Source organism: Oryx dammah, unplaced genomic scaffold (assembly GCF_014754425.2).
Source record: "Oryx dammah isolate SB20612 unplaced genomic scaffold, SCBI_Odam_1.1 HiC_scaffold_2, whole genome shotgun sequence".
NCBI lineage: Eukaryota > Metazoa > Chordata > Mammalia > Artiodactyla > Bovidae > Oryx > Oryx dammah.
Genome location: NW_024070186.1, coordinates 164,843,260 through 164,912,043, shown reverse-complemented (window position 1 = coordinate 164,912,043; position 68,784 = coordinate 164,843,260). Strand labels below are relative to the sequence as shown.

Here is a 68,784-nt window from a genome sequence, read left to right as displayed (position 1 = left end):
CGGGCCGGACAATGCAGCGGGCGGGGAGGCGCGGGGGAGGGGGGCGCTGGCGGCCGCCCCGGGCGGCCCGCGGGCCTCGGCCCGGCTGCCCCGGCCCGGGCGAGGCTGCACCGTCATGCCGGGGGCCCGGCGGGCGGGGGGTGGGCGGCGTGCGCCCCCCTCCCCCGCGCCTCCCCGCCCGCTGCATTGTCCGGCCCGCGGGGCCCCCCGGCCGCCTTCCTCGCCGGCACAAAGCGCCCGGAGCCCCCCGAGTTGTAAAGGAGGGCGCTCCGGGCCCGGCCGCGGGGGGACGCGGGCGCTTGCGGGCTCTGCGGTGCGCCCCGGGTGGGGAAGCCGGGCTCCGGGGAGCTGTGTCCCCCACGGTCCCGGTGGGGCGTCGTGTGGTTTCCCCCGCTTACGCTCGGGAAACGAGATCTCCGTGGGCTCTGGGGCTCGGGCCGCACCTGCTCGCGCGCTCTCTTCCCCTCGGAGAGCTCACCGGGGGCTTCGAAGCGGGGCGCCCCGCCCCGCCCCCTGCCCCCCCGACCCCCCCCACCCCGATCGCTCCGTAGCAACACTTGCTGGCCTCGGGCTTGGTTTGGAAACACCTGCAAGGGGCGTAGAGGTTCGCAGCCTCTGGACGGGCCCAGGATTCGGAACCCGGCGCGCTCTTCGTTTCCGAGTTCAGCCGTTTTGCGGGGAGTTAGGTAACCTGGCTGTTTGCGGTGCCTCCGGCCAGGTATGCGTTTGAAACTACGTGACCCCCCCACACACACACACACACCCTTCTCCCCAGCCTACGACTCCTTACCTCCGAATTCAACCTGACTTCAAAGGTAACAATTTTCTGCCTAGGTGCCGGCAGTTTTCCAGAGTACCCAGCTTTGAGATGATAACAAGGGCTTGGTAATAGAGGTTTGATGTAGAGGGTCTGGACAGGAAAGGGTCTTGCTTGAGCTTACATAGCGCAATCAGTGCTGGTGGTTCGAAGGCTCGTGGCCCAAGTGCTTGAAAGGGCAAAGTGTAAGAAGTATTCAGAGAGGGTCCTTAGCTATTTCGAGAGGGGGACAGACAGGCAGGAGTCAAAAAGAGGGCTTCTGAATGAAGGGGGTATTGAATGAGCTGTACTTATGTTGCTTTTAGCCAGAGATTTTGAGCTGCGGAAATGAACACGGGCGGTAAGGAAGCGTTCCTACCGTGGGGTGCTGCACCCTGGTTGGTGGGAACTCTCACCGTGACTGGTACTCTCCTGTGAATAACAAGGGGCGGCCAGCAATTGAATGTGCCCTGAAAAAAATTGGCCTACAGGATGGCAGAAGGCAAAGTGGTGGGGGATTCCGGCAGAAAGCACTTCCCACTGGGATTTCAGTGGCCACTAATGCGGGACAGGGCAGCCCATCCATGGCCAGGCTGCGGCTGTATCTTCTGACCCCAGCAAGGCAATAACTTCATAGAGCTTTTGTCGTGTGTCATTAAGCCAACTAGCCAGAGGAGTACATTGCCCGGGAGGATTTTGAATATTAAAAAAGGGGTTGCTTTTTAGTGTCCTTTTTAAGTATCATCCAGTCAAGACAAAAACCCAGTAGTTATATTGTCTTAGCACCTTTTGAAGTGTTTTGAACAGGAACGAGAGCTGATCAGCATGGCCCCCGCTGCAGAGCAGATTTCTGGTGTAGAGCTGCGTCTCTGGGGAAGTAGTCATGTCCACAAGTTTCAAGGGCTTTTCTCTAAGACCAGAGAGTGTTGAGTGGGGGAAGAATTTTCAGAAGTCATGCCTGCTTTTAAGACTACTTTATTTTCTCAAGGAGTTTTTGGTTCTCATATCCAAGTTTGCGTTGGGAAAGTCACCCATATAATCACTAATCTGCAAATTTACTGCCATTTCAAACTGGATTGTAGAGGTTGTAGTTTATTACTACTCATTCCATAAACTTACAAGTCTTGTTTCTTTCAAGTGGGTCTCTGTCCTGGATTTATTTTCCAGAAGGTACCTTGTCTTTGTAGGGCTTATGGTCGTCACCTTGTCCTGGTAGGCTTATTGCTGTTGACCCCCTGTAAGCACCTACAGGTGAGACAGCCTCCCCTATCTCAGGCAATCTCTGTCAGCCTTTCTTAAGCCTTCCCACTCCTCAAGTGTGGTGCTTGGTTTATATATTGTACTTTAGGGTCAGAAAGAGCTAAACAATCCTTCCTATTAAAAAGGGAGAAGGGTGGGGTTGTGATCTACTGTGCGTGGCTTCATAAGCCAGGTTCTGCGAATGACTCGCACCTGTTTGGTGTTCACCTTGGTTCCCATAGACTCAGCAGCTGAAAGCTGTCAGGGCTCTGATCAGCTTGAGCTCTGCCCTTGAGGAGCATTGCTTCCCACTGCTGCTAGGCAGGGTGGTTTCAAAAGAGCCGGAGAGGCTGGTTAGATTGGCGCTTTCCCCTATCAACAGGTTAATGGGCTCTCCTTCTGCTCTACTGTTCACTGACTCTGCACAGCCTTTGTATGTCTGCTGGAGAAAAACTGCTCAGGCCAAGTTATTTTTAAAATGTCTTGTTTTGAGCAGTTGGGAAAGTTCGGAAGGGCAGCAAGGGAAAAGATGGGGCGGGTATGGTGGCAGTTCATTGGGGTTGAGACCACATGCTTCCTTCCTGTGAGGCCTGTGCACGTTTTCAGGTTGGGAGGCAAATAGCATCGTTGAGGTGTGGCCTCCGTCGGGGCCTGGCCAGGAATGAATTTGCTCGGCAGTTTGTTTACCCTCCAACTCAGAGGCAGTGCAGGCCAGGGGGCTGCGGGAGGGCCCCACACTGGCCAGTGCCCCCTGGAGTACTTGAGAAGTGATAATCAGGGCTGTTCATGCCCCCTCGGAGTCAACAGGAAGTTTCCCCGAGGCCTCCCTTGTGCTGCTCTGGGCTGGCTGGCACCAGAGTCAGTACCTCCATGTCTGTTCCCTGGTGTGATTCTGCTGCCTGTGTGAGCAGTCTGTTTCTGAGTGTCATCTTTGAGACTAATGGGGACAGACAGTTTCATTTTGTACTTTTGTACAACGCTCAGACCATTGCTATCAGGACACCAAGGTGGGAGCAAATCAATGAGTGTGGTCTGCCGTTTCTGAAAAGAATTCGTCACAGACTTCTGTGTCTTTTTGTTTGGGGTGCCCCAGTGGTGGATTTCTTTTTCTTTCAAACCTGTGTGGGTAGATTTCACAGAGTTTCAAGTTACTTTTCTGCTGAAGCAGGTTTAGGAATAGAAAGTGAGTTGTCTTGTATACGTGGATCCAAGTAGACTACACCTGGGCATTTTAGTCTATCTAAAGCATGTTTCCTTTTCAAATAGCACCGTAACAAGGCAAAAATCAAATAATATGAGAATATAGGTTATCCTCTCACAGTAGCTTTGGGTGGTAAAAGAACCCTATGAAGTGAGCATCAGCTTGGAGGATCCAGGGGGGCGGAAAAAAAATGGAAGAATTTAGGCCAGACCTAGAAACATCTGACTCTGATGTGAGCCTGTCAAGTTTTGATGGGTTTGGAAGTTACTCGCCACAGGCATTTACCCTCTTGATTCTTCCAGACTGCTGACTTAAGATAAGCAAAAGATTGATCAAGTTTTATCAGACATATTGGGGAAGAAATGTATACCTTCATCTTGGCTTTTTTGGGGGTGGGAGCACAGTCAGTCTTGTGGAAAGGGAGAAAGAAGCTGTTGAGTTAACTCAAGGAAGGCAAGTGGAGTGAGAGTGAGTATAGGCTTAGTGCCAGGCCCGAGTCTGAGGGTGGACTTTGCCATTTAATTGTTGTGTGACCTCAGCACATTGCTTAAGCTCTCAGTTGTTGCATCCTGGAAAAGGAGGTTGGTGGGACCCTGCAGGGTGGTCGTGAGGTTGGAGGCACAAAGCATTGTGTGCAGTGCGGGGCACGGAGTGGGGCGCTGTGGCGTTCAGTCACGGTGTGCTGATGGCAACAGGGTCGCACCTGGGCCAGGGACAGGCGCAGGTTAATGAGGTGTGCTGCGCAGGTGTGCTGCCGCACACAGGCGGGGCTGGTTGGCATTCGTGGTTCTGCAGTAATTATATCCTAACATGGATTAGGAAGCAAACTGACCAGCCTCAGTCCAAGCAGCATTGTTTATGAATGGGCTTGATGTTCCTAAGTAGCTATTTAAGGTTAATGATAGAATATTTTAAGAAAAGTGCAGGGGGCTCAGGAGGAGAGGGTGGTGGATTTGGTGCGGTGGGGCACTGCTGGTGGCGGGCGCCTGGTCAGCTTGGGGGCCTTCTTCTGAGGGTGTTACTTGACGATTATCCAGTATCCAAAATTGACATGGTTGCCAATCAGGTTTGTCGCAGGGAGGCCAGGTCACAGGAGTGTCCCAACCTGGGAGGTGGCCCTGAATTCTTGTCTTTAAATCCCACATCCTGTTACCAAGCCCTTTTGGTGTTCCACCCGCCAGGCCCCTGTTGCCTCATGGGGGACTTTGCAATAGGCCTCTTAATGTCCCCTGCTTCCTCTCTTCCCCACACGGCTGCCTGGTCCCCTTCCTCATGCAGGTAGATGGCTAGTTGACCAGGCCTACCCGATGGATCCCTGACCCGGTTTGTGCTTCAGGCTCCCAGCGCGCGCACACACCTGCGCTGCACAGGGTTCAGCCATGGCTTTCAGGCCCTACTCTTGCATGGGTAGTGTCTGCCTCTTCTTGACTGCACACAGCACAGAGACCCCAGGAAAGAGGCTCAGAAGCCCTTCATTCATTTTCTCAAACTTGTCTGGTGGTCTCAGGCACTAGCCTTGCATAAGAGCCATGTCTTTGACCTGTGGGCTTGCCACTGTATCCTCATCTTCCCCACCCTGGGACTGTTCCTTTTCTGTTAAGTGTTTCTGTGGGAGACACTCATTCAGGAAACGGCAACCCAAAGGCAAAACAGTAGTACCGGAGGTGGCTGGCTGGCCAAGTCGGTGTGAAAGAGAATGCCGAAGCCATAAACCAATTTCGCTTTGATAGCTGCTAATTCAGTTTTATTGCTTTTAACGTTCAGTTGCTTCGATTGGCATTTTTGATCCTTTTGCCAGGAAAAGGTCCTTTTCCACACACAGGGCATCAATGAACCTTAATGATGTTTCCTTTTGAGTATTTTTGAGTTTGTTATTGTTTCTGGTTTTTTGCCTGAGTAGTTTGTAACCTGGCTGCTCCTCCTTGATTTCCAAGGCAAAGGAACTTTGGAGACTGGAGTTGTAACACGGTATTTCTTGACATGTACTATGACAGTTAAATGTTAAAATGTCACCTGCTTCACAGACTTCTTGTTCTGAACTAATTTGGACTTAGGAAAGTTGGAGGAAGCAGGATTTTTAAGTGTCAGGCGTAGGCAAGAAAGTCAGTTATGCCATTTTGGTAGTAAGTTAACACACGACTCGGCTAATGAGAAGTCACATGTGTTGAAACCCTCTTGAAGAGAAGCAGGCCTGCTTCTGAGCGTTGGTGGTGTAGACTTGGAAGTTGGCAGTGGAGGTAACTGGAAAGTTTGTTGGGTAGGGAAATACACCGACCTGGATAAGAGTGAGTGCTTCCAGAACTTAAAGAAGATGCTGATGTGAACTAGAAAGAGCCAGGGAGTGGGGATGAGGGGAAGGGGCCTCCGCGGGGTCTCGCCTGGGGGAGGAGTGTCATTGTCATTGGGGTTGGGCAGAGAAGGCCGCCGACTGGAGGACGCACTGCCTGACGCACTGCCTGCGTGCGCTGGCGCTGCATTGCTGCCCCTTTGGCTGGGACCCGTTGATGCGGGCACAGCTGCTAATGTTCACAGAGATGCCCGGTGTCTTTCCAGGGAGTGCAGATCATCTGATTGACTGGGGCTTATCTTACCAAATGTGAGGGAGCACCATGCCTGAGTCTCAGGGTGGTGGGTGGTTTGCCCTTCTTTTTGTGTCATTTGCGGGGTTTGGGTGGACTTCGGGAGTTGGTGATGGACAGGGAGGCCTGGCGTGCTGCGGTTCATGGGGTCGCAAAGAGTCGGACACAAGTGAGCGACTGAACTGGGAGCCTAAACGATAAAGAGAGGGAAGTTCCCTTCCTTGTGCAACCACAACAGTTCCACATGCTGCTCCTGCCTGGCATAGCACATTTGAAACCCAGGTCGGCCCGCCCTCCCTGGGCGAGGGATGCCAGTGACTGGTTTCCCTGAGGTCCTGCTGCTGGGAGGGCAGCGTCCCATGCAAGGTGCCAGCCCCGGAATATTGACCAGGGGAAGGTCTGACTTGAGCAGTAAGGTGTTAAACTGGCCTGTGCTTTGGAGAGGGGTTGTGTGAGATTGGTGGGGTATCTGTGACGCAGAGCATGATCACATCCAGGGCGTGACTCCAGGTGTCTGGGTGGCAGTCTGACCTCTTGGCTCCCTCCCACCACCCCCTTTATGGTGCTTTCAGAAGGACTTGAGGGGGCTTTTCTCTAGGGTATATAGGCTGAGCAAACTAGGCTTATGCACCTAGAATTGCAAGTACGTTTCATCAATATGACTTTGGGGAATAAATTACGTTTCAAGGCTCTTAATTGACCCGGTGCAATTGCAGTTTTCAAACAAGCACCTGTAATACTCTTTAGCCTGTTTACACGGTTAGATCTCCAGTTTCTCCTCTGAAATAGTGAAGGGCAGGTAGTTTTCTTTTTCTGATTGAAGTATAGTTGGTAGTAGGTAATTTGGAAGTGCTTGCTTCTTAGAGTTGGTAGTTTGTCAGCCTGGAGGAGAAATTATTCAGTCAAACAAATTGGGTGTGAATTGGTTAAAGACATTCCTCAATCCCTAACCTCAGTTCTTCTTCTATAACCATCATAGATGGACCAGTAAGAGTTTTTCCCCACGAATCTCAGCCTTGCCCTCCTGTCTTTAGCTTGTGCAGGCAGAGGCAGAGCAGATGGGGCTGGCGTGCCTGGCCCGCAGGATGTCCCTCAAGAAGCTGGTGGGTGAGGTTGCTGAGCTGAGCCCCATGCTTTGGGCAGTCCCCCTCCTCACACAGCTCTGTGCGATGTCCAGCCCGCGCTAGCCAGAGGGCTCCTCCTCTTTCTGAAGCACTCCAAGTCTCCTGCTGCTACTGATGAGGACAGATTAAACCTGTTTTTCTCCCAAGACCCGTACTGCTGGAGAAGGCCACTCGGGGTCTCGGGAGCAGGAGAGAGGGTGCTCAGGGTGTCACCTGCACTGTGTAGTAAGGTGGCCACCGGCCACACGGTGGCAGTTGCAGTTCTTAACTGACCAGCCACGCTGTAGGGGTTCAGTTGCCGCCCATGGCCAACGCCGCCACCCGGGATGAGGAGATGCAGCATGTGTCCGTCGCGCAGAAAGTGTTCGTGGCCAGAACTCACCTAAACAGTCTGGCTGGAACCTTAGCTAGCGGTGTTTCTGGTGGCGTTAGTGTCACATTGGGTGTTGGAAAGATACAGTGTGTCCTGGAAAAGCTAAATGAAAATGAGTGAATAAATAGTTCCTGGGCAAATGCTACAGAGCAGGCTTTCTTCGGGTATTTGTGGTGAAGATGGTGTTTATCTTTTTTAAATTTCCAGTCCTCTTGTGGACAGTTTCTTTCTGTGTTTTGTAAGCAATACAGGGTAAACAAATTATTTAAGAAATGAAATAAAAACCCACATACAGAATGCATACCCCACGTCATTACTACATTAAAGTCACATTTCAGCAGTTATCACTTAGAACAAACGCATGGGAAGAAAGGCTGGCAGAAGTTATGTATGTTCGCTGAAAGTGTATAGAGGCCATTAGTATGCAGAACTGTGCCGTGCCCCTGTGACTTTGTCATGCCCCTCTGGTACCTAAACAGTTTTGTCTGAAATAGCAGTTCCCCATAGTAAAAGCTTACTTGCACACTTGGGAGGAATACTGCATATACGACTGGTCTTTTTTGTCTGTCTGTTTTGTTTTTGATAACTTTGGCTGTGCTGGGTCTTCGTTTGCCTTGCTGTGTGGGCTCTTTTCTGGTTGTGGCGTGTGGGGCCTGCTCTCTAGTTGCAGGTTTTCGGGATTCTCACTGCGGTAGCTTCTCTTGGGGAGCGCAGGTCTAGGGCGCTTGGCCTTCAGTAGTTGCAGCACGTGGGCTCAGCTGGGACTTGCAGGCTCCAGAGCACAGGCTCAATAGTTGGGGCGCACGGACTTAGTTGCTTCTCCACGTGTGGGATCTTCCCGGTCCAGGGATAGAACCTGTGTCTCCTGTGTTGGCAGGCGGATTCTTTACCGTTGAACCACCAGGGAAGCCCACTGACTAGCTTTCAAAGTAACAAGTAATATTGGTCCTGTTTGCTTGGGGGACATCCTTGCTCCTCGTGCAGCATGTTGATTCAGGCCATCTCGATGTCTGTTTTACCAGCAGTAAATAGTATGCATGTGAGTCCAGGGCTGCAAAGGTGTGCGCTGGGAGCCATGTGGGACACATGACTCCACGCTCCAGTTTGACGGCGGGTAAACTGGCCCGTGCCCGGATGTGGCAGGAAAGTCAAGTCGCTGATAAGTCTCCTCCCTTGCTCTTCGTTTCGGTGAGGCCCGAAGATGGCACCAGCCCGCAGACTCCTGCAAAGGTGCCCTTGGTCCTCCCCACCCTGCTTTTTGCTGGGTCTCTCCGATCACCAGGCCTGCTCCTGACTCCGCTGCACCGTGAGCCTGCTGCAGGGCTTCTGTCCTCAGATAGAAGACCCTCCCGACTGGCGGTGCCGTGCTGGCTACTCCCTGCACTTGAGTGAGGGCTCCTGGTGAACATGTGCAGGGAGGGCTGTCTTAAAGGGGTGGGTCAATGGAAGTGTGAAGGTGTTGTGCTCAGAGGCGGGAGGTGGCGAACAGCACCATGGCCTTGGGACCCAGCAGGAGAGGATCTGTGGCCCCAGAATCGTGGCTCACAGAGGTCTGTCCTGATCCCCTGGAATCTGTGACCACTACTGCCTGACAGGGTGCTTCGCAGGTGTGGTTAAGTCCAGGATCCCTGCATGGGGAGATGTTGTTCAGTTACTGAGTTGTGTCCGACTCTTTGCCACCCCATGGACTGCAGCACGCCAGGCCTGCCTGTCTTACCATCTCCCGGAGTTTGTGCAGACTCATGTCCATTGAGTCCGTGAGGCCATCCAACCATCTCACCCTCTGTCGCCCCCTTCTCCTCCTGCCGTGTTTCTTTCCTGGCATCAGGGTTTTTCCCAGGGAGTTGATTCTTCACATCAGGTGACCAAAGTATTGGAGTTTCTGCTTCAGCCCTTCCAGTGAGTATTCAGGGTTGATTTCCTTTGGCGTTGACTGGGTGGGGAGGTGATCCAGTGTTATCCAGGTGGCCCCAGTGTAATCACAGGGCCCTCATTCCCCTGAGAAAGAGGCTCGCTGTGACATGATGTGAGAGGCCGCTGCTGGCTTGAGGATGGATGAAGAACCCAGGAGATGACCAGGAAGCAGGTCCCACCTCCAGAAGGAACCCTGCCCTGTGGACACATTGATTGGAGCCCAAGGAGGCCCGTTGTGGACTTTTGACCTCCAAAGCTGAAAGGATAAGTGTGTGGTATTTAAGCCAGTGAGACTGTGGTGATGTGTTGAGCTGCCGGGAAATGGGTCAGGGTCCAGGGAGCAGATGAGATGTGGCAAGCAGGCGTCCCTCCCAGGGCCAGGCCGCTGGACACCAGGGCTGTGCCCGCGTCTGCTCGTTGGCTCCTTCCCACAGCTCTGATGTAGAGGCAGCAGCATCCCCATTTCACCCCTGAGCAAAACAGAGGTGCTGAGCATGCTCCACAGCCTACCAGGGCTTGGTGGCAGTGGCAGGCTTTGAATCAAGCCAGCCAGTGGCACAGAAATTTGCGTCTCGTCACATTCAGCAGACACTTGGTTGTGACGTCGTGGTCACCCCCCTGCTGCCCTCTCCAACGGTTCCTGTCTCCCTGCCCAAAGTGGCAGGCTGCAGGTGGGCTCCTTAGTCGGAAGGCTTTTGTGTGGTTCACCACATGCTTTGAATGTGGAAGGCAGCTCACTGCAGAGTCAGCCGGGGCCGCCTTCTGCTCAAACACGTGGAGTGTTGTGGGTGGCAGAGGGAGACTCGAGGTGTTTCTGAAGGTAGATACCTGCTTTCCTCACTGAATCAGGTCCTCAGTAATGTGAGCCTGACCCGAAGTGAATCACCCCAAACAAACCATTCAGGGCTCTGGGTGTCTGGAGAGATTTAAACTTGAGAAGGCGGGGAGCTTTGTCTGCCAGGGCTCAGGGCGAAAACCCTGGCTCTGCGGAGCCCCAGGTTGGAGCCCCTGAGGCTGCTCATCCACCCCGGTCCTCCGGTCAGCTCACCCACACAGCCCTGCCTCTGCTCGTGAGCAGACGAGGCTCCTCCAGCCACGCAGATGGCACCAGCCCGGCTGTCCCCCCGCTTTGTCTCCAAGCCCCAGCCACCTGCATTCATCTCCTCAGTGCCGCCTGAACCATCTGTTTCTTAAGGCAGCAGCTTTCACCAGGTGGAAAGAAGACAGGGTTGGAAGGACCAGAGCCGGGTTCCTCAGCCGGCAGGGGCTGAGAGGCCAGCCAGTCCCCTCACTCCTGACATCCAACTAGCAGCGTGGGGGCGTATCCTGAATGTCCTCCTCTTGGGCCTCTTTTCCTGACAGTTTTAAAGGTTTAAAACTCAAGATAGATACATACATACTGCTAATATGTTGACCGCTGGGTTGGCCAAATTGCGACCTTCAAGCACATGGTTTGGGGTTTGTCTGGAGAAGATGGAGATAAGCGAGGGAACTCAGGGGCATCCTCATTAAGACCCAGAACACAAATGATCTGTTGAGGTGACTCGTTCCGCCTCAAGGTGTGCGGCGGGCAGTGACCCAGACACTGCCCCTCGGGATCCGGATTGGTGGTGGCCGTGGACTCTTGCCGGACGCCCAGGTCATGGACATGGTGATGTTATAGGCAGGGTCCCCGGGAGCTGTTAACAGTCCTCAGAATTCTCCTCCAGGTGGTCACTGCTGACCCTGAGGGCTCGGGGAAGGAGTGAGAATCACAGATCTGAGTTTTCTGTGATAGCCAGTATTTTTTTGGGAATCAGAGATTATTATTTAAAATCTTAATTTCTCTTTTGATGAAGTTCAGTCCTATACTTTTTAAGGGCTGCTGTTCTTAAAATATTGCTTTCATTGTGACTGTGTTGTTGGAGAGTTCATGGTCATGTGATTTTTAGAGCAGACTGTGATTATTACACCCCTTACTCTAGAGGCCAAGAGACCCAAGTTTCTGGGAGGGTGAAGTGATTGAAGTCAATTCTCAGCCCCCCAGTCTCGCCAGGTCTGTTCAGAGGCATGTAACACCCGTGGCTCGCCACTTTGCAGTGGTGGATGGTCTCCATCGTCACAGACGGTTCTAGTGGCCAGTCGCTGCTCCAGATCCAGCCTGTGAGCTGGTTTTGGGAGACTGCCTTGAAGCGGATTGCTCCGAGTAACAGAAAACCAAGCATTTTCTTCTGTAGAAAACCCAGGAAGAGGCATCTGCAGACTGACTCCCCCGAGCGCGTGCTCGCCCTTCGCCTCAGATCTCTGCTTCAGGCGCTGGCCCAGGTGCTTGACACAGAGGAAGAGGGGATCATGTGTCAGCTGGAGGGCAGTCGGTGGGATCTAGACGGCCCCGGGAACACACAGTTAATGCGGAGAGAGAGGGATGGCCGCCACAGAGGTGCAGAGCCAGAACTCTGAGCGGAGGGCTAGGATGTGAGTTCCGGGGACTCGAGGCGAGAGTGGCAGAGGTCTGGCTTTGGGTAGATGGAGGCAGAGCCCTCTTTGCTTGCTGCCCAGGCGCGTGGATCGCAGTCAAACCCGAGCTGTGTCTCTCTGCGCACACCGCCCCCCCCCCCCCCCGCCGTTAGTCTCTGAGGCCAGTGACATTCCGTTCTCTCCACCGTGAGCAGCCGTTTCTACCAGATAACTGAACGCACTGCATTTTTATATTTTAGTTTCAGTAGGCCGGGAAAGGGCACCATTTGCAGTGCAAGTTAACCTTCATTTTACCTGCTTCGGTAACTACTATAAAGGTTAGATTTGCATCTGCCTGTCTGCAAGACTCTGAAAAAATGTCAGCAGTCACCACAAATTTTAAAATAGCGAGTTATATTGATGATTCCCATCCATCACAATTTAAACTACCCATTTAAAGCATCCAATTTATTGTGACCGTCAGCGCAGATTTTGAACATTTTTGTTATCCCCTGAAGAAGTCCTGTATTCAGCCCCAGGCAGCCCCCAGCCTACCCTCTCCCTGCCTGTTGTGGACATCGTGTGGCTGCCTCACACTTCGTGTGGCCTCTGGCGTCTGGCTCCTTTCGGTAGCATGAGAGGGAAGGATCAGCGCGCTGTCCCTTTTTATTGCTCAGTAGTGCTCCATCCTGTGGAGCCTCGCCGTGATTTGTATGGGATCAGAAGATGTGCAGGCTCTCATGATTCTGTCATCTGTAAGAGGTTTTATTCAGTGTTTTTAAAAGGGACTTGGAACTTTGTTGAGGATGTGATTCACTGCCAAATCTAATCAGCCGGGTGGTGCGGGGTGAGGGTGTATCAGAGTCAGTGGAGGGTTGTCAGCAGCAGTAGAGCCACATGGAGGCACTTACTAGGTTTCTCCAGCGCCCAGCTCTGCGAGTTGCTGACAGTCCGCTGGCGCTGGCACGGGAGGCCACCTGGCGGGTGGGCTGCGAAGGAAGACGGTGGCAGGTGGGTGAGCGAGGCTGGAGCGCATCCCTGTGGGCTTCTCCCCGCCTGCTGGTGCCGTCCTCACAAAGCGAAGGGGCCAGGAGGCAGACAAGCCCCCAGGCACTGGGCAGCGTGGGGCTCCTTTGCTGCACCCTCCTCATTGCTGGAGCTCCGCGGGGAGGGGCCTGGGTTGCAGGGTCGCTCAGGTGGCACACATTCACCAGGTGGCCTGGTCTCTGGGCTGTCACTGCTGAGAACCCCGGAGAGCTGCTGGGTAGGTGGGTTATATCTATCATTATTTGCCAGGTTAGAAATTAAACATTAGTTATTCATTTAGAAGTAATAAATCACACGTGGTAGCACATTTAATACAGTGGGGTTTTTTGGCCATGCAGCACAGCGTGGGATATCAGTTCCCCGACCAGAGCCTCTGGCAGTGAAAGCACAGAGTCCTAGCCACCGGCTTGCCAGGGGACACCCACACGTGCAGGAGATGCTTTCCAAAACAAAAGTTTAATGAAGAATGGCATTGTACATATATTTTGCAGATTCATTGTCAGACTTGATAGGAGTCAGCTGGGTTTTCATATGTGCTTTTGCTGACAGCTGCGATGTAAATTTCACTGGAGATATAAAGAAACCCAGTCTTACAGAGATATATACTTACAGAGGGACAGCCTTGTCAGGTAATTGTGGCAGTTCGTTCATACTGCACTACAGTTTGGTAGCAGCTTAGGTTCATTGCAGCATGCAGTTTGAAAACTCTACGAGTTAACTTTTCATGCTCTATTACATTAAAACTTATTGGTTTGTCTTGAACTTTGAATGCTGCATTTCTAATACCATTCATTGGTCATTTGAAAATTCCGATTCACAGTTTGCAGACATTTTAAATGTTGGTGTATTTCATTGTGCAGTTACATTAAAAAGTCCTTAAAACATCACATTTTCATTCAGCCCACCAGGGTTACCTAATTGGGAACAGGGTTGTAGTTAAATCTGCAGAAAGCTCATGGCACTAAGAGAGTGGTGACTTCCGATCTATATGTTAGAGTCACCACTACTTGGCAGGTGACTATGAAGGTCACTCAGTCATGTCCAACTCTTCGGGACCCCATGGACTGTACAGTCCATGGAATTCTCCAGGCCAGAACACAGGAGTTGGTAGCTGTTCCCTCCTCCAGGGGATCTTCCCGACCCAGGTATCGAACCCAGGTCTTCCACATTGCAGGGAGATTTTTTACCAGCTGAGCCACCAGGGAAGCTCAAGAATCCTGGAGTGGGTAGCCTATCCTTTCTCCAGGGGATCTTCCTGATCCAGGAATCGAACCGGGGTCTCCTGCATTGCAGTTGGTTTCTTTCCCAGATGAGCCACGAGGAAGCCCGCCCAGTGAAGATGGTTGGATGACAATTGGCGACTGGCAGCTGAGTTGTCCACAGCAGCTAATTCCAGGTTCAGGCAGTGTAGGGTGGTCCCCGCGATGGAAAATTGTCCTGTGGTCCCTCACACACACTTAAAAATGTATAGAATGTATTTTTATGGATACCTAAAAATGTATAGGCTCCATTAAGATGAACAGATATTCTGTCAGAATTCAAGGAGAGGACAATTAAGTAGAAATAATTAGTGATTTTGAGTATTTTGCTTCCTGCTCCTTCCTCATGGCCAGCATTCACTTCCTATTCTCTTTGGGTCTTTCCCCTCACTTTCTCCATTTTCCAGTGGCTTGTGTGGAACAGTTGGAGGAACTCTGAATTTAAACATAGCTTTTGAAACAGCACACCTTATTTATGTACCCGAGTTCACTATCTGCCCTCCCGTTTTCCTGGCTTCTGGGCGTTCTCGACGCCCTCTCCCCCCAGAGAGAACGAGCTGTGCTACCGTAGTCTGTGCCCACGACCGCCCGCAGGTCCTGGGTAGAAAGACCTGAATCTTTTATGCCCTGTTTTCTTTTCCCATGTGGATAAACTGAACTCATAACCCAAGGTGGTGTTTAGAGAGTTGGTAAATCACATTCTTCTCCTTGCTCTACAGGTGCTTTTCCTTTGGTTTTACATATAGTGAAGTTGGCGGCTGCTCAGTGGCTTGGTGTTGCAGCCTGGGGGCAGGTCTGCGTGTGCCCCCTGGCCCAGCGGGGCCCGGAGCAGTCTCTCACGCCGAGCTGCCCGTGTGTCTCGGTGCAGTCTTGCCATCTTGCAGAATTGTACAGCTTGTAACCTGATCAGTAGTTCGTTGCTTTTTATTGCTGGGCTCTATTCCACGGAGGGACATCTGGGTTGTCTCCAGTTTTTGGCAGTTACAAATGAAGCCACTATAAATACCCATGTTCAGGCTTTTGTGTGAACATGAGTCTTCATTTCTCTAGAGGAAGGTGTCGAGTTGTTGGGTGAGGCGTGCTCCGTGGGGAACTGCCCACCTGCTTGCTGTCCGTGTGCCTGGGTCCTCTGCACCGCCTCCTCAGCCTTGCCAGTGGTTTCATCTCAGTCGTCTTATAGGTGGCGGTCGTTTTAATTCACAGGTGTGGAATAGCTCAGACACACATCTTTTTGTTTGTTATTTGCCATCCTTGTGCCCTCTCTCACCCATCTGCTTAAGTATTGGGCTTTCTAAAGTTCTCACTGCTGTCAGGTTGGAGAGCTCTGTAAGTGTTCAGGGTGAGTCCTTTGCCAGGTGATCTACAGATATTTCCTCCCAGCCTGTAGCCTGTTTTTCCCCTTAATGGTGTCTTTACAGAAAAGTCCATTTTATCAACATTCTCTTATTGATCTTGCCTCTTGGTGGTATGTCTAACAATTCTTTGCTGGGTATCACATGATTACTTTTTAAAGTTTAAATGTTTGTTCACCTAAGGTCCATTATGAGTTAGTATTTGAAGGTGGGAGGTTGCAGTTTATTTATTTTTGCCTATGAACGTCCAACTGTTTCTTTACTGTTTGTTGAAAAGACTGTCTCTTTTCCTTTGAATTACTTGCACCTTTGTCAAGAATCAGGCTGTAATGTTGACGTGGGTGTTTTTGTGGACTCTCCTGTTCTGTTCTGTGTCCACCCCTTTGCTAACACAGCTGCATCTCAGCTGCTGGAGCAACTCAACTTCTCCTTTCAGAGTTGTTTCCCTTCCTGTGCTGGGAATTTGACTGGAATCGTGTATCAACATAGCGATTGATTTGGGGAGAACTGAGGTCTTCACCCCGCCTTCCAGCCCTTGAACGTGGTCTGTCTCCTGCTCTGGTGACTTTACCTGGGAAACCAGTCTTCCTCCCACTTTCTGTTGACACTAGTTTTTTTAGAAGGTCTTGGATGTGAGTGTTCCTTGATAGTCTGGGTGGGCCCCCCAAAAAGGAGGGTCAGGCCTGAGTGATAGTCCAGTGGCACCAATGTAGGGAGAAAAAGAACAACCAGAAACGGCTTGGTCCTCTGTCCCAGACTGTTCTGTTTGTGGCTTTATACAAATAAAGGAACTCCCCCGACATGGGCTGTGCTTAACTGGTTTGTTAAAGTTTTAATTAGCACAGTCAGAGTATGTATTTTAAAATCTCTCCTCTGCTTCTGACCCCATTCTTCAGTCCCCGGATTTCCTTGTCTCTGTGAGTAGAAAATGCAGGCGTTTAAGGGCGGGTGTTGCTGTCTGCCCAGGTGTGCAGGGCCGACTGCTACGGTCACGGATAACGGAGGCAGCCCCTTTGTGTGGGTCTGCTGGGGGAGCCCCACCGCCTCTGCCCAGAGGGGCAGCTCTGCACCCCTTGCTGCCCTGCTGCAGCCTGGCTGGTGCACTCAGGCTGCAGGCTGTGTTCTGCTCGTGCCTTTTCTCTGCACTGTGGGGTTGCAGAGAGTCCTGGACAAGACTGAGCAACCAAATGAACTGTAAAGGCGTGTGTACTTGCTGAGGCAATGGGAGGGCAAGCAAGGCTCCATCCAAGGGGTGAACACTGGGTACTTAATGCACGAGGGGCGTTGCCCTGCCCACACGCACGGCTTTCTTCTCTAAGGACTTCCTGCTCACTGAGTCCTCTCTGGGTGGACATTCTCCCTTAATAGCCTTGCTTTCTTTAAAACTACACGAATGTGGGGTGAATTCATACACACAAATAAATTTTATAGATAAATGGGTTTTTCAAACAGCACAGTGATTTTTTTTTTTTTTTTTTTAAATTTTTGGCTGTACTGGGTCTTTGTTGCTGTGCGGGCTTTTCTCTAGCTGTGGTGGACAGGGGCTGCTCGCTGGCTGTGGTCACGGGCTTCTCACCGTGGCGGCCTCTCTCGTTGCAGAGCTCCCAGGCTCGTGGGCTCAGTAGTTGAGGTGCAGGGGCTCAGTTGCTCCCCAGCATGTGGGGTTTTCCCCAACCAGAGATGGAACCCGTGTCTCCTGCGTTGGCAGGTAGATTCTTTACCTCTGCACCTCCATGGAAGCCCCAGAATGTTTATTTCTAGAGAAAGAGTGCAGAAAGTAGAGCATTTACACCTGCCTCAGGTGTTCAGTTTCAGTTGGGAAAGAATCCGCCTGCAGTGCAGGAGACCCCAGATCAAGTCCTGGGTCGGGAAGATCTGCTGGAGACGGGACAGGCTACCCACTCCAGTATTCTTAGGCTTCCCCTGTGGCTCAGCTGGTAAAGAATCTGCCTGCAATGCGGGAGACCTGCGTCGGATCCCTGGGTCGGGAAGATCCCCTGGAGAAGCTACCCACTCCCGTGTTCTGGCCTGGAGAATTCCATGGACTGTATAGTCTGTGGGGTCACGCAGAGGTGGATTCGACCTTCACTTTCACTTTCAGGTGTTCAGTGCACACAGCAGTTCCAGGCAGAGCCCTCGAGACAGCTCTGCTCTCTGAAACTGGTTTGTCCCCATGCAGAACGGCCTGTTTCTATTCAGTTCTTGTCCCCTCCCCCCCAAACAGTGCAGCTTTATTGAGATATTCCATATACCCTGCAACTCAGCAGTTTTTAATAAACGTATTCACCCATCACTGCAGTCTGTTTATGATGCCCAAGAGGAACCCCTGTGCCCCTCCACCATCACCCTTCCGGTCTGCCTTCTAACTCTGTGGAAATCACTCTTCTGGACACCTGATATGAACGAATGGAGCCACACCACATAGGGCCCTTAAAATTAATGAGCACTTGTGTTGTATAAGGTTTTCTGTCTGAAACGTGCTGAAGTGTAAGAAACACGCTTGTGTACAATTTGGGGCATGTATGCTAGTTTTCTGAGAATAGATATCTAGAGATGACATTCTGAGTTATGATTTTGGCTTTCATAAATATCACCTTTGGGGAGAATGATTTGACTGTTAAGTTTAGACTCTAGCCACTTGGCACCCATTTTATGATGTGAGATCCTTCACATCTGTGGGCATCTCCAGTATTTTTCACTGTTGATGTGGTTAGACGGAAAGGGGTGTCATGTTAATTAGGGGGGTTGTTGTATTTCTTCGGGACCGCTCCTTGGCTGCAGTTGGCTTGTGTTGTCTTGACTTTAGCATCTCGTGAACCCTCTGGCTGCTGCGGGCTGCTCGTAGTCTTCCTCCGTCCTGGAGTGTCCACATTGTCCCCCCTCTGCTGGGCTTGTTGGGGCTTGTTTTCCTCTCCGGCAACTGGACAGCCCTACGCAGTAGAGCAGATGAGACCGGACATGTAAGAAAGCAGCTGAGACGTAATTATAAGTTCCTCATTTGGGCCGGGTACACGCCCCTCTCCGAGCCTGGCCAGTGTCCACATCAGTCTGCAGTCGTGGTTTGTGGGGCAGACGTGATGGCTGGTTAGCACGGTCCTCCAGAGAACCGACGATTTTTGCATAATGAACCCAAATGGAGAGCCCCAGACAAATAGTCTTATTTAAAGAACACAAGTTTATCCGTGGCCTTCCTTGGGGCTTTATTTTCCTATAACTGATGTAAATCTGAATTATTTAAGAGTATGGAGCCCACTGTTGGGATTTGGCACACTGCTTCTGCTTAGAACTTTCAGGCTCTCCGCAAGGCAGGAGCTGAGAAGCCCCAGTTTAACAAGGCAGACACCACCCGCGAGTGGGCTTCCAACTCCCTTAATGGAGTCAGAGGATATAAAAATTAAACCCAGAACACATGTTAACATGTGTTAACACAACTTAGTGTTGATTAAGTCACGATCTCATTGTTAACATGACCAAAGGAAGTCTAGAATCACTGGAGGCTGCCTGGGCCAGGGGCACAAGAGCACAGAAGCTCGCTCTCTCTCTCACACACGAGAGCACAGAAGCTCTCTCTCACACACACACACACACACACTCACGAGAGCACAGAAGCTCTCTCACACACACACGAGAGCACAGAAGCGTTCTCTAACACACACTCACGAGAGCACAGAAGCTCTCTCTCTCTCTCACACACGAGAGCACAGAAGCTCTCTCTCACACACACACACACACACACACACACACGAGAGCACAGAAGCACTCTCACACACACACGAGAGCACAGAAGCGTTCTCTAACACACACTCACACGAGAGCACAGAAGCGTTCTCTCACACACATACTCACACGCACACACAGACACACACACGAGAACACAGAAGCTCTCTCACACACGAGAGCACAGAAGCTCTCTCACACATGCACACACTCACGAGAGCACAGCTCTCACACGCACACACACAACCCACGATAGCACAGAAGCTCTCTTGCGCACACACGCACACTCACACGAGAGCACAAACGTTCTCTCTCACACACACGAGAGCACAGAAGCTCTCTCGCGCACACACTCATGCAGAAGCTCTATCACACACGCATACACACACACGTGAGCACAGAAGCTCGCTTGCTCTCTTGCGCACACGAGAGCACAGAAGTGCTCTCTCACACACACACACGCACACACACACACGCACACTCCCCACTTCCTCCCAGGAACCAGCTACGGACGGATGCCTGGGCCCGCAGTGGTTGGACAGGCTCGGTCAGATGGCTGCCTGGGGCTGGCAGCCAGGTTCAGACCTGGGACCTCTCAGTCCTGACCCCCCTGTTCCGAGTGTCACGTGCTTCCGGACCACAGGTGGTTCCTCTTGGGACGGGTGCTTGTGTGCACTCGGGTTTTCAAGGCCCTGCCTGCCTCCCCCCGTGCCTGCCGGCTGCCTGGCTCCTGTTGACTGTGGAGCCTGGCAGGTGCTTCTCGGGACCTCTGCCCGGCTGGCGCCCCATCTCTGGTCCCGGCCTGTGTGTGTCTGTCTGCCCTTCTGTCACCTTAGCCCGCGTGTCCAGGGTCTGCTTATCAGCTCTCCCTGCTGCCTGGCCCAGCCTGTTCTTGACACATCTCGACGCTTGCCGAGAGAGACTAACCTCTGTGAGAGGAGGGCAGCCCGCTTCGCTTCCCAGGTGGGTTGTGCGTGCAGACCAGTGCGTGTCAGGAAGGGAGTCCACCCCTTGAGGGGATGGAGAGCCTGCTAGTGTGATAGTGGATTCAAAATGACTTTTTTGAAGCGTAGTCGAAGTTTTTCATTTCTAGGAGGTTTCACAGAGTGAGGGAGGGCATTTCCTCACAGCCCACGGGCCCTGTGGGCCTCCTCTGACTGGGCTGGGATGGGGTGAGCTTGTTGGCAGAGCCTGTGGGCTCTGCTGCCTGGTCGGCACAGGCTCCTTCCCGCCTGGCAGTTGCCGGCGTGGTTGACGTGCGTGAGAGCAGACAGCTCACACGGCCATTCCGCCCCATGTCTGTGTCCTCAGTGACCTCCATGTTCTGCCCAAGGATGTGTCCTCTGCCTCTTCCCTGTCTGTGGGAGGCCTGGCTCGCCCTGAGACTCCCCCAGGGGGACCAGAGTTGACACCGAGCATAGTTCTCCCACAGAACTGTAGGTTTTGTAGGGGTGTCTGGAATTGTTTCCCAACACCCAGGAGGTTCTGGCTTCTTGGGGAGTGTGACAGCTGACACCTGTGGGTCCCTGCTTGTGTGGAAGCCTTTTCAGACCCCCTCCTCCCCATCCTTTGCTGGTGGCGGGGCCCCAGCTGCTGCCTGCCCCCTGCCCCCATCGTCACTCCTCACCATGCCTTCCTCTAACCAGCCCAGCCTCTCAGCCAGGCTCAGCAGGAGTGGTTCATCTTCTGTCTCTCACCATTGAGTTAGCAGTTGCTTCTTTGAGCTCAGAGCCAGGGGTTTTGTGGATCAGAATCTTGGGAAATCTAGTGTATCTGAATTCTTGAGAGGAAGTGATGGAGCTGAAACAGGATATATATGCACATCTCTGTTTGGACCTGTACAAAACTCTATTTCTGGACCACTTTGCCTTTTGTAGGTGATCATCTGAATTGATGGTTGCTTGATTATGTGTCTGGGCCTGATAACTGTGGGCAGCTTTAAAAAGAGAATGCTGAGCGAGAGCTCCTGGAGGTTCTATGCAGTCACTCTGATGTGGCTGAGAGAACCCTGCTCTCCCCTCCCCCCACCCCCAGCAGATTCTGCTGCAGAGCCATGCAGACATGGCGGGGAACTGCACACTTGGACCACAAGGTGACTTGCGAGCCCAGAGGGGGCCTCATGACTCTGAGTGGAGAGGAGGGGGACCAGGCAGAAGCCTGGGGGCTCTGACCTGGAAGTCAGGGTGGACTGGTGGGGCGGGGCTTAAGCTGGGTTGGTAAGGCTCTGCTTGACCCATTCAAGGAGCCATTCATGTCAAGGTCGCCGTGGTGTCTGTGTCCCTCCACTTACCCTGTCTGCCCTTTTTAAACCAAGTCGTGGGTTTTGCTTACGGGGTTGTATCACTAGTTGGGATTTTGAGAAATTTGCAGGGGTGGGGGGGTTTCTGAGTGGAGAGCGACTCTGAGGCTTGGCTGGACCCTTGTGGCCCAACTAGCTCCTGGGGGCAGCATACAGACTTAGTTGGAAGGCCGTGAGGTTTTATTGGGCTTGTTTGGTCCCCTCTCCCCAACCTTTTTGGCAGAAGTTTGTAAGGTGATGGAAGACGTCAAGGCCATCAAAGTGGAATTTTCTGTTTTTCTCCACCAGGAGTGAGATTCAGGCTCTAAATCGGGACCATCTCATTTCCATAGCAATTGGCCAGCTCTGGGTTGTGACATCACAGAGGTCTGAGAAGAGTAAAGCTGGATATATATAGGCACAGGGAGCCCCAGTAAAAAAAGAAATACAGGCTTTGTAACTAAACAGGGGAGCCTTTTGTGTTTCTAAAGTCACTCTTTTTTTTTTTTTTAAGGGGAGTGGGGAGGATTCGGGCTGCTTTCTGTTGAGGTGGGGTGAGTGATGGGTGAAGGGGAGAGAGCGTGAGATGGGGCTGGAGGGGCTCATCCACAGTGCCCTGGCTGCCACCGAAGAGTTTTATTTCTTCAGGGGAACAATACCATCCCATTGATGCTTTTTATTTTTTTTAAGTATAAATTTATTTATTTTAATTGGAGGTTAATTACTTACAATATTGTATTGGTTTTGCCATACATCAACATGAATCCGCCACAGGTATACACGTGTTCCCCATCCTGAACCCCCCTCCTTTCCATCCCTCTGGGTCGTCCCAGTGCACCAGCCCCAAGCATCCAGTATCATGCATCGAACCTGGACTGGCGATTCATTTCATATATGATATTATACATGTTTCAATGCCATTCTCCCAAATCATCCCACCCTCTCCCACAGAGTCCAAAAGACTGTTCTGTACATCTGTGTCTCTTTTGCTGTCTCACATACAGGGTTATCGTTACCATCTTTCTAAATTCCACGTATATGCATTAGTAAAGTCACTCTTTAAAAGGTATTTTGTGCCATCAGTTCAGTTCAGTTGCTCAGTCGTGTCTGACTCTTTGCAATGCCATGAATCGCAGCATGCCAGGCCTCCCTGTCCATCACCAACTCCTGGAGTTCACTCAGACTCACATTTTGTGCCATATGTGTATATTAAAATTTGCTACTGATACTATCACAATGCTGTTGTCAAAAGGCCTACTAATCATGAGTAATGGAAATGATCTGTTGTATTTCTGGGCGTCATATGTATATTTCAGAATGATAATCACCCCCTTCCCTTCCCTGACATTTAAGTGTACCAGAGACTTGGTCTGTATATTTGAGGCATTCTGTATGGTCAGTGGTGTTTCTGATCATTGTGTTGTCGTTCATATTTGGCCGAATGAGAGTTAATGTATCTGGGAAAATTCCAGCTGAGCAAGATAAGAAATTCAGAACAGGATCAGTTTATATGGTGATAAATAAACATAAATGCCAATCTTGCACTTCTTCCTTGATGATAAAGATAGCCTTATCATTTAGGATATTTTTGGAAGCCTAGTTCAGATTGTGATATCAGGCACTTCCATCATTTAATTCTGGTCCAGGGATTTACTGTGTCTTAATTAAATTTTTAATCCTTTTGTTGAACTAACTCATTTATGAGGAGCTTATTTTAACTGGATGCAGTCCCTTAGGAAGCTAGACTTGAGTTGCCAGCCTTTTCTCCAAGGGTCCCGTGACAGGTGGTTGGGAGGGCCTGTTGCTGACAGTTTCCCCCTGTACGTCATGGGCCAGCCAGGGGGCTTTTCTGCAGTTTGGCAGCCGCTGGCCTGGACCACTGTCACCATGCCTGTGAAGTGTGGAAAATTGGTTAGCCCAGCAGGAATGTGTACTATGTAAAAGATGGGACGGTGCTCAGGAGAACCTCATTCTAACTGTGGAACCCTCTCCGCCTTGCCTTTAGGAGCCAACTTCAGAGAAACTTGTCATTTTTGCATGTGTGCACTCTAAACCATGCTTTAAAGCTCTTCTAAAGACCCAAGGAACTAAAGTCAAAGTGCCAGGCACATGCCAAGCAGATGGCTTCAAGATTTCTAGTGCGTTGATGTGACGTGTGTGTGTGTGTCCGCAGGAAAGAATCACTCTGCTGCTTCAGAACCTCGCACTAGTTTGTGTTCTAATCTGTGTTTGTTTATTGGTGTAAAGGGCAATAAGAATTTACATAGTCTTACTCCACCAAAACTCTTCTCTTTTATAGCTATGATGATAGATATGGCATCTTCATTTTAAAAAACTTAATATTATTAACTCAGAACCTCGTATAGGTACACTGAGAACCTTTCGTTCCCCAATCAGGGATTGAACTTGGGTCCTGGGCAGCGAAAGTGTGAGTGCTTAACCACTGAGCTGCCAGGGAATTCCCCGAGAACCTTAAAAAAAAAAAAAAAAACACTGCTGTATAATACTCCGTTGGTGGAATGTGCTGTTTATTTCATAGGCCTTTGTAGGATTTTTCCTCAAAATATTTTTTGATGGCTTGAGGTAATTAACTTAGGAGGGTAAATGTGGAAATTTCAAAGTACATTTCAGCATATACGGTTCAAGCTAGATAAGCAACGGGAAAAGGAATTTCTACTTTACTTCTTTCCCCAGGTTTTTTTTTGTCAGGGTGTCATGATTGAGGGGGCCAGTTTAAAAATTGTGTTTTCATAAATAGCTTTTATTGATACTCTGACAAAAATTAATTAAATGTATATATTGATATTTAGTGGCTCAGCTGGTAAAGAATCTGTCTGCAATGTGGGAAACCTGGGTTTGATCCCTGGGTTGGGAAGATCCCCTTGGGAAGGGAAAGGGTGCCCACTCCAGTATTCTGGCTTGGAGAATTCCATGGACTATACATGGGTCGCAAAGAGTCGGACATGACTGAGTGACTGACTTTCACTTTGGGCTTCCCTGGTGGCTCAAACGGTAAAGCGTCTGCCTGTAATGCGAGAGACCTGAGTTCAATCCCTGGGTCAGGAAGATCCCCTGGAGATCTTGTTGGCAACCCACTCCGGTATTCTTGCCTGGAAAATTACATGGATGAAGGAGCCTGGTGGGCTCCAGTCCATGGGGTTGCAAAGAGTTGGATACAACTGAGCAACTTCACTGGTTTATTGATATTTAATAAAACAAAAACATCAAGATTGGCAGTGGTCTAAATTTGGGTGGTAATACCTGTTTCTTGGCTTCCAAGGAACTCTAAGGTTTGTTTTGAGATACTTAAGAAAAAAAGGAGGGTTTATATTCAGGAAGTATTTGAGAAATGTAACCTGACAGTTGGGGTTTGAAACTTGCCTAGAGGGGAAGGGGAGGGTGCTGTCCATGGTGCTGAATCGGACCCACTGCTTGTTGGAGTGGTGTAAAGGCTCTGATATACTGAAGTCCAAATACACAGCTATGTAGCTACTTTAAAAACCACATCTCCTGTTTGTAGCTGATATCCTTAATTTCTGCTGGAGTGTTTGAATTGCCAGGGAAAGCTGACCATAAAAGGAAACACAGAACATCATTAGTTGCAGTAAACTGTTCTATATGCCAGAAGGACAGGATTTAAATGTGAAGTATGGCTATTTTGACCAGTAGAGGCTGTTTAAATCCTAATTCCTGCCAGAAGCTTAAAAAAAATTTTTTTTCTTTTAAACCATGGCCCTATGTCTTGAAGAAGATTGTACTTAATGAATGAAGAGGGATGGGAGTGTTACAGTTGGAGTTTACACTTCATGTTTGCCAGTCCTTGGTTAAAAGTTTTAAATCCTCACTTCTGATTTTATATAAATGTTTTCCAGGCCAGCCTTCAGCAAGCATTTTGCTAGTCTCGAGATCCTTTCTAGGATCTTTGTCCATTCCCATCCTCCCAGGGACCCCCTTTTCATATTCCTCACACCCCAAAATGCCATTCCTGTTCTTTGGTATGGATTCATGCTTTATATAATTGAAGTGTCCAGTAATAGTTTGAGAATGAGACTGCTGTTTTAAGGCACGTGTATCCATGATGGAAGATTCTTAACGTACCCTGTTTTAGTAATCCCCCACCCCCAAACAATATTTTCTCTAGGATTGAGTTTTAATGAGTAGAAACCTTGTTCAAAATAAATTTCATTGTAAATTCAGCAGGTTATTGTGTATTCATATCCCACTTAGCATTTTGAAAGGAACAAAAGTTTGTTTAGCGAACATACCAGTAAGTATCTTTTGGGTTAAGAATGTAATTATTTGGCACGGTTGGAATTTATTAGTGCCTGGAAATCGTCCAAAGTACAGATATGTTTTTGTTTACTTGATCCAAGCCAGGAAGGTAAAAATAGTGGAATTTCTTTGTTTCCTTCAAAGCTGGAGATACAGATGACCCACCAAGAATTACCCAAAACCCTGTTATCAACGGGAATGTGGCCATGAGTGACGGGCACAGCAACACAGAGGAGGACATGGAGGACGGTGAGTACCCGGGCTTTGTCTCCTGGTGTTGGGCAGAAAGCGGTCGGAAGCAGACACCTCTTCCGTGAGGACTGCTGAGTCTCTTTAAGAGTAGCTAGTTTTCAGGAAGTTGTATCTGAGCAAAATTTAGGAGCCTGGTTTGGTTTTGAATTTCACGATTGCCTGCAGATTTCAAGGTAAGTTAATTCTCCCCAGCCTAGGCGAGAAGGTTGAAATACAGAAGTCTGTAATTGACGGGTATTTGCTCAGGCCTGCAGTTAATTTTCCAGCCACTCCTAGTACTCAGAACAAGTACCTTACTGTCCTTTCCTTTTTGTCTGCAGCACGATACTTCTAGACACTGGAACGTGGCTTCCCATTGCATTCCTACTGTAGCAAGTGTATCAGTTGTCTGTAGCTGATCACCCCTCCCCACTCCGGTTAGGTTCGAAACCAGAATTGAGCTTTGGGCTTCATCCCCCAGACTGACTTTTGGTCTTTTATCTTCTCTGCGCAAAGTGTACACATTTGTACATGCATGGGCATTTTGGGCCTAGGGAAGCACTTTCTCTCGAGGCTATTTCTTCATTATGCCTTAGCAGATGGGTGTGACCTGTGCGTTTGCCAGGTCAACCCCACGAGAAGGTAGCAGCCAATAGTCACTTTATGCGGCCCCCCAGAGTCTTGCAGTGTAATATGAAACCGTGTTCTGTCAAAAGCGTGTCCATCAATCCTCATGAGGGTTGTGTCCTTCCCAGGGGTGTAACGGGGCAGTTGAAAGAAACCGTCAGTCACGGGCTGCACCACCAGAAGGACTGCTGTTCAGACCTCCTGCCAAAAGTTCAGCCTCCATGAGAAACTGCAGCCGTAGTTGAGAGTTCTCTCACAGTGCGCTTTACCCCTGGCAGCGGGCTGAGGCCATATCTGAGGAAGGTAAAGAGGCGTGGTCTGACCCGCTGCTTTGTTACCTGTGGAGTGCGCTTTCCACCGCAGACGAGAGGGCGATGGTGTGGGGTGGCCCCCCAGCTGCGAGGGCCCTTTGGTTCCATCGCAGACCCTGGAGACGCCAGCAGTGGTTCAGAGAGTGCCGCGGGGAAGGCCCGAGGCAGGGGTCGATGGTAGCCTCTCCCAGAGCAGGGAGCCGCCCCAGCCGGCCAGAGCCCTGTCCTCAGCTGGTTCCACAGCACAGGCTTGTCCTGGCGTCGCCCCAGGTGTTCTTGAGGTGGGAGGGCTCGGGAGGAGGCGCAGATGTGGATCCAGACGCAGGCTTCCGAGGGCTCTGAGGCTTTTTGGTGGATCCTTCTTGGTCAGAAAGGGCCGTCCCGTACTTTTCAGGTTGCTGTGTTATCCCCTCCTGCCGAGTCATGACAGCTCCAGAGTGTCTCTCAAAGTGGCTAGAAGTCTCCCTGGGGCCCCAGATTGCCTCACCTGAGAACCAGTGTAAGGAGAGCATAGTGTACACAACACCCCTTCCTTTTGAGGCCAATTGTACTAAATTGTTAGTAGTCAGTGATGGCGTTATGGAACCTAAAAGCAGAAATGCTCCTACTGCAAATTATCAGCTGGAAAAAGCACTTTACAGGGCAAAGTAGCAGTGGTCTTCAATACCCTTTGTTCCTGGTCTTCTGAAAGGCCCAGGGGCAGGAGAGTGAAAAGACGGTGTCTCTGGGGCTGGGGTCCGCGGTAATAGTTATTTTGAACCATTTAATGGCAGAATATGTGTGTGTGAAATTGTTCAGAAATCTGCAGAAAGTGAGAGGAGTGCTGGGTTAAGCGCGTTTCTTTAATGAGTACTTGTGAGCTGTTAGCCTCCTAACATCTTTCCGAAAGCCCTTTTTGTTGTTGATGATTCTCCAAGCCTCTGAAACGCTAGCACCTCTTTTTTCCGAGTCTCCTTTGGCAGCGTAATGTAGGGAGGGCACACGGTGTGGGGAACCTCAGGGTAGGAGCCTCAGTCCGCACATGCGGGGAGGCTCTTGCATGGCAGTTGAGTGGCTGACAGCAGTGGTGGGAGAAATGTCCAGTCAAGGTAGAGTGATTGTTGTAGATACAGGTGGTTGGTGCCCGTGAAGCAATAGTTGATTTTGTTGTTTTTTTTCCTGTTTGTGGGGAGGTGATTAACTGGGATGTGCAGAGATTTGTATTAGAACGAATAATTGAGGTTTGATACAGCTTCTGCCAGAGTGCCCTTTGGGGGAACCTCAGGCCTGCCTTTTGGGGGACCAGGTTTTCTGCCAGGATGTGTGAGGGCAACAGACGGCACAAGCTCGCCAACAGGCACTGGCATGGGTCAGTCAGTGTTCCGTGGTGCTCAGGCAGGTCAGAGTCTATTTGGATGAGGCAATAATCTGGCAGGGTAGGAGATAGCCTTCGTAATCCCAAGTGTACCACTTTTACCCAAAAGAGTTTCACTTTGAAGCCATTGCAGATAGAGAAAGCTGCATAAATAGTCCATGGAGTCCTGGGTACCTTCTACCCATTTTCTCCCCTAACTCCTCAGAGGATGGTCACCAGGCCAGCCCTGTTCGCCAGAGAGAGAGGGGCTTCCTACCTGCCACTCTGCTGTACCCCCACCTGTCTGGACCTGCTGGTACTTGGTACAGGTTCTCAGCTGCTCCATTAGCGGGAGGAGCTCGGTGGGCAGCTGTGCCCTGGCCACGGGTACCAAGGGCTTGAAGACGGGGTGGTGACATTTTTATTCACGTGAAATCTCACATCAGACCCCCTGATTAGCATTATTTGGAAGCTAATCCTGTGCCTTGGGCATGACGCAGCATCTCACATCTGGTGTGTGGTTCAGTGAGTGTGAGCTGCGTGGGGGAGGGGAGGGGAGGAGGTGGGCCAGGGCGGCTCCAGGAGCCCTGGAGGGTTGGCCTGCTCCCGGACCTACGCCAGGCTCCTCTGGTCCTGTTTGACTAACGTGTGGGGAGGAAGACCAGAAAGGCATTTTTTTGTATAAAACTCATCCTACAAAAACCTGAATGGTAACTGAAGTCACGTAGATGGAGGCTTGTGACGTCATGTCTTTGGGTCCCCAGAACATGTCCTGTCATCACCAGATAGTGGCTGGTTTAATCGGGCTCTGGGTTTGGTCCCCTAAACTCTTAAGATGGTGTTGGTCACTGTGTTTAGTGTCCACAGATCTTGGGTCCTGAGACCCCCCTGTGACACCTTGGATGAGACAAGCCCCTTAACCTCAGCAAGCCTCGGTGTCCCCACCTGTAACGTGGGAGCTGAGTCGCACCTGCCTTGCCTGGCTGCGGGGTTTGGACACTGCTCAAATACGATGTGTGTGGCTGTGGAGGAGCGGCCCGCTTCTCTCCCCAGCGTTCCGGACCGCATTCTCTGCAACAGGCGTTTTGCCTTTTCCATGGACTCTTTATGTCGGGAATGGATGAGGGTGACCCCTGCAGAGGCCCGAACGCATCGCACGCCATGCAGCTGCTCCTTTGAGGGCCTCTGCAAAGAACCGGGTCACGGGTAGTAAAACAAGTGGGGACAGAGCCTTTAAACGGAGGGAAAAGCGCTGTTAGCACATCCTGTGGGGTTTTCTTTCTTTGGTAAAGAATATTACCCTCTCATGAGGACTGATGGACATGTTTTCTTAAGAACAAACTCAGCCACAGTGGAGGCAGTTTCTGTGTGCAGCGAAGTGAAGCGTGGAGGGCCTGGGCGTGTTCTCAGCACCCTCTCCCTAGGCCTGAGAACCCCACTTGTGCCTGGGCTCAGGGGTGACAAAGTAGCCCCTGCTGCTCATCCAGAAAAGGCCCTCCTGTTACTCTGCAGGTCACAGTTGGCCCTCGGCCCCTGCGCCTGTGAACTGTCCCCTCCTGCCACGAGAAGGCTCATAAAGAGCAGGGAACTGCTTGGAAAGTTGTGTAGCAATTTGTCCTCCCCGCTGCAGTTTTCTTATATGCTGGCCAGTAACAGGTTTTGAGGGGGCCGGGCGGGTTGGACAGCTGCAGAAGGCTAATGGGTTGTCGGCGCTAATTATCACTGCCTTGGGGTCACTTGAGTAGTCACCAGCAGAAAAGGCTAGAATTCAAAATGTGACTTTTTAGTTTAATTCTCATCAATGCTTTGCTTTTTATTGGAGGAAACCTTGATTTCTTAAGTTGGCCTTTGGTCTTGCTGAGTAAATTTAACAGTTCATTCTGTTTATGTCCAAAGGAATACCAGTTTCTTCATTCTTTCTTTTTTTTTTGTTCCCACAAATATTTCCCCTTAGAGAATCTAGCGTGCTATTTCACCAAAATGGTGAACTGATGAAGTTAACGTTTATTTTTAGCTAACTTCTTAGGAATGGTCTTATCTCTAAGCAGTGCTGCGCTTCCCAGGAATGGCTGTCCCCACTCCTCGGAAGGCCCTGTTTGCCTGCAAATCCATGTCTCTTCTCTACACTCAGCCCAGGTCTCAAGCCCTTTTCTTTCCCTCCTCAAGCCCTGTCCTTGAACAGATGTGACAGAAGTTTATTCCTTTCCTCCAGCCTCTCCACTCACTGCGGATTACTTGGGAATTAAGACAGAGTAGACGTTCTTAATCACACTGAGCCAGTCTGGTGGGAAGGCAGGTGTGTGTTGCTGGCCTTCTGAGTCTGGGGTTTCTTTCACACAAACTGTATGTCATCTCACGGTTTAGATTGATATTGAATTGGAGATGATGCTCTCCTTTCCCCAGAGGGTTAGGCTTTAGCAGTTGAATTGCCGTTGTAGAGAATGTTTATCCCAGGTTTGTCCTGCTTTCAGTGTTGTCCGACAGTCCCCGGGCCCTGTGATTGACAAAGCGTTTTCTTGCAGACACGAGTTGGCGCTCCGAGGCAACCTTTCAGTTCACTGTCGAGCGCTTCAGCAGACTGAGTGAGTCGGTCCTTAGCCCTCCGTGTTTTGTGCGAAATCTGCCGTGGAAGATTATGGTGATGCCACGCTTTTATCCAGACAGACCACACCAAAAAAGCGTAGGATTCTTTCTCCAGTGCAATGCTGAATCTGATTCCACGTAAGACAGTTTAAATGATGCAATTACAAATCCACAATTAGTTATAAGCCAGATTGGCCTCTCTGAATTTTGGATTTCTCTGTGAATTTCCTTGCTGCCTCTACATAGCAATTTGATTTTCAATTAGATTCAATACATTTCCCTCTTTAGAAACTCACTGGTAGGTATTATCTCCAAACTAGAAGAGGTGTATATTTTTCCTGCAAATAACTAATACACTAAACTTTGTGTATGTGAGAATCTACCTGCCTGTGGAACATGGAATTAGGGCCTCTCTGGACTACTGTAATTCTTATCCTACCAATAACTGCCAGAGGGGAAGACGATAGTTAAGGAAAACTCTCCAGGCAGACATCCACACTGTTTGTTAACTGATTCTGTGGGTTATTTGGAAAGTTAAAATTAAAGACCAGGTTCTTGCTGCCCAGTGTTCCTCAGCAGCACAGTTGAGCGACTGTTTGAGGGGACCCCAGCTCACTTTGTCTCTTTGCCTCGTTCTGCATTGACCAGCCCAGGAGAAGGCCGCCTCCCAGGCCCACGTCTGTCTGCCGCGGCCCCGGGGAACCCAGCTCCTTTCATTTTTCCTCTTTACCTGAGTGTTTCAGAAGCTAGTTTTAAGGAGCAGTCAGGGCCTCGGCTGTGTTTTTACTTGTGTGTTCAGTTCACATTACAATCTGACCTGATCGGATGAGCCTTGTGTTGGGTTTCTTTAGTCCAACAGACAGCCTGAGCCTAAGCAGCAGGTGGTTCAGGCGCAGCCCGCACGGGGGCCCGAGCGGGCAGCAGCCGCCGCCCCTGTGCTCACGAGTCTGCGGTCATGTCAGAGGTCGTTTGAAGCAGTCCTGTGAGCTCCGAATTGGGCCTCAAGTATTTAATGTGCAGTCTGCCCCGGACATCTGCTCCTGCAGTCGTTACCAGGTGGCGGGGTCCTTCTCGGAGCCCCCTGCACAGCCCGACCCGGGAGCCTCGCAGCCCCGGGGGGAGGGGCAGGAGTGACACTTGTGGAACCTGGAGCTTTAGGTCTGTCCATCTAACAGCCAAACAGGTTCATCATTCCTCAGTGCGTTTCAAGCAGCCCCACCGTATTTGATACTAGAACTGCTATCTGACCAAAAAGCTATCGTGTCTTGTCAAATCTCAGGACACTGTTTGAAGTTCAAACGCTTGTGTTTTATAGATATCAATAAAAAACTTGAAACATTTTAGAAATCAAAAAGACATAAAACGTAGACTGAAATCCCTCCAGACTACACAGGGGCACCCCGGGACCCTCTTCACTTCTTTCTTCGTTAAAGATTGACATGTGTGCCCTTTATTCCATCTAAAAAAAAAATAGAAGGAGATGCTACGGGCGATTTTGTGTGCTCTTAAAAAGGGGGTCGGTGTGGGTCAGCCTGTGGACTGAGGCTCAGGTCGCCCTCCTCGCACAGGTCTTGGTCCTGCCACGCGCAGGCGGTGCTGAAGATCATCAACTACAGAGACGACGAGAAGTCGTTCAGCCGGCGCATCAGCCACTTGTTCTTCCATAAAGAGAACGACTGGGGATTTTCCAATTTCATGGCCTGGAGCGTAAGTAGCAGTTACTCAGACTGAATAATCCAAGCCCTGATCCTTGATTCTTCAGCTCCTCTGTCCATTCGTTTCGGAATCAGAAACATTTGCTCTACAAGTTGGATAGGTAACTGAAAACGGGTTTCCTCCTGATTCCTTGCTGAGGTTTTCAGCAGCCAGTGTTTCAATCAGACATTGTAAGGTAAGGTAGTCTAGCACTTTTTGGATAGGCTAGATTTCCTTTAAGAAAAATAATACTGAGGCAGGCACTTTACAGGGAGATTCCAGTAACCATTGAATTCTAACGTCAGCGCTTTGGGGCTGCTTTTGCAGGAGCAGAAGCCAGTAGGACATAGGAACGCCCTGCTCAGCTCTCTGGAGCCTGCCTGCTAAGTGGACGTTGAGGCCTTAGGTCTGAGATGTGGTCTCCCTCTACTCCTCCAGGAGGCATCCAGACTCTGGCTGATTTCATTCAGAGAACAATATTGTTAAAAACAGGCCAGAGCACTGCAAAACTAGAAAGCACAACTTCAGTGTTTTGAAAAAGCAGTATTTTAATCTGTTAGGTACCAGGCACTAGGGTTATTGTTTGAAATGAAGCGAGCATTTGTGTATTCTCATGTAAGTTGGATATTCTTTTTTTTTTTTTAATAGGAAGTGACTGATCCTGAGAAAGGGTTTATTGATGATGACAAAGTTACTTTTGAAGTCTTTGTACAGGCGGACGCCCCCCATGGAGTTGCGTAAGTTTTCCTTTGATTGGGTGCTGTAGTGAAAGGAGTGAGCAGAGGTGCCTGTGTCAGCAGAGATGCACCCTCTCTGTGCTCGCCCCGTGGCACACAGGCGTGTGTGCCAGCTTCACGTCGGTGCCTTTGTGTGGCACCTTTATCAAGCAGTTTATATGAGCCTGGGCTTCCCTGGTGCCTCAGATGGTAAAGAATCCACCTGTAATGCAGGAGATCCGGGTACGATCCCTGGGTCAAGAAGCTCCCCTGGAGAAGGGCATGGCAACCCACTCCAGTATTCTTTTCTGGAGAATCCCACGGACAGAAGAATCTGGTGGGCTGCAGTCCACCGGGTCAGAGTCGGACGCAACTGAGCGAGTAACACAGTTCCATGAGCCAGACACACTGCTGGGCTCTGGGACTGTAACTGTGGTGAATGAGGCAGCTACGGTTTTACAGCCTCAAAGAACTTGGGGACCGGTCGGGCAGAGGAGTTAATCTCAGTAACTATGGCAGCATAGGCGCTTGTTACTTGGTTGGCGGGCTGGGCAGCGCCATGACATGTGTGATGATGGGCTCCTTTCCCAGGTCTGGGAGGGCTGTGTGCAAGAGCAAGGTTTTGGCCTTGAAGAATATGTAGCTTTGGGTCCCTGATCGATAAGAAGAGAGAGAAATGGGCAAAGTGTCAGGGGAGTCTGCAGAGGGCACCGGAGGCTGAGCTGGTGCGTTGGGATCAGGTTGGAGCAGAACGGGTGTCCCGAGGCCAAGCACTGAAGCAGCGCAGTGCCGTTTAGGAGTGAGGCAAGCTCAGGTGCCCTGTCTGCTCACGCGTGTTTCTCTTCCCGCATGTCCCTCCTCTGGCAAGAGCGCATAGACTGACCTAGTGGTTTGGTGGCACTGGGAATTTTAAAAAACAAATGAGATTTGTTGGTTTTCATATTAATTGGGCTACTTTCAGAGAAATCAGACTCTCCTTTTTGAAACACACACTTGAATTGTACACTTGAATCATATTCAGATATCCGGGGTCAAGGGTGGGCAACAAGGTGGTATTTCTAGTTTTTTGTGGGGGTTTTTTGCCCTCGTTTTAAAACTGTGTTCCCCTATACTTATGATATGTCTTTTAACTAACAAAAACAGCAGAATGGGTTTTTGACTTAGTTTTTCTTGAGTAAGACAGTTTTTTCTGCTAATACCTGCGGCGTCAGAGTCTTTGCCGACACTGACCTCACAGGAAATGTCTAGCATTGGCCATATGTTCACATTGCGCAGAGAGGGAAGGCTCCTCTGCTTCCTGTTACTACGGGGGGTCGTGGGGGTGCTGCAGATGGTTCAGTGTCCTAAGCAGCCAGAGATACAACGGACTCAAGAGAAAAGGCTCTGGGAGTTGAGGCCTGATCCTGTCGGCACACCTGTCCTCACTCGTGTACATGGTACTACAGAAAAGAGGGTTTCAGCGGTTTCTGCCTTGCACCGACTACACGTGTGTGTTATGTGTGTGCGAGGGAACCAGTCTGATCTCAGTATAGCTTGTATGTGGGAGCAGTGCCCTGGGTACATGACAGCCACGCAGCCGCTCCAGTCAGACTGAGTTTCCCTTAGTCCCCGCACTTGAGTGGACCACATGGGTGACGTTGGAGGGAGCCGGGTGAGCAGGACTCCGGGCTTGGCGATGAGTTACTCCCTTGGAGGCGGGTGCTCGGACGTCATCCCGTGTCAGGATGGGGGCGGAGGTGGTTGCACAGAGCAGCTGGCCCCAGCCACGCTGCCCACACATGTGGCAGAAGCATGGGGGCGCAGCCTTTCCTGAACCTCAAACTGGTCTTGTAGGTGGGACTCAAAGAAGCACACAGGCTACGTCGGCTTAAAGAATCAGGGAGCGACTTGCTACATGAACAGCCTGCTGCAGACTTTATTTTTCACAAACCAGCTACGCAAGGTAAATGGATGGTGTTTCTCTCCCTCAACCTTCCCCAGCCTGCCTTCTCTCTGCAGGATTCTGGGGCAAGAAGAGCCCGGCCCCAGGCTTGTCTCCAGGGAGGGCCCTGCCGCATGCTCAACACGTAGCTTCATTCCTTGCTGTTCAGATACTTGTGAAGCCAAGTGGCATGATGAAAAGCTTAGTACAGCTAGCAAACCTAACTTTATTAGGCTGGAAATAATCAAGCTTTTTTTTAAATGTGAAAGTAGTAGCAAGATATGAAAAGTTTTATATGGAGGTTGATGAGTTGAAAGACTACTGGCTAGTAATCTGATTTTTCAGTTTTTATAGATAAAATGTAAAATCTAACAGGATAGTTACTTGTACTTTAGGAAGGTTGTGAGAATGGCACAGACCCGCTGGCGGGTCTGCTGGCACTCCTGTTTGTATCGCACTAGTTTTCCAGGAAGCAGTAGTTACCTAGATGGGATTAGATCAGAGGCTGAGTGTGGATAATTTCAGTAACGTTGAAGGTTTCATCAACTTTTTTTGTTCACATGTCAAGCTAAGTTAAAAAATGTTGCTCTAAGAAGTATGAAATAGAAGTGATGCTCATTGGATGGTATGCTATGAGTAATGTTTAAAATTGTTTTTGCACTTTCTTGTAACTTCTAGATTGTCTCTAGACGTCCATGATTGTTGGAAGAATATTCAGACTCTTTGGGGGGATAGTGAGAAGCCCTGCCCATCTACCTTAGTCGTTGTGGTAGAGATGATACTTTCACATAAGATTCCATTTTTACTTCTGAATTGCTTCTTTTAGGCTGTGTACATGATGCCAACAGAGGGCGACGATTCATCCAAAAGTGTCCCTTTAGCATTGCAAAGAGTGTTCTACGAGTTACAGCACAGCGATAAGCCCGTAGGAACAAAGAAGCTGACCAAGTCATTCGGGTGCGTGTGGGGAGACCTTTCCAGCTAGTGGACGCAGAGGGGTTGAGAGCAGAGCACAGGCGTGCAGTGGTATCGGGGCATGTTACCCGTGTTGTTTGTTTGACTTCTTTGTAAATGGAGGCTTTTAGAATTGTGCTTGAGAACTAATGCACCACTTAGGTTTGCCTGTCAGGAAAAGGATAGGTAATGGTCTTCAAGCTTTCTGTGCGTTTACTTTCAAACACGACCTCCCCATGCAGTAAGACATTTAGAACAAGAGACAGTTGTGAGCGTTTAGGTGTCTGGATAAAATTCAACTTGGCTTTGAATTATAACCGCGCCTCCCCCCACAAATAATCCTCTTAATTAGTTTAAGAATGATAACTGGTGATACCATTTAGTTTGTTAACTTATTCTTGTGTGAAGTTTAGAAGTTTCATCGTACATTCATTTTATCTTTCTAAGGTGGGAAACGTTAGATAGCTTCATGCAACATGATGTTCAAGAGCTCTGTCGAGTGGTGAGTTTCCTGCCGTAATTTTTTTCCTCTTACATTTCATATTTCGAAGTTGTTACCAAACAAAACCTCAGACCTACCTTTAGTCACTGTTATTCCAGTTATGCCCATCTTTGTTCAGGACCAGGACTAGGCTAGAAAGAAAAGATGGCACGTATCTCATTTAAAGGCCAGAAAGACTGGAAAATGATTTGGTAGGAAAGTGTGAGGGGAAACAGTACAGGCAGTGGACTGTTAAATTTGTTTAATTGGCGTAATCTACCAGTTAGTAACCCGAGAAACAAGTCCTGGTTGAGGCAGACCTTTGTGTGGGTGATTCTCCCCCAAACCGCCTCTAGTCACTAGCAGGTACCCACTCTTCTAGTCGTGATGCAAGACACACACACATGAAATGGCAATTCAAGGTGATTGGCTGGGCAAGGTGTGTTTTCTTTTTTGCAGCACTAGCTGGATTGAATCCAGTTCATTAAATATCCATGGACAAACCAGTCAATCCTGTTGACAGGCTCAACCTCATTAATCTCTTGGTGTGGACCAATACGAGTTAAGTTTAGTGTTCAATTTACATGCTTTTCCACAGAGGTAAAAATGAATATAAAAAAATGCTTCTAAAGGCACTACAAATTACTAATTCATTCCAAAGGCTGTATAGAGGGTTAATCTCAACTGTTGCATGTAGTTATTTTTGTAAATATCCAACCAAGAAAGAAGATTTTGTATGTTTTTGATAATTGCATGCTAAAGGTCATAATATTTATAGTCTAGAATTTCTTTGACCATTGAAATTTCCTAGTGACGTTTCAAATTACTGCATAATGCTTAACTGTAACATTTTCTGAAAGCCAAAACTTTCTCTTCCAGTTGCTTGATAATGTGGAAAACAAGATGAAAGGCACGTGTGTAGAAGGCACCATACCTAAATTATTCAGAGGCAAGATGGTGGTATGTGATTACCAGTTTTAAAGAATGATTGGTGTAAAAATTTTTCAGTGTTCGTATTTTGACGCTTGATGCTTAAGCCACCTTATTTTCCTTATTTGTAGTCTTATATCCAGTGTAAAGAAGTAGACTACCGATCTGATAGAAGAGAAGATTATTATGATATCCAGCTAAGTATAAAAGGAAAGAAAAATAGTAAGTTCTGCGTACATATATCACGACCTTTTCATAATTCATTGTAATGCTTCATTGATGCATGCAGTTTTTATTGAAATACACTATAGAGAAAATGGTCCAAATGATGAATGTATCTCATGAACACAGACAGGTAGCCCCACTCCGGTCAAGAAACTAAAATGTTTGCTAATTAAGGAAGATGTTGGCCCTTTCCTGCCACTGCCTACCTCTCCTCCTGGGGATCTCTGGGCTTCTAACATCCTTTGCTGGATTAGTTTACAAGGACGAGAGAACGTAGGGCATAGTCTTGTAATTGTCGGTTTGCTTTTCCCAACGCTGCCTCCATGCACTTGTGGCAGCAGTCACCTGATCATTTTCATTGCTGTTCAGCATTCTGCTTTGGGGATATAACGCAGGACTTTGGAAACCATTCTTTTCGAGCTTGGCAGATGCAGCCATTTATCCCTGCCACCCCCCAGCAAGGTGCGAGCATTTGTTCCACATCCAGTTAATCATCAGGATGTGGAAGATGGTGCTGTCTTGGGTTTAATTTGCCTTTGCCTAGAAGTCAGGGAGAGTTCACCTTTTCAGAAGCTCATTGGTGGTTTGGATATCTCCTGGAACGTGCGGAATGTCGTTCACGGTAACTTGATGTCCATGTCTGCTAATCCTGTGATTTCTGGATCTGTCTCCATCGACTCGTTTCTCATCACGGGCTGTGAGTTCCAGCCCCGTTGCCGGTCCAGTCATCTTTCATCAGATGCCAGCTGTTCTGATTTTTATCTTGTGTTGGCTGTTCTTCACCTCTGTCCTGGGGCACATTGCAATTGTGTGGAGATGTTGATGCTTTTGAGGCCTATTTAAGTGTGGTCTCTTGCTGCAGCCGTGGGGTTCAGTTGTCCCCACAACCGAAGCAGTATCTGCCAGGTTTTCTGCCCGAGGTCCCGTCCCTGTGGGGCTTTCTCACTGTGGCTGCAGAGAGCAGGGCTGTTCCAGGCTGGGGTGAGCTGTGGGGACTGTCCTTCCCTGGTCAGTGCTCAGCAAGGCTCTCGGAGAAGCCTGAGCACATCACCTGGGCTTCCCTGAGCCCGCCATCTTGCAGAGGTCCCTATATAATCCCTACACTCTCTCAGATTCTGGGGTTTCCCTCCGCAGTGGTGCCACCTGGAAGGTCCAGGCAGTGAGCTGGGGCCTTGGAGGGCTCACGGGGTCCTGCACTGCCATCACGCAGCGTACGAAAGTGGTTGTTGCCCTTGTAATAAAGTCCAGTGCGGGGGGAGCACTGCTTGTTCCCCATCATGACCACCATGTGGCTGGTTCCTCATGGGCTCTGGACGCTGGATTGGGTTTTGGGGCTCTTCCCCCATCTGGGGCTCACTTTTTTTGCTCTTGCCATCTTGCTGTTTGTTTAACAGAATTTTATAATTGCGAAATCCAGCGTTTCACTCTGCTTTTTGTGCCTAAGAATGCCTTCCCTGAAGTCAACAGACAGTTCTTTTATCTTTTCTGTTGATCTCCAACCCACCCAGAGCAGCTCCTTTCTACTTGGGGCCAGTGTGGACCCGAGGTGCTCTGCCTGCCCCTCTGTCAGCGGTGAGCCCTGCTTATCTGTGCAGGCCTGTTTCTTGACTCTTTGGCTGATCCATTGGCTACCATCCTTGGATCAATTCTGAGTTCTTCCTTTTCAGCTTTCTGGTGGTATAATTGACGCAATCATAAAGGGTTAACAAGTATTCATCATGATTTGATGTGCATGGATATTGTAAGAGAATTACTCCCCCGTCTAGTCGGTGAACCCGTCCATTATTTCACTACCATTCATGTTTTAAATTTAGGGGGTGGGAACACTTAGGTTCTACTGTTCAGAGTTAACACGTGGCTGCATTCTCGGCTGTTTCTAATGTTGCTGATGTTGTTATTAATAAAACATCCACTCCATGTTATCATAAGACAAGGTAATATTGTAAGATATTACGAAAAACCCAAACAAACTTTCTGGCCAACTCAGCAGCACCCTCAGTTTGCTTAAGAGTGTACACCTCTCCCTGGGTCAGTGAAGGTGCAGACCTGGGAGTTTGTGTTCATGGCTGCAGTTGTTGATATCTTCGTTCCCCTCTGGTGCCTGAATTGAGCGGTTGGCTGTGCTATAATCGAAGCTTCAGTGATAACTTTGGCTGACTTTGCTCTCTCTCTCTCTCTCTCTCCTGAAAGTATTTGAATCGTTTGTGGACTACGTGGCGGTAGAACAGCTGGACGGCGACAATAAATACGACGCCGGGGAGCACGGCCTGCAGGTAACTGAGACTGTGGGCCGCTGTCCCCTGCGGTCCTCGCGCTCCGTGTTCAGACCCCGTGCTTAACCGCGAGCTGGAGACCCCCTAGAGTCTGTCTACGCGCTGCTGGTGTGCAGCGCGTGGAAGGATCGTGTTTCTCAGTCTGGACGTGACAGCAGAGAGCTGGTCATGTCGCTGGTGCCCGGCTGGGGAGGCCGTGGGCAGGAGGTGGCTGAGCCTCCTGTGGATCGGAGGCGGAACCATCACCCGACTCCCCTGCCCCTCCCTCTCCGTCTGACGCTGCCCCTGACTCACCGCGTCCTCCAGCTCGGAACTCTGTCGTCTCTCCCAGGCATGGGGAGAGCTGCTCAGTCGCTGGACTCCGGTTTTGGTGGCTGGTGGTGATGGTGCTTTGCCTTGCTTTTTTGCTGGTTTTCTGAGAATCCTGACTTGCGGCGTGAGGGGTGCATTTCTGCTGTTTGTTGCCCAAGTGCTCGGTGTCCCCGCCTCTTTGCCACTCGGCCTTGCAGGAACTCTGCGGGGCGCTGAGGGTGTGACCCAGCCACAGTCTGTGTGGCCTGTGGCCTGTGCAGCCTGCTGTTCAGGCTGCTCGGTGGATGAGCAGCGTCCACATGGGTCCAACCACCCGGCCTTGTAATCTCGACCGACCGACTCAGCTAATTCATGAGTGTTTCAGACTGCCCCGTGTTTACCAAGCTTGCTGAAGCAGTGTGTGCATGAGCGAACCCGTGTTGCAGTGGGCCAAAAACCTGCTGTCCTTCTGCTGGGTCAGGCCACTCGAGGTGCTGGAGTGTAGATCAGGAAGTCTCTTAGGGAACATGCTGCTGTATATGCTTAAGAAACACAAGTCACAAGAACCACCCTTAGCCACACTGAATGTTTTGGGGTCTGGGTGAGCAGTTTGTATATTAGAGTCTCTGGAGATAGTGGCCAAGAAACAGGATCCTTCTGTTGTTATTCTCCCGAGTGGTACTACAACCATGCCATTCCTTTGCATGGCAGTGGGTTTCTGGGTTTTTGGTTTTCTTCCCAGAACTGCCCTGTTCTTTAGATATGAGAATGTACACCAGAGAACATTGCCACATAGGTGTGGCTGCTCGTGGACACCCGTTCCTCCAGGTGGGCATTTCCTCACCTGTTGTTGGACATAAGGTTCACAGCTCAGAAGGAAGGGCTGATGGCCGATGGCCTGGTGGCGGCTGGATTCGGCCAACGCTGCTTTTAGTGAGGAAAGAGCTGGCCGAGGCGGAGCAGAGACGGAGTGAGGCGGAGGCTGGGCAGAGGCCGTGCCAGCGGGCAGGGGACCTTGCTGTCAGCAAGAGGGAGTGTGTTCAGAAGTGGGAGTGAATGCCAGCACTGACTGCCCCAGGGAGGGATGGTGCCCACAGGCAGCTTTCCTCTCTTCCATTTGGTTTTCTTACACTTCTCTAGAATTTTGGAGTCCAGTGACTGTGTTGCTAGGGCAGCAAGTGCCTGTGCCTTGGTTTCCTTCCTCATCCCCGTCACTGGGCAGTAAGATAGTGTGATACAGACTGAGAGGAGATCTCACACGTAGAGCATGTAAAGGCCCCTGTACCTGTCTCTGCAGCAGACGTCCCCCGTGTGTTCCTATCCTGCTGTGAAATGCTTTGGTGACTGGGAGAAGTAACCAGAGGCGAACTAAACCTGCGTTTCCTTTTCATTGTTCAGGAGGCAGAAAAAGGAGTGAAATTCCTGACGTTGCCACCAGTGTTACATCTGCAACTGATGCGATTTATGTATGATCCTCAGACGGACCAAAACATCAAGATCAATGATAGGTAATCTAGTGTGGGCTTGTGAGACTTAAGATTTACCCAGCGTCCTGACACAGGGGGTTACTCTCGGTGCCTTGTTAAAGTCTTTGTATTCTCGCTCTCATCTCGCATTTGTTTAGGTTTCCCCTCTGCCTGGGTGTCCCGAAACTGACACCTTGGGACAAACTTTTTTTGGGGTGGAGGGGGGGCGGTGTACTGGGAGGATGAGCCTCACGGCACGTGGGATCTTCCCCGACCAGGGAGCAAACCCGTGCGCCCTGCATTAGGAGTGTGGAGTCCCAACCACTGGGCCGCCAGGGAAGTCTGATCTATACTTTTGAAGGGATGGCTTCAGGGGCTGCAAACCCATGTCTCCTGCGCAGGGAGACCCTCTGTCTACCCTCAGGCAGATGACGCCCTGGGGAGGGTGCTTTCTGCTGCTCAGGCCCTGCTTGCCTTAGAAGCGGGGCTCGATATCTCTCTGTTGCTTTACCCAGGATTCTCCAATGGTTTGTTGTCTCTGGGTTCCTGTCGACTTAGAGAATGTGCTAGAATTGTCAGGGCTGCTGGTGTGGGTGGGTGGGTGGGCTCCCTCCACCGCCCCATGTGTTTTCTAGGCCCTTAAAGCACCTGTAAAAGTTTGGTACCCCCACACAGCTTCGTCTGGTTCAGCAGACAGAACTTGGAGCAGTGACTCTCTACCCCTTGGTCAGAGGGTACAGCCTGACAGTAACCGGCCTCCTGGACGTTGGCCAGTCACCCCCAGACTCCTGGGCGGGCATGGCTCGACCACATCGCCTGCAACAGCTGGGCCTGCTGGTCTCTCCGTGCCCCCACTGTGGGCCCTTAGATGGCAGAGCTCGCAGACCAGTGGCCTGCAGGCACGTCCAACCTGCTCAGGAGCTTCGTTGGGCCCTCACCTTGGTTTTCGTCCTGGTTTTATTAGAATCAGTTGCTGACATTTTTTCACATCATGAGCTGTCACATGGAAGTCCTGTCTTCTGGCATCTGAGGCTTGATTTGAGAAAAATGCCTGTAGAGTACTTGTGTACATTGTATGCCGGCCCCGAGTCCCTGAGGGCAGTATGGGGCTGGCTCTGCCTCCCACCGCAGTCCTCCAGGAGATACCGCTTCCTAGAAAAGGCAGCGTGTTTCGTCGCAATATCCTGGAATTGGGGGATTCTGGTAGGTGTATCAGTACTCTGCAGGCATTTTTCTCGAATCAAGCCTCAGATTTTTGTCAATGTGCGAGTCATCTGAAGGAGTTCTGGGAAGCTTGCTTGTCAAATTCCTTGCCCTCTCCACATAACAAGGAGCCAGTGAATTAGAGGGCCTGGTAGCAAATAAAACCTTTAGGTGAAGTGTCTTACCGAAAGTGAAACCTGGATTTCTCTTTAAATGGTTTTTTTGTTTTAAATAGGTTTGAATTCCCTGAACAGTTACCACTTGATGAATTTTTGCAAAAAACTGATCCTAAAGACCCTGCAAATTATATTCTTCATGCGGTCCTGGTTCATAGTGGAGATAATCATGGTGGACATTATGTGGTTTATCTCAACCCCAAAGGGGATGGCAAAGTAAGTATGGGTCAGGGGGTGGGGTGGTCAAGAGGCTGTGTGGGAATTTAGTGACACTCGCTTCAGGCTTGGCGTTGGCGGCCAAGGATTCCTTCTTGGCCTCTGACGTGTCTGCACGTTCTGATCTGTGTTGACTGCTGACACTTTCAAAGTGTGTTTGATGGTAGTCCTTTATGTATACAGTCTTAGTATTGGACATGAGATTGGACAGGATCCCTTTACGTCTGACACTTATCATCTGTGGCCCTGGAGGGTGGGGTGGCGGCCAATGCGTGTTCCCGCATGTGCCATGTATAATGAATACTCTGGCTTTTCCTGGTTCACGTGGATCCCATCACGTGACCTTCACCAGGAGGAGCAGATGCGGGTCTGGGGGTCTGTGTCTAGGCCCAGCAAGGAACAGAGCAAGTTGAGCCCTGATAGTTCACGCAGTGGGGGTTCATGATGGTGGGACCCCCACGGCCAGGTGCAGAGCCTGCAGCCATAGGCGTTATTGCCTGGTGGACTGCGACGGAGCCTGAGCGAAAGCTCGGCTGATATCTGAGCACCTTATAAAAAGTGCCCATGGGTGGACATCACCAATTTCCCCGGAGTTTGGGACGAGGAAGGCGAGAGCGCTGGCGGGTTTCTGCAGGTTGCCCGCGGCAGAGGAGCTGTTTCAGGGAAACGCCACCTCCTCCTTTGTGCGCCTTACCCCTGTTGTTCCTGTCACAGTGGTGTAAGTTTGACGACGACGTGGTGTCCAGGTGCACGAAGGAGGAAGCCATCGAGCACAACTACGGGGGCCACGACGACGACCTGTCCGTGCGCCACTGCACCAACGCCTACATGCTGGTCTACATCCGCGAGTCCAAGCTCAGTGAGTGCTCCGGGCACCTGCCCTCGCTGGGCCAGCTCCCCTCCTGACCGCAGGCCTGAGTTGGAGCCGCCGGTCCACGTGCGTGGAGCTTGCCCTCCCTCCATCCCGGCATCGCCTGGGAGCAGCCGGCGTGGGCCCGTGGGTTTGGATGTGGACTGAGGGTGAAGAGCGGCGCTACCTTAACGGATGGCTTTGTTCGTGCTGGCGTAATGCACAGAGGTGAAGGCAGGTGCCTTTGTCCCCCAGGTGAGGTTTTACAAGCCGTCACCGACCAGGACATCCCTCAGCAGTTGGTGGAACGATTGCAGGAGGAGAAGAGGATCGAGGCACAGAAGCGGAAGGAGCGGCAGGAGGCCCACCTCTACATGCAAGTGCAGGTCAGCCTCCGGCCGGCGCGGCAGCTCCACGGACCTGGTCTTCCTCCTGAGTACGGGTGCCAGGGCGAGCGAGCCCCGTGAGCACGCAGCCGAGGGGACGCTCGGGCTAGTCCCCTGACCGTTCGGGGGACGGCTTAGATGGATGGGAGAGGTACTCAAGCTGCCAGAGAAGGCAGCGGTGTGCGAGTGTTCGTGAGACAGGCAGGGGACTGGAGAACAGCAGGTGAGCAGGGGCCGGGAGAGCTGTTGGGGTGGCCAGGGCTCCTTCCTTTTGGTTCATGATTTAGTTGCAGTTAGAAAACAGGCAGTTGTAACAAGTTGACTGACAATCTGGGTAAAAGGTACGTGTGCATCCTGGCTTTATAATTGGGGATTCTCACCCAGGTGGACCTGCAGTTGAAGCTTGCAGATGAGTTTAGACTGGCTGCATAGAAATGTTCGGTTTGGTCTTTTCTAAATAAATGACTGTCTGAGTTCATGCTTGGTCATTTGGGGTTTCTCTGCGTGGGTCTTCTGAAGAAGGCAAAAGACGGGCCTCTCTTGCTCTTAGTGTTGGAACCTCGGCTTCCGTCTGTGTGGCCCGGTTCTGTTCTGCCTTTTGGGTGTAAACCCTGGCCTGTGTTTCTACGCCTCTTGGCAGATCGTTGCAGAGGACCAGTTTTGTGGCCATCAAGGGAACGACATGTACGATGAAGAAAAAGTGAGATACACTGTGTTCAAAGTGCTGAAAAACTCCTCGCTTTCGGAGTTTGTCCAGAACCTCTCTCAGACCATGGTGAGCGCGCGTCCCCCTGCGGGTGGTCCTCTCCCTCCTCCACCCCCAGGTGTGGGTGGTCACCCCCGGGGCCGGTGCTGCTGCGCTCCTTCCCTTCCGGTCGTGCCCTCGGCAGCTCCCCTGCCGCCAGCGCACTGCCGCCCACACCTGTGGGGAGAGGTGTCAGCATCACTTCCCCCCCTTCTAATCATAGAACCGTCACCTTGATACCAAATTAAACTACAAATTGTGCTTCAATTAACTGAACTGTGAATATTTCCAGGGATTCCCACAAGATCAGATTCGGTTGTGGCCCATGCAGGCAAGGAGCAACGGCACTAAGCGGCCAGCCATGCTGGACAACGAGGCCGACGGCAGCAAGACGGTGAGCACGGCCAGCAGCTGGGCGGGCCCTGCCGTGTGGCCTGTGGTCCCGTGGCACGGGATCGGACTTGTCATTACTCATGTCTCTCGCAGCCATTTAAGTCTCCTAAACCCAGCCTCTCTCTCGGAAATAGATGATTGAGCTCAGTGATAATGAAAACCCCTGGACGATATTCCTGGAAACAGTTGATCCGGAGCTAGCTGCTAGTGGAGCCACGCTACCCAAGTTTGATAAAGATCGTAAGTGCCCCCCTCGCCCAGCCTGGCATCCCCAGAGGGCGGAGTTAAGTCCTGGACCATTATTCTAAACACAGGGCTAAGCGTTTTCTCGCAAAGAAATCTCACTAGTCCCCAGAATACTCGTTAACATCTCTACAGTCAAGTCAAGTCAGACCGAATGTGGGCTGTAGTACCTGGCAGGTGAGGAGAAGGTGGCAGCCACTGGTCATGTCCCCTGCTGTGTTGCTCTGCACGTGACAGAGGGGACGGAGCAGGGTCGCTCTCAAGGGCCGGCAGTAAATACTTAGCACTTTGTGGGCCATGACCCTCTGCCTGCCATTGGAGCAACCAGGTGGCCACAGAGATTAGGCAAGAGAGCCTGCTGCAGCACAACTTTATTTACAGAACAGGTGGGTCTGAGTGTGCTCTGTTGTACTGCTTCAAGTGGTCACTTCCCTGGCAAAAACGCAGACACAACCCTGAACAGGTATCCCCTGATAGCTAGTGAGTATCGGGTCTTGAAACTAGGTTTCCTAGGTTCTCTGCACTTACTCTCATCTTCGCTGCTTCAAATGCAGCGCTTCCTTGGGTTTCATGTTTGAAATGATGCTACAATCCTGGGCTTCAGCCTCTAAGAACCCTCATGGCACGCACTAACTGCCAGTGCTCCACACTGTCACTTCAGCTGTTACTAAAGCTTACTGTGTATATTTGTTAGCATTGCACTGACTGGAAGATCCCAACAGAGCCTGTCTATTGACCTTGCAGATGATGTGATGTTATTTTTGAAGATGTATGATCCCAAAACACGGAGCTTGAATTACTGTGGGCATATCTACACACCAATATCCTGTAAAATACGTAAGTCTGACTGCAGTCGCCTTCTGAGCGGGTTTTGCTCAAGTTGCCACATGTCGCAGCCTTGGATTCTTTATTTTTCTTGAACCTAGGTGACTTGCTCCCGGTTATGTGTGACAGAGCAGGATTTATCCAGGATACTAGCCTTATCCTCTATGAGGTTTGGACCCTTATTTCTCTGTAACCCTCACGTTGGTGGTGGTTGGGGAAGGGCGGCTCCTGTCTGTGTGGCTCCCCCTGGATTTGCAGTGTGAGGCCCGCAGCCAAGTGGGGTGGTGTCAAGTCAGGACTCTCTGTCCACTGCCGACTGTCCCCTCTGTGGGCGTCCATGATTATCATTAAAACCGTAGAGCTGATGGAACTGGGTGTAGAGAAGGGACACAGAGTGTCTGGCCGTATTAAACACTGGACAGGTGTTGGGATATAACCAAACCGTTTCTTTCACTGCAGGAAGTTAAACCGAATTTAACAGAGAGAATTCAGGACTATGATGTGTCTCTTGACAAAGCCCTCGATGAGCTAATGGATGGCGACATTATAGTGTTTCAGAAGTACGTACCCTTTGAAGGGCTTTTCTCTCTTTGCACCAAGATCCGAAGTCCTGGAACCAGAAAACAGATCACCTCTAGACCCTGAGACACGTTTTGTTTGGTGTTGGCAGCGTGTTGACTGCAGCCGGCCTCCTCTTGAGTTTGGGAGTCAGGGGTGGTGAGCTTTTTCCTCACTGGATGGCTTTAGTTCCTAAAAATGGCGACAGTGAGCGTGATAACTATTTGCAGGGGGACAGAGGTCTTCATGGAATAGCGAATGTGTTGTGTTTTCCTGAAAACATGAAATTCCTTAGCCTGCACCTACTCGGGGTAATCGCTTGAGTCTGTCTGCATGAGAGCCAGCAGGTGTGTGGTCTGAAGGCAGCCTGGTGGCACAGCCAGGCTCCTAAGGCCTTCTGGCTGGGCAGGGACAGTCCTGGACCCTGGCCACGGGGAGGCCACCAAACACGGGGCCAGGATTGGGGCGGCAGACTTCTCCTTAAGGGCCAGGCAGTGAGGATTGTAGGCTTAGTGGTGACCCCGCTCCCTTCAAAGGAAAGTGCCAGCCCACCAAGCCCCGGTCAGGGAGGGGACCCTGCAGAGCCGGCAGGGTGGACCCTCCCGTGCGTCCTGAGTCCTCCTCCTCGTCCAGAGGGCACCGTTCTGTCTTGGGAGTGAGATCAGGCATGGAAAGCAGCCACTCAGGGCTCGCCTTCTGTCCGCGGTCCCTTTTTCCTGGTGGCCGGGCAGGCTCCTGGCTTCGGGAAACACTTGCCCAAGTTCAGATCTGCAGCGCTCGTGCCACTGTTGCGTGGGAGACGGTGCCTTTTTAAAACAAGCGAACAGTGAACCTTGGCCTGGACTTTGATCGTCTGTGTTTCTTCCGCTTCCCCAGGGATGACCCTGAGAACGATAATAGTGAATTACCCACTGCAAAGGAATACTTCCGAGACCTCTACCACCGTGTCGATGTGATTTTCTGTGATAAAACGATCCCCAACGATCCTGGGTTTGTGGTGACACTGTCAAATAGGATGAATTATTTCCAGGTATTGGATCAAACACTCTTCCCTTCAGATTCCACACCAAGAAGACCACATTCTTACATTAAAACTATCTTGCCGATGAGGCTGTATGGTGGATTTGGTTCTGGGGGAGGGGTTACCATCCACTGTCTGAGGAAGTTCCTGCTCCAGGTTGGTGTTGATGGTACCTGGGGACCAGAAGCGGTTTCCCCCTGACTCCCCCGCCCCCGGCCATGTTCTCTTCAAGATCCTCCCTACCCCTGGCATAAGGTGGTTTCAGAGATCATAATTTTAATGGCAGCTTTGCTTCCGTTTTAATATGCCAAGTGTGAGCTATTAAAATAATAGTCTAAAGAAAATATAGACCTCCCCATTAAAAGTGAAAAGTGCTTTTAAAGTTCTTCCTCAGATATGCTGTTCCCATGGAGACATACTAAGAAATATAGTTTATCCCTGCTAAATAGTAAATTTCTGGGGCATTTAAACTCCGGCAGCTTGTGCCCCGTTCAAACATTAAGCAGTTCGCCAGTGCTGAGTGCATGGGCCAGGCTCAGTTTGCTCTGAGGATGGAAGCCTCACTCTCTGCTCCCCTCCAGGTGGCAAAGACGGTCGCCCAGAGGCTCAACACCGACCCGATGCTGCTCCAGTTCTTCAAGTCTCAAGGGTGAGCCGCACGCGCAGACCCCCGCCGTCGGGTCCTGACTGCATGCTTTCCATAGCCTGCCCATTAGTTAGAGCCCCGATGGACACAGCTCACAGCCGGCCACCTCGCCTTGCCTAGTTTCAGCATAGAATTGTCCCCACTCACATCTTGACCCCACTGCTCCACGGTGTCAGAGTAGCAGGCAGCCTTGTCTAAAGCCAGCCTTACTCTAAAGACAACACACACACACACCCCACACACACACCCCCCACACCCCGCCCCCGTGTTCTGGCTGGGCCCGTCCCAGGCGGGACTCTGTGTACCGTGCAGAGAACGTTCCCATGTGACAGACGCAGGGACTGGGGACCTGGGGATGGGGGTCACATTTCAGGGCGAGGGGGCAGGGCAGAGGCTTGCTTTGATGCTCACTCACGGGTGTGTGTTTTAGGCAAATAAACAAGCCTTGTATTGATGCACTGTTCTCTTGTGTAGTTACAGGGACGGCCCAGGTAATCCTCTTAGACATAATTATGAAGGTACTTTAAGAGATCTGCTACAGTTCTTCAAGCCTAGACAACCTAAGAAACTGTACTATCAGCAGGTATGAGCCCAAGTTAACAGACTGTGGGTCATAGAAGGCTCGGGTTTCTGTTGGGATGGGTCTAAATGCCTTTCTTTTTTCTTAACAGCTTAAGATGAAAATCACAGATTTTGAGAACAGGCGAAGTTTTAAGTGTATATGGTTAAACAGCCAATTTAGGGAAGAGGTAAGTATTTTCATGGTATGAAATTTTATTTTTATTGTGGCTTGTTCATTGTTTCTCTCTCCTTAGGCCTTGAAAATCTTCCTGGTAACAGGATCAAAGGGCTTCCCTGGTGGCTCAGCGGGAAAAGAATCTGCCTGCAGTGCAGGAGACATGGGTTTACCCCTGTGTCAGGAAAATGCCCTGGAGAAGGGAATGGCAACCCCACTCCAGTATTCTTGCCTGGAGAACCCCATGGACAGAGGAGCCTGATGGGCTACAGTCCGTAGGGTCACAAAGAGTTGGACATGACTGAAGCGACTAAACAACAAGACCTTGACAACTAAAACAACTACAGAAAGGTCATAAGCGGCAGCATGTGTTAGAGACCCTGCCCCAGTGTCTGAGAACTGGATGGGAGGTGGGGTGAGCTCTGTCTTCCCCCCCGCCCCCCGGGCTGCAGCGGAGTGACAGTGTCGGGGACCTGCATGCTCGGCCTTGGGGCTGGCAGGCACCCTGCCCCGTGTTAGGTGGCTCCTCTGGCAAGTTAGACCCCTAGCCGTTGGCCTCTCTGGCCCTACCGGGTGGAGAGGGACCTGGACCACACGCCATCAGTGTTGCACCCTGCACGCCCTGTTGGGGTGAGGAGACAAGCTCCACTCTGGGCCTCGTCATCTGTCTCAGCGTTGAGAACTGGACAGGCTCTTTGTGACTGTTCTCGGGGAGAAATTCCTGAGGAGCTGTCCTGGGAACCGCGAGCTTTTTGCCCCAACCTGGCCTTTGATAGATGCACAGCACTGTGGGGTGGGTCCCAGGCTTGGCGAGTGGTCTGCATGAAGGTCGGCGGGGAGGCGTCGGAGCTGAGTGCACCGGCTCCGCGTGTGTCATGGTTCCCCTAAAGCCTTGATCTTGTCATTTTTTAGGAAATAACACTATATCCAGACAAGCACGGGTGCGTCCGGGACCTGTTAGAGGAATGTAAAAAGGCTGTGGAGCTCGGCGAGAAGGCATCAGGGAAACTTAGGCGAGTATTTCCCGGAGGTGGAGGTTGGGGTGGCCCCATCCTGACCCCACCATTGCCCCTGACGCATCATTACCGTACTCGGCTTTTTTGTCCTTGGCAGCAGTTTATTTAAATATTTCATGGTTTTTCACCCGTTTCTCCCTCCCTAATTCTTGGCACTAATTAGCAGCAGTGCAAAGGGAAATTCACGCAGAAAAAGCCAAGCAGAGGAAGTGAACTCAAGCAGAATGATCGGCTGAAACTGGAAAACTTGGGGCTCGCTTGTGTCAGGGAAATCGGGTTGCTTCTCCTCCATTTCTCTCATGTTCTGGCCGAGGGAAGAAGCACCAGATTTGATGATCAGTTTTTATTTCCGAAAGTTGGGTTCTCTTCTTACCACCTTGTCTTCCGGGCAGCACAGAGGATGAAACAGTCCTTTGGGCTGTTGGTCCCCAGAATGTTTTCTTTGCAAAAAACAGAAGAATGAGGCCTTTATTATCTAACGAGTGAGAAGAATATCACCAACCCTGCTTACTCTGGAGCCATTGCGGGAAAGGCCTGCACAGGTCCCTCTCCAGGCCCTGGCCCGAGGGTCCCCTTTAGACTGGCTCTTACCACGCTTTCCAAGGGGACCCCCGGCCAATGTTCTTTCTGCTCCCCATGGATACCTGCTTTTGGCACTTAGATCTTCATAAGGACAAGCAGATCTCCATACTTTGTAATAAAACCCTTGTAGAAAACCATTTGTTGGTTTTTGCCCTATGAGTTTGTATAGTTGATTTTCTTCCTTGCTTTGTACAGGCTGCTAGAAATTGTAAGCTACAAAATTATTGGTGTGCATCAAGAAGATGAACTGTTAGAATGTTTATCTCCTGCAACGAGTCGAACGTTTCGAATAGAGGTATGTGTCCTCCGACTGCAGCGAGGGGCAGGGGCTGGGGAGTTGGGAGGGGGTTGCTATGACCTGGTGAGAGGTGGGGGCCGTGGCTTGTTCAGGTAACACAGCGACTCCCAGAACATGCTGCCATCCCTGGGGTTAATTCTCCCAGGTTTTGAAAATTTAAATGTTGATACAGTAGCCCTGACCTAAAAGCTCGTGTTTCAAGTGTCTGCTTCATTTGGTGACATGAGTACGTCCATGTTGTTGGACAGTTGTCACCGCTGTCCATCTGCCCCCAAGGCCCCCGCCCCACCCCCCCACTCCCAATGCGTCACTTGTTCATCCTTAGAAATTGATTTCAGTGGTGGATCGCCAAGCGCGTCTAGTCAGAAACCTGAGCCCTGATAATTGTAAAGCGGCTGAGATTGCCGCAGTAGCTGCGGTGATTCATCATTTGGTCTCTTAAAACTCGCCGTTTTCTTTGAGGTTTAGATCTTTCTTCTAACTTTAAACCCTCATCATTTTCATGAGCCCCTAACGTGACCTTGTGGCAAAAATCTGCCCTCGCTTGCTGGAGGAACAAGTCAAGAGTTTGGAATCCAAACATGCAGTGCTGTGTTGGCCTTAACCGAACATCTGTCCATTCCGTGTGTCCCCAGGAAATACCTTTGGACCAGGTAGACATCGACAAGGAGAACGAGATGCTCATCACGGTGGCTCACTTCCACAAGGAGGTGTTCGGGACGTTCGGGATCCCATTCTTGCTGAGGATACACCAGGTGTGGCGCCCTTCTGCCGGCTGGCTGGCCACCCCGGGTCTGCCCCAGTCAGCCTGGGACGCTGCCCCAGGTGGCTGCACAGGTGGGCGTGAGCCGTGAGTATACATGCCTTTTGTCATCTGCAGGGCGAGCATTTCAGAGAAGTGATGAAGCGGATTCAGAGTCTGCTGGACATCCAGGAAAAGGAGTTTGAAAAGGTACACGCTTCTTGGATACCGGCAAGTCATTTGTCGGGTGGGATGCTAAAGCCTTAACTTTGTTTTGCCAAAGTTGTGAGTTTCACTACTCTTTGGAATTAACGGAGTTTTCCGTTTTTGTCTGTCAGTTTAAATTTGCAATTGTGATGATGGGCCGACATCAGTACATAAACGAAGATGAGTATGAAGTAAACTTGAAAGACTTTGAACCTCAGCCTGGTAAGAGCCCTCCCGCAGAGACGCAGGCCGTCAGGGCCCAGGGGGCAGGTGGCCCCGGGTTCGAGGGCCAGGCCTCCCTTTCCCAGCTGGGGAGTGAGCCTCGTTCTCGTCCTCTGCGGAGCAGGGAGGGACAGCGGCCTGCCTCCAGTGACCTTGGCGGGCATCACACGATGGCGAGGGGGGTAGCGCCTGACAGTGCCACGCGGGGAGCCAGTGACCTTGGTGGGGTGTGGGGTCCCAGCTGCGGGGCCCATGCTGCCCAGGAGGCCCCTTGGCTGCTCCTTAACCCCAGGGCCCAAGTGCTGGCTCAGTGGTCTGACCGTCTCCTCTCCCCACCAGGTAACATGTCTCACCCTCGGCCGTGGCTCGGGCTTGACCACTTCAACAAAGCCCCGAAGAGGAGTCGCTACACATACCTTGAAAAGGCCATCAAAATCCATAACTGACTTCCTCCCCGGCGGGCGGGCGAGGCGGACCGCGGTGGGTGTGCCCCTTACCAACAGCCGAGAACTCTGGTGCGTGAGCACCACCCCACGTCTTCAGCAAGAGGATTTGCTGCTGGTGTTAATTTTATTTTGTTGAGGCTGTTCAGTTTGGCTTCTCTGTATCTATTGATTGCCCTTTTTGAGAAAAATGAAGGTGTTTTTATAAAGCTTGGATGCCAATGAGAGTTATTTTACGGTGACCACAATGCCAGGCGCTGTCAGCGTGTCGGGGAGCGGCCAGCGGGCATGGCGCTGGGCGGGCGCGGCTGACCCCCTCCCCGGGGCCCGGCCACCAGCCCGCAGCTAGGAAGTCTTCTGTTTAGGCTCGTCTGGCGTCTTTCCCTCAGTTATACTTGCAATGACCTTTTGTGCATCTGTAAAGGCGAACCAGAGAAACTCACACCCTAATAAATAGCGCTGTTTCCTTCACTGGTGTCCTGTTGCCCCTTCCTGGGTCTCCCCGGCTGCCGGGTCTTTTTAATAAACTCGTCTCCCTTCTGTCAGCCCCTGCGTCCCACAGCCCGTTTGCAGAGCAGATGCACTGAATCCAGGCTTGACCAGACACTTTGGGGTCTTTTTATTCAATTGAAAAAAAAAAAAAAAAACACTGTTCAAATCCAATTAAGGTGTACTATGCTGCCTCTGGGCAAACCTAATGATCTCAAGAGTTCATTCGAGCAGGTGAAAAAATTATAAATAGACTCGTCTGCTTCAAATGGGACAGACGGAACCAAGAAAGGAGGGCCTTTTAGCTAAGAGGGTATGCCCACTGGTGTTCGCAAGCTGTTGACTTTGTATTAAAAAAAGTTAAAAAATAAAAAGCAAAAAAAAAAAAAAGGAAAAATGAGATTGTATATTTAAGGAATGGACATGTACGATTGACCACGGGGAGGAGGTGGTGGCTTCTGTCTGGTGACGGAGTGGCCCCCAGAGACGTTGACATTCGTCATGTGTGGTTTTCTTTCAGTCCGGCCGTTCCTTTGGAGCTGACGCCAGCTGCGTGTCTAGTTTTGAGTGCAGTAAAATAGGATCAGCAGATCACACTTAGTTTTCATCCTTTTCCAGTATTTTTTTGTTTGTTTCTGTAGCAGCAGTGTACACCAACTCTTCCTGTATATTGCCTTTTTGCTGGAAAATGTTGTATGTTGAATAAAATTTTCTATAAAAATGATAATTCAGTGAGTTGACGTGGAAGTTGAGGGAGCCATCAGCTCTCCCTGCAGGTAGGCCCGGGGAACCTTTTATCACTTCATGGCAAGGTTTTGGGGGTTCTTGCCTCCTCTTCCTCCTGTTGAAGCTGAAGAGATTGAGGTTTTCCAGGCAGGAGTGGAGTACACTGAGATGACCGTAAATACGGGAATGGCCGAAGGCATGGTCCAGGGGGAGGTGGCCTCGCGTCCCCCACCTGACACGGCGTGTCCGCTGGCTGCTCTCCACCTGGAGGAGGGCCTTCTTGCCCAGGTCCCCGCAGTGACCGTAGATGGCGCTGTCTTCCTGCAGAAAGTCTCCCCGGGTGTGCGACTTTGAACATTTATTAAAGTATTCGGGATTTTTGTTTTTTAGGTTTTGGCGATGGTAGATGATAGTTTCAGGTCACTGAAACTTACTCCCAGGTTATTAAAAGGCATTTCTCAAAGGCCATTCACAGTTTGGGCGGTCAGCACACAATGCCTGTGATTCTCTTCCATTCCTTCCCAGCCACAGCCTGAGTCCAAGTTCATCAAACCGATGGGGGCAGTGGGGATGGGGCTGAACCTGAAAATAACTCCTCAGTTGGGGACCCCGGAACCACAGTGTACTGTTCTCTAGGGGCTTGAGGTTCCTGTTACTACCAGAAGCAGTCCAGTGGGAGAAAGGGTCTCCTTGATGAGAGGAGCAAACTGTTTGCAAACATCCATTTCAAATGTCAACGTCAAACCACAGATCCCTGCTGTGGGGTGGGTGATCCTGGTATTTCCTTGAATAGGAAATGGCAACCAACTTTAGGATTCTTGCCTGCAAATTTCCATGGACAGAGGAGCCTGGCAGGCTACAGCCCATGGGGTCACAAAGAGTCGGACAGGACTTGAGCAGCTGAGCATGTGCTGGCATTTCTGCCAGTCTAGGCCTTGGCGTTCTGACCACTCACTGCCCAGTGGGATGACCTAAGTAGTGGCGGAGGGGGGTATGCTCCATCCCCTGCCCAGGGAGAGAGCCACACGCCCCAGGTGTCCACTGAGTATGTGAAATGTGACTCAAGTAGCAGAGGTGAATTTTTATCACTGATTTAATTTTTTTAATTTATTTGGCTGAGTCAGGTCTTTCCTGTGCCATGTAGGATCTTTCAACGTGGCATGGGCTTATTTTCCCGGCGGTGGCGGTGATTTAGTCGGTAAGTCATGTCCAACTCTTCCTACCCCATGGACTGTACGTTGCCAGGCTCTTCTCTCCATGGGATTTCCCAGGCAAGAATACTGGAGTGGGTTGCCATTCCCTGCTCCAGGGGATCTTCCCGACCCAGAGATTGAACCTTGGTCTTCTGCATTGCAGGCAGATATTTTACCCACTGGCCCACCAGGGAAAAATCAGGCCAGAGTCCCTGGTACTGCAAGGCAGTTTCTTGACCACTGGACCACCAGGGAAGTCCCTGGTTTAGTTGTAAATCGCCACATGTGACTGAGGCGTCCTGACCACATTTTCCTCGCTTTGTGTAGTGGTGGTATGGTGAGTTCCCTCGAGCCGTCTTGAGTTAGTACATAAAGCCCTCATTAGTGCCTGAGAGTTTTCTTGACCTCCTCATTAGAGGAAGCCATGGGGGTGTCCAGGGGCAGGGTGGGACCCAAATGAAATAAGGGCCCAGTTCCCTCAAGGTCCTCCTTCAGCACCTTGTGCCCTCTGTTAACTTCTAATGAGGCCTGGAAGCAGGGTCCCGGGCACCTTGGGGAGCGGGCTGATCAGAGTGGTGTCTGCATGTTCAGAGGCAGGGTCTCTTTTCAGTAGAGGTCTGAGAGGGCACTGACCCGCCGGGGTTGGAGGGGGCCGGGCAGGCAGGCAACCATCAGTGGAGGGATCCCGGATGGTGTGTATGCTAAGTCTCTCAGTCATGTCCGACTGACACTATGGACTGTAGCCCTCCAGGCTCCTCTGTCCATGGGGTTCTCCAGGCAAGAATGCTGGAGTGGGTTGCCATGCTCTGCTCTAGGAGATCTTCCCCACCCGGGGATTGAACCCACGTCTCAGGTCTCCTGCATTGGCAGGGAGATTCTTCACCTACAGCGCCACCTGGGAATCCCCATTCACAGCAAGAAAGAGCCAATTTGATACATGTGCTCACTGCAGTGTCCTTGCCTGGAGAATCCCGTGGACAGAGGAGCCTGGCGGGCTTCATAGGGTCGTAAAGAGTCAGACGTAACTGAAGCGAGTCAGTTCGCGTGCGGAGTTCATGAGATGCTGTGGGAGAGAACCTGCACTCAGAGCCCTGTGGAGCCTCGCCCGGTCCTTTCCGCCCAGCAGAGGCGGCCCCTCATCTGTTCAGACCCAGCGCCTTGCGGGTTGGGGCTGCTGTTGGGCTGGTTCGTTTCACCCCACCCGGCGCTGGGCAGGCGGTGGATACACGGGATGGCAGCGTGGCCGTGCTTGGCTCTCCCGACCCTGTGGCACCTCTGGCATCGTCCCCAGTACCCGCCACACTGTGCCCCTGTGTTGGGGTGGGGGTGTTCTTTGTCTCGTCTCTGGGGGGCCATGTGGTTGGGAAGACCAGAGCAAGGGTCCTGATAGCGGCTGTCACCACTGCGCACACCATGTGCTGGCAAGGAGGCGAGTGACCAGGACAGAGGGAGTGAAGCCCCCGGCCTGGGCACTCAGGGCCTGCTGAGTGCAGATCCGGCCTTGAGACCCACACTCACTGCCACCCCTTTCCGAGTGCTGCCTCCCTGCTGGAAGGAGGGGAACCCCACTTTAAGATGAGAGCTTTGGGAGAAAAAGGGGCTGGACCAACCTCCTCCACCTCCCTCAGCCCAAGCCCTGGCCCCTCCTGGCCGGCCCTAGAGGTCGGTTGAGATGAAGAAGGAGCCTGGGGAAGCCTCAGGGAGAGAATGGGGTCCCATGCGCCCAAGTCTGGGTCTACAGTGAGGTCTAGGGACCCAAAACCAAGGCCTCGGACATCAAGGGGTGGGACTTCCCTGGTGGTCCAGTGGTTAGGAATCCACCTGGCAGTGCTGAGGATACAGGTTCGATCCCTGGTTTGGGGATGAAGATCCCACATGCCTTGGAGCAGCTAAACCCACACACCACAACTAAGACCCAACGCAGCCAAATAAATATTTTTTTTTAAAGCAACAAAATAAACAGAAGTGGGAATGGTGGTCTAAGTCAAGTCATCCGAGGCAGCGAGTGAGGAGGCTCTGGGATGACGGGGACTTCAGGGGGTGGGCCAAGGGAACAGCCTGAAACCCGCTGAACCCACCTGTGCACAGATTTTGAAGCCGAAAAATCTGGATTTTTTTTTTTTTTTTAAGTTGACATTGGGCAGTCTGAGTCAGAGAGGCCAGGAGTGGCTCCCTGGGCTTACTGACCACTGCTGGGGAGCTAGGCAGGGCCTCGTGGGTGGACCGTGGTGACTGAAGTGGGCCAATCAAGGGGGGTCCAAGACGCCACCCACAGCCGGCACTGTGTTGGCCGTGGGACCAACACTCCTGCCCGTGGACCTCTCTGGAGATCCTAGCAAAACCCGGCAGGTTGCCGGATGGGCACAGGATCAGACGGCCGGCTGGAGCTCTGCAGACGGGTCTGGGTCCCGGCCTGGTTCTGGCCGCCCTGGCCTGGGTGCCTCTGCAGGGCTGTGGGCCTCCAAACCACAGATTGACCAAGTCCCAGCTCCACACCCCTTACTCAGGGTTGTGATGGCCTGTGAGCCTGCCTGGCCTCCCTGGTGGTCAGTACACATAGGTGGTCCACCTGGTGCCCCTGTCCTGATGTATTATGAATGGGAAGTTGTTTCCCAGGGCTGGATGCCTAGTTTGTGTCAGATGCTTCATCTTCATCTTTTCACACACACACACACACACACACACACACTTTTATTTATTTGTTTATTTTTGGCTGCACTGCGTCTTCATTGCTGCACGCACGGGCTTTTCTCTGCTTGCAGCGAGCAGAGGGCTACTCCAGATGGGAGGTGTGGGCTTCTAGTCGCAGCGGCTTCTCTTGTTGCAGAGCGTGGGCTCCAGGGCGAGCGAGCTTCAGCAATTGCAGCATGGGGGCTCAGTAATTGTGGCCCCCAGACTTCAGAGCGCAGGCTCAGTAGCGGAGGCAGGCGCACGGGCTTAGCTCCTCCTCGGCACGTGGGGTCTTCCCGGATCAGGGATCCCCTGTGTCTCCTGCATTGGCAGGCGGATTCTTCACCACTGAGCCACCGGGGAAGCCCAGATGCTTCATCTTCTAACCTTAAAAATCTTAAGTCCCAGGGCCTTCCCTGGCGGTCCAACTCTGCACTTCCTTTGTGGGGCAGGGGAGGGCACGGGTTCCTGGTCGGGGAAGTTCTGCATGCCTCGAGGTGCGCTCATAAACAGATGGGTCCCTGTCTGGATGTGGATGCTGGCTTCCTGTCCGGCAGCTGGTGCCACCCCCGGAGTTCATGCTCTCCCAGGTTTTCCGGGGCATCTTGAGGGGAGGGGGCAGAGGGGCTGCCGCCAGCCTCTCTGGGGAGGCTGACACTCAGATCCAGGGAAATCCGTCCCCCTACAGGTCCTTTCCCCCTGCTGGTGTGACACGCTCCGCCAATGCCATCGCAGCAGCGCCAACCACCTGAAGGCTGCATGGTGCTTCCACGCCAGCTCCCCGACCACGTCTCCACTCTCCACACAGGCCGTCCCACCGTCTCGGAGCTTTTGTGCCTGTGCAGGAGCCTCGGGCCGGCAGAGCTGAGGTTCTGGCTCCCCGTCTGGTCATTGGATCCAGATTGGCCGTCTCTCGACCTTAGCTTCTGCATCTGCCTTCCCAGACGGTGCTGAGCAGGGACGGAAGCAGCTGCCACCTTTCGGTGAATAAACCACAGCTCAGTGACCATCCCACCTGACTGCTTGTCCTCCTCTGCCTCTTAATTCTCCCTCTTCTGCCCCTTCTCTAGCAAATTCCTTTTAATTGAAAAGAGGAGTGAGTAATATTTGTTATATTTTGCAAAACTGAAAATATCCCTTTGGGGGATTCCCTGGCAACCCAGTGTTTAGAATTCTGAGCTCTCAGTGCCGGAGGTCCTGGTTCGATCTCTGGTTAGGGAATTAAAAATTTCATAAGCTGTGCTGTGTGGCCAAAAATTAGAATAATGATGCCCTATGATACAAATTATTTTTAAAATTTATTTTTAATTGAAGGATAATTGCTTTACAATATTGTGTTGGTTTCTGCCAAACATCAACATGAATCGGCCATGGGTATATATACATCCCCTCCCTCTTGAACCTCCCTCCCACCTCCCACCCCATCCCACCCCTCTTCATTGTCACAGAGTGCCAGTTTGAGCTCCCTGAGTCATATAGCAATTTCGCACTGGCTATCTATTCCTGGGTCAGGAAGATCCCTTGGGGGAGGGCATGGCAACCCACTCCAGTATTCTTGCCTGGAGAATCCCAGGGACAGATGCGCCTGGCGGGCTACAGTCCATGGGATCTCACAGAGTCGGACACAACTGAATCGACTGACACCCACGCATGCACAACGTATATGTTTCCATGATAAGATAGAAATTCTTTTTTAAAAAAAATCCCTTCATTCATTGTGACGTTCAGCCCATCCCCCACTTGGCCTTGCCCCCTAGGCCAGCAACATGGTATCCCGGCCAAGTTGGGAACTTTTTTCGTCCTAAGCATTTGCCAGATTCCTCCTGCACAGCTTCCTTCGCAGGACAGAAAAGATGGTCTACTGTAGCCTTGAAGGAACTTAGGGATTTAAAGGATTAAACCTCTTGTTGGGGACTGGGCACAGAGATTTGGGAAGACTGCTTCCCTCATCCCAGCTCCCCAAAACCCACCTGTCCCTGCCAGGACCTGGGGTCACCAGGGTCTGGGGAAGTGACAGAGACCCAGGAGCCAGTGATGGGGCTGGAAGGAATTGGCGGAGAGAGAAGGCGGCAGGCACGGAGTTGCAGGAGAGGCTAGGGACAGAGTCTGAACGCTCGGCTGAACACCTGGGCTCTCTTGGTCCTGGCTGGCTGGAGCGCAAGGGAGCAGGAACCACAAATGGCCTCAAAGGGGGCCTCGTGTTAAAAGTCTGGTCCCAGGATGGACCTCCCTGGCGGTCCAGTGGTTAAGACTCTGCCTGCCAGTGCAGAGGTCACAGGTTCAATCCCTGGTGCAGAAAGATCCCACCTGCCGCAGAGCCACCAAGTCCCGGGGTCACGCCTACTGAAGCCTGTGCTCCACTGCAAGAGAAGCCACCACAGGGAGAAACCCGTGAACCGCAAGGAAGAGCAGTCCCCGCTTACCCCAACTAGAGAAAGCCGGCACACAGCAACCAAGACCCGACCCAGCCAAACACAAACAAACAAACGAAAATGCAAAAACGAAGCCTGGTCTTGAGGGCAGTGAGTACTAACTGGGTGGTGTCAGAGCCAAAGGTCCTAACTCTTGCCCCTGATCATTGCGCTTACTCTGTGCCAGCCAGCTGCCACAGGGGAGGACCGGGAGGCGTGGTCAAGGCTTGGGAGCTGGGAGACGCTGGCAGGGATTCTCGCCTCCTTTAAGGAAGAGAGGGCTAGGGGAGCGGGGAGGTAAAGAAATCATTGCAGGGCAGAGGGGACAGGACCCAGGGCTCGTGCAGAGAGGGGCTGAGAGCTGAGGGATGAGAGGAGGTGACGCAGAGAGGTGGCCGTGCCAGCCTCAGCCACCAGGGGCACCTGAGGAGGCGGGAAGAGGAGTGACTTGGAGACCTGATGGGTTTGGGGGGCCTTTGGGCGTCCGGGGAGGGCTGTGGGGTACAGGAGGTGAGAATGGAAACCTCAGGAGCGGCTTGAGTAGGGAAAGGGCTCGAGACAGGACCCTGGTGTGGGGGGACAGCAGGCCAACAGGGTGTGCTGAGAGGATGCGCAAGACGTGGCCAGAGCATCACTGCCAGACAGGGGAGGCGGCAGGGAGGGACCGGGCTGCCGAGGGTCCAGGCAGGTTGGGAAGTCAAAGTCGCTCAGCTGTGTCTGGCTCTTTGCAACCCCATGGAACTCTCCAGGGCCAGAATACTGGAGTGGGTAGCCTTTCTCTTCTCCAGGGGATCTTCCCAACCCAGGGATCCAACCCAGGTCTCCCATATTGTAGGCGGATAGTTTACTTCTGAGCCCCAAGGGTACCCAGACAGGTAGGGAAGAGAGCAAAGTGCCCGGAGGATGCGGGATTTAGCCGGGGGAGCTCACAGGCTCTCTGCCAGCATGAAGGGCAGGTGCGGCTCTGCAGGCTGCCTGGCTGGAGTTGCAGAGACGTTGTCATAGATGACGGAGCTTGACTGATGGAAGAAGTGTTAGTCGCTCAGTCGTGTCTGACTCTTCGTGACCCCATGGAGTGTAGCCCAAACCAGGCTTCTCTGTCCATGGAATGCTCTAGGCAAGAACCCTGGAGTAGATCGCCATTCCCTTCTCCAGGGGATTCTTCCCGACCGAGGGATCAAGCCCAGGTCTCCCACATTGCAAGCAGAGTTTTTTACCATCTGAGCCAGCAGGGACGTCTGATGGGAAAGAGTCAGGAAGGAAAGAAGAGGGTGGAGCCTGAGAAGGGAAGGCCACTACACACACCATCGGTTGGCCCCTCAGTGGTCAGTCAGAACAGGGCACCTCCTGCGTGCCACCGCTCACCAGCCTCCCCCGGCGACAGATGTGCACAGACGACAGTCAATTAGTCAGCATTTATTTCACAGGCGTTTGTAGAGGAAGAGCTCCTGCCGACACACGGGGCACGTGTGCCTCACGTCCATCAAGCCGTCCACGCAGAAGGGGACGAGACAGCAGCCCAAGAAGCACCTGAGGCCTCAGAAGCAGCGGGGACTCACCGGGGGCCGGGCCTGCGGGCCCCCACTCCGTCCCTGGGGCTGCCCGGCCAGCAAGGTGGGCTAGGAAACCACCCCTCCCTCCACGCCCCATGCCAGCACCCCCCAACCCAGCAGGCTCCCAGCACGGATGCCCAGGGCCCTGGAGGAGGCGAGGAGGGACCACTCACCCAGCCACGAAGATGCCGGTGCACAGGAGCCAGGTGAGCACACCCGGGACTGGTTTGGTCACGGTGATGATCCGGTTCATGCAGTATGGACATGTGAACTGTACCGGATCGGGGGACAGCAGCCTCGGCACCCTGAACAGTTCTTGGGGGAGGGGAGGGATATGTCAGACCCCACCACGCCACACCCCAGTTCCCCCAATCCTGTATCCACCACGGGGGGCCTGCCCCACCTGCAGTTTCTCCGTGCTCCCCTGAGCCCCCCAGGCTGTCCCGATGTGCCCAGCTTCCCACTTCACCACCCCCTACCCACCAGCCTCCAGGGCTCAGGGCCCTCGTTCAGTTAAGACCTCCCGCATTTATTTCACAGGCGTTTGGAGAGGAATAGCTCCAATTTTTTTTTAAAAAAAGCAGTGACTCTAAGTGACACCCTTGGGGAAGCAGTAGCTTGAAAACTGCTGCTGCTGCTGCTGCTAAGTCGCTTCAGTCGTGTCTGACTCTGTGCGACCCCATAGAGGGCAGCCCACCAGACTCCCCCGTCCCTGGGATTCTCCAGGCAAGAACACTGGAGTGGGTTGCCATTTCCTTCTCCAATGCGTGAAAGTGAAAAGTGAAAGTGAAGTTGCTCAGTCATGTCTGATTCTTAGCGACCCCATGGACTGCAGCCTACCAGGCTCCTTCGTCCATGGGATTTTCCAGGCAAGAGTACTGGAGTGGGGTGCCATTGCCTTTTCCGAGCTTGAAAACAACAACCCCCTATAAAAACTTCCTTTTGGTATTCTTGCCTCTTCTTACCCAGGCACAGCGTTTTTCTGGGGTGAGGGTTCCAGAAAAAAAAGTTGATCTGTATTTAGCTTTTTTAAACACAATGAGCATTTTTACAATCTTGGGTGTGCAGAGAGGTGAGGTCTTTGGTGGTGGCTGAACATTTTGTTAAGAAACTAGGATTCCAGGGAGTTTTCATGCTGTAGACGGAAGGCTTGGCGTCTGGTCTGGGTGGACTGTCGAGCCGTGAGGAGGGGCCTATGACCGTTACAGACTTTGGGTTCCCGAGGGGCCGACGGGAGGGCGGTGTTGGGGTTTAGAGAGCTGGGCTCTAATGTGGGGGTGCCACCCCACCCCTAGTTTGGCAGGAAACCAAGGGAAAGAACTATGTTTGGCTAGACGGGGGTGACCCATGGTTTAAAGCTCACTCTCCCACACCAGACTTGACAACCCAGCCCAGCAGCTCTCAAGCTTTTTCTTTATTTAAAAATCCCTCCCCCACCTCCAGATTTCCCTGGTAGTCCAGTAGTTGGGACTCCACGCCTCCATTGCTAGGGGCACAGGTTCGATCCTTGGTCAGGGAACTAAGATTCCACAAGTTGCTGTGCAGTGGAGCCAAAAAAAAAAAATCTCCCCAAAGTCCAGACCCTACAAGGTTGTGTGGGTGGGTGGATGGTGTCTGAATTCCTCTCCTCTTTGATTTTAAGAGCGATGGATTTGCGGAGTTGAGAAGAGGGCTTCTTTTCATAGACATTTCCTGAGCACCTACTGTGTCCCAACCCCTTCCGCCAATGACTGCACATCAGAGAAGGGCTCCAGGCCGTGGGCAGTGTGGGGGTCACAGCTGTGGAGGGGAGGATCACACCACTCGGGGGGGCAAGACGTACGCCTTCCCAGAGGAGGTGCTGTTCAGACAGTCTTGGCAAGTGGTCAGGGCGGTGCTGGGTGTGAGACAGGGAGAGCCTGGGGAAGTGGGCGTGGAGGGGGGGGAGGGGGGACAGCAGGAGCACTCACCTGGATAAACAGATGTCGGGGGAGGAGGCGGAGGTGCTCCAAGTCCTGGAGGCGAAGGAGAATAAGGAGGAGGAGGCCCTTGGGGGAGGAAAGAAGGAGAAACACCCTTAGACCCTTGGAAGGCTGACTGCATGCCAGGTGCTGAGCTGAAAACTTGGCTGGTCTGAAGCAGCGACCCATTTTACAGGAGAGAAAGCTGAGGCCTGGAGGGATGGATCAAGTTGCCAGCGGTATTTCAGCCAGCAGATGGAAGAGCTTGGATTTGAACCCAGGCATTTCTGACCCCACTGTGCTCTGGGTGTCCTAGGATGCAAGCTCTTCTTGGAGGCAATGCCAGGGGCTTGAGGCTGCAGAAATAACATGGACCCCATAATCTATCCTTCTCTTTCTTTCCTTCTTTTTGTAATCCCTGGAGAAGGAAATGGCAACCCACTCCAGTATTCTTGCCTGGAGAATCCCATGGACAGAGGAGCTTGGCAGGCTACAGTCCATGGGGGCTGTAAAGAGTCAGACATGACTGAGTGACTAACACTTTCATAATCAGCCCTTATTATGTGCCAGACTCTGTGCTGAACACTTCACATGCCTTACTTTGTTTACTCTCACCAAAACACCAATAAGGTAGATTATGGCATTATTCCAATTTTGCAGATGTGGAAACTAGGCTCAGAGAGGTTAAGCAGCTTGCCTGATGTCACCCAGCACAAACGTCAGAGTCAAGGATAGAACTGAAGTCGGCCTGCTTCCTGAGAGTGCCATGTCCCTTGCCTCTGGTCAGGACAGCTCCAGAAGAGGCAACATTCCATTTGCTGCTTCCAAGAAGAACTGTCTGGGCCCCAGGCTGGCCTCCTTCTTCAGCCTTGTCTCCCTCCTGCCCTACTGGGGGCTCAATCCCTCGCCTCCCAGGAGTCAGCCTTCGACCCACCCCCAGGGCCCTGGGAAGCTTCCTCTCCCAGGCCCTGGAAGCAGGTGTGAGGCTGTTTGGAGGAGGAAATTCTGGGATCCCAAGTATCCAGAGGGGGGTCTGGAGAGGAGGAGGGGAGACCCCAAATCTTAACCAGTGTAGGCAATGGGTGGGATCCCTGTGTGTTTTTACTGGAAACCTCTCCAGGGCTTTGCATGGGGACCTGGTTCTCTCAGGAAAGGAGTCTCAAGGCTTGAGGGGGGCACCTGGGCTGTCCCCACCCATGCCTCCTCCCATAGTAGGGGCAACCAGAGAACAGGAAGCCCCTCCCCACTTCCCACTGCTCAGTCTAGGCTCTGTGGGACCAGGGGTGGTTTCTCTCCCATTTGGTCCCTGCAGCCCTGCCTGGGCTGGAATTTGTACCCATTTTATAGATGCACAAACTAAAGGTCAGGAATTAAACCACCTGGCCCGGGACCACCAGCTGGAAAGTCCTTCTGAGCTCAGACCCGGTTACCGACTGCCCAGCCCTACATCCATTATCTCTTTGAACCCTCCCAACCCTTTCTGAGATGAGAAAAGAGATTTGGGGACTTACCTGAGGCCATGGCAGCATGGCCGGGACCTTCCTCCCCACCAGCCCCCAGGGCACTCCAGGTTGCCTCTGGCCCCTGGGTGGGCTGTGGGTGGAGGGCCATGTCATACCTGATATGGGGGCGTCATCAGTCTATGGATAGTTTGACGTACAGGCTGTGGGGGCCCCACCTTGTCCCCATCAGGTTTCTTGGTCCCTGGGTGGGCAGGGGCAATGTCACTTGTGGGGTGAGGACAGGAATCAGACCCAATTCAGCAAGGGGACCCGTAGCCTCCCTGCCCCTGCCTGGGGGCCCCTGCAGTCAGTGTGTCACCTGAATGAGGAGACCCTCACCCTGGGCGTAGTACCCTCCTGGGGCCCAGGAGGTCTGTTCCAGCAATGGTGTCGAGGCAGCTTTGGGTTCCAAGCTCGGAGCGGCCTGGTGCTGGCCTCGGGAGGCCCCCATCCTGCAGCCTGGTTGTCTGCAGGGAGTGGGAGTGCAGGTCACCCCAGTGCCTCATGCTTGGCCTGGCTTGGGTGGAACAGCCATTGTGATGTGTATCCTCACAGTGGCTAGGGGTGGGGTCCTCACAGTGGCTAGGGGTGGGGTGGGGGGGCTTGGTCCCCATTCCCTGTGGGAGGGGGTGGGGTCTCCACGGGCCCAGCTTGAGAAATCTTTAGAGATCAGATGACTCCCCCTTCCCACGCTGCAGGCCCGTCAGAAACTGGCCGGGATCAGAGGGCAGGATAGGAGCCTTAAAAATATAAATCCGTGGGACTCTCCAGGTGGTCCAGTGATTAAGAATCTGCCTTCTAATGCAGGGGACGTGGATTTAATCCCTGGTCGGGGAACTAAGATCCCACATGTTGTGGAACTTCTGAGCCCGTGCGCCACAACTAAGCCCCAATGGAGCCAAATAATAAATCTTTTAAAAAATATATGAATCCGGGGCTTCCCTGGTGGTCCAAGTGGTTAGGACTTGTTCTTCTACTGCAGGGTGCCAGGTGTGATCTTTGGTAACTAAGATGGTGCATGGCACGGCCAAAGAAAAAAGAGCAAGTTATTCTGTTGCGAGCAGTTCTTTCGTTCAGCCCATGGACACGGAGATGTAGCTGTGAGGATGTTCACATCTTCTTTAGAAATGCTGGTAGGTAACACACGTGTGTGTATATATATATATATATATATATAGTGCTGAGTCACTTCAGTTGTGTCTGACTCTCCAACCCTGTGGACTGTAGCCCACCAGGCTCCTCTCTCCATGGAATTCTCCAGGCAAGAATACTGGAGTGGGTTGCCATTTACTTCTCCAGGGAAAATTCCCGACCCAGGGATCGAACCTGCGTTTTTAAGTCTCCTGCCTTGGCAGGCGTGTTCTTTACCACTAACGCCACCTGGGAATACACACACACATATATATACACAAACAGAGACACAAGTACACACATACAGGTGTGTGTGAATACAGGCACACAGTTGTGTGGATAAGCACGCAGGTATCATGCGCACACAAACGTGTCAGTCTATATGTTACCTCATGTCTAGCTACCTCTCCGGCTTGTTTAGTTGTGAGTTTGGGCAAAACCCTAACTCTCTCTAACCCTCCATCCGGCGGCTTCCCCATCTGTAAAATGGGGGTAAGATAGCTACTTCATAGGGTTGTTATGGGATCAAATGCCATAACCCAGGTAACGGGTTCGGCGCAAGGAGTAAAGCCAGCATTTTTATTGGGAGATGACTGGTGACATGAAACAGCCGAAGAGATGGTCCCGACTGTAGAGGGCAATCTCCATGCTGGGGCTGGCTCCGAGCTCCACCTAGGGTCACAGCCAGGAAGCACATAGCTGGGGTTAAGGCACGAATTGACGTCTGTGTGCTTGACCTGTATACTCCACGGCTTCTCATTACGCCTCCAGAATGTCCAAGATAGTCTGAGATAGCCCTGCTTCTAGCTGATTGGCAGAAATCAAAAGTTATGGTGAATGGGAAGGGGCGGGGAACAAGTTTTCCCATACAAGAACTAGAAGGTGGTATTGGTCATATCCAACAGAATGCCCAGGTGGCACAGTGGTAAAGAATCCATCTGCCAAAGCAGAAGAGACATAAGAGACTCAGGTTCGATCTCTGGGTCGGGAAGATCCCCTGGAGAAGAGAATGGCTGCTCATTCCAGTACTCTCACGTGGAGAATTGCATGGGGAGAGGAGCCTGCTGGTCACAGTCCATGGGGTGGCAAATATTTTGGATGCAACTGAGTAACTGGGCACATGTACATAATAGAACTACAGATGGGTGACCCTTTGACCTGGCAATACTGTTTCCAGAAATCCATCCTAAAGATTTGTTGTTGTTGTTCAGCTGCTCAGTCGTGTCTGACTCTCTGTGACCCCAGTGGACTGCTAAAGATAGACTAGCGGAAATATCAGGTGAGGGAGGTGCCAGGCCTTTCAGGGTAGCAACAAAAAACTAGGAATACCGCATGTCCGTCCATATAGGGACTCTTCAGCTACCCAAAATAAAGGGAGAGAGGGAGGCGAGAAAGGGGAAAAGAGAGAGAGAAAAAAAGAAAATCTTCATATATGACTATAGAGCAACCTCTCCAGGATATCTTGTCCAAAAACAAACAAGAAGATATGTGTTTTTATGTATATATAGTACTCTTTTTTTGTTGTTGTTCATTGCCGTGTGGCTTGTGGGATCTTAGTTTCCCAACCAGGGATTAAACTAAGGCAACAGCAGTGAAAGTGTTGAGTCCTAATCACTGGACCACCAGTGAATTCCCTATATTTAGCACTCCTTTCAATATAAGCAAATGGAGAGGGAGATAAATAATTTCCAAGAAGAAATAAAAGAAGGATTAATTAAGAACTAAAATGGTTAATGTTGAAAATGGAAGCCAGTTCTCTCTCTCTTGTTCATGAGTTTGACTTTGGAATCATATCATTATTTTTACTAATTAAAAAGGAAGTACATCAAAAAGAAAAAAGCAACACCAAAAAATGGAAAGCAACTGAAATGTGATCATGTATCAAGATTTCTTACACACCACGAGGCACAAAGCACAAGCTATAAAAGGAAAACTTGAAAGACTAGTTCATCAAAGCACCTGCTTCTTAAAAGATACCATCTATAGATACAATAAAAAGGCAAGCTACAGGTCAGGAGAAAATATTTACAGGCCAAA

General features: G+C 51.3%; 1 protein-coding gene across 2 annotated transcripts; it reads left to right on the top strand.

Moving 5' to 3' along the window:
* The first annotated feature begins 17,992 nt into the window (after positions 1-17,992).
* USP7 (ubiquitin specific peptidase 7) lies at positions 17,993-54,012 on the top strand. 2 transcript variants are annotated; one of them, XM_040230146.1, is made up of 31 exons: positions 17,993-25,836; positions 26,574-26,748; positions 30,612-30,810; positions 32,241-32,379; positions 33,016-33,104; positions 34,917-35,025; positions 35,831-35,961; positions 36,406-36,460; positions 37,319-37,399; positions 37,501-37,591; positions 39,785-39,867; positions 41,557-41,666; positions 43,063-43,219; positions 43,934-44,078; positions 44,325-44,455; positions 45,096-45,230; positions 45,493-45,594; positions 45,728-45,833; positions 46,581-46,673; positions 46,763-46,830; positions 47,121-47,221; positions 48,096-48,249; positions 48,822-48,889; positions 49,361-49,469; positions 49,558-49,635; positions 50,535-50,635; positions 51,416-51,515; positions 52,154-52,273; positions 52,399-52,470; positions 52,599-52,689; positions 53,029-53,603. In XM_040230146.1, the coding sequence occupies exons 3-31, from the start codon at positions 30,725-30,727 to the stop codon at positions 53,133-53,135; spliced, it is 3,012 nt and encodes a 1,003-aa protein (XP_040086080.1). In that variant the 5' UTR covers positions 17,993-25,836; positions 26,574-26,748; positions 30,612-30,724; the 3' UTR covers positions 53,136-53,603. The 2 variants fall into 2 exon arrangements, with proteins under 2 accessions (XP_040086080.1, XP_040086075.1); XM_040230141.1 differs by lacking the exon at positions 26,574-26,748 and having other exon boundaries at positions 53,029-54,012.
* Positions 54,013-68,784: the final 14,772 nt, after the last annotated feature.

Bases quoted from the DNA above. Each gene is read 5' to 3' on its own strand.
- USP7 (XM_040230141.1), top strand. From the start codon at position 25,794: ATGAGTGACGGGCACAGCAACACAGAGGAGGACATGGAGGACG. The intron at 25,837-30,611 runs GTGAGTACCCGG...GTTTTCTTGCAG, and splicing joins AGAGGAGGACATGGAGGACG to ACACGAGTTGGCGCTCCGAG. The intron at 52,274-52,398 runs GTGTGGCGCCCT...TGTCATCTGCAG, and splicing joins TCTTGCTGAGGATACACCAG to GGCGAGCATTTCAGAGAAGT.